Source organism: Echiichthys vipera (genome assembly GCF_963691815.1).
Source record: "Echiichthys vipera genome assembly, chromosome: 14".
NCBI lineage: Eukaryota > Metazoa > Chordata > Actinopteri > Perciformes > Trachinidae > Echiichthys > Echiichthys vipera.
The window spans coordinates 5776231-5837178 of NC_139839.1; the positions used below are offsets into that span (position 1 = coordinate 5776231).

The following is a 60948-nucleotide window of genomic DNA, read 5'->3' on the forward strand; positions in this document are numbered from 1 at the left end:
GATATACTGCTGAAGCATGTCCATCCTGCTGTTCTTCACACACTTCACCCCCAGAATGAAGCCAGCAAACCCATCTGCCCTGCTCTCCCAGACCTGCCTCCAGGTGTCCTTGGCCCTCTGTCCGAAACCAACCACGTTGTCCCCCTCTGAGGCCACGGGGGGAGCAGGCTTCCTGGTGGACAGATACTCCTTCAGGTCCTCTACTTCCTGGAAGCTTCTGGCATAGTCCAGAAATGACAGCAGGCTGTCTTTGCTGGCTCCCTGAGGATTGAAGGTCCCACGTTGCTCCTCGTCTTCTACCTTTTGCATAAGGTAGATGGTGTAGCCAACGTCGTTCTGCAAAAGCCACCTGAATGACTTCCCCTTGTATTTTCCGAACTGAAGTTGATACTCCCCCATCACCTCCTGTCGGTCCGACACATCCCCACCCCGCTGAAGAACCACAGTGAGGGCGTTGGTCCTCACTAGGTCCTGTCTCTGAGGTGGAGACTTGTCCTGCAGTGAGGGATGAGTCTTCATCCTCATGGCTTCATCAGAGGGGTCCTGACGCAGATGGCCTGATGGGCCCTTTCTGAAGGACACCGTCATCTTTCCTGGAAAGAAGCTGAAGATGTTCTTCTTCATTTTCTCCTGTGCATAGAAAACCACAGTGCATACTATATAGTAATGATTAAAAATGTATGCACACTATTGTAAACATGCACATTTATATATATATATATACACACACACACACACACACACACACACACACAGAATTGTATCATCAATCATATAATCATTATTTAGCATTTGTTTTGACTAGGTAACAATAAACAGACAGACAGACAGATGATAACTAATTATGTGTTTCACATACAGTATTATCATTTATGTGTTACAGAGCAGTTCGACCTCCATCTTACATGTAAGCTTTATAACAGACACATACTGTAGTAACGTTATTTACACTGCTCATTCAAAGTGTGCACCTGTACAGTACAGCAGACGGACAGACAGACGCTGCTCATTCAAAGTGTGCACCTGTACAGTACAGCAGACGGACAGACAGACGCTGCTCATTCAAGTGTACTGTTATTCCCCAGAATCAGAAATATTAACGACAGTAATGAACTCACACAAGGAAAGCACGAAAGCCATTAGTTCCCATACGTTTTAAATAGAAAAGACGATGAAAGAGTGGAGATAAAGTTAACAAACAAATGACAATTGATGAATTTAAATAAGGTCACGTAACGGTGACTGTAAATACAGTTACAACCTGTCGATGCTATCACAAAAAAACTGTTAAAAAAACATTTCCCGGTAATTATAACTGAAAAACATTAATTTACTACTATGAAACATGAGCCCCACTTACCTTTGTCGAGTCAAACCGTCACTAACACTTTAGTTTGTGATAAAAGTCCGTGTTTATGCCAAAACTACGTGCACTGATTGTTTTTCTGCTGCTGCTCCGTTTGAAAAAAATCACACTCCTGACTGTTCCCAAAGGGGGAAACAGCGCCCCCACAATCCCGCTTGTGGCCAAAAATATATGGCAGTCGTAGTGATAAGAACTACCATAGAGAATGAATGGGAAAAGATAAGAGAAATAAGGACTACTATACGCGGTGCCCGCGCGAAAGACCGGGGTTCGATTCCCCGACGGGGAGAATTTATTATTGTTTCGCTTCACACACACAAGTTTTTCTGCTTTAGTCATGTTTGGTCGGACGCTGTCTCTCTCATATCACTTCTACCTCTTCATTAACTTTTCAAAATGTAACGTTAAAAATACAACTGTAAAAAAATATTCACAGTGACTGCAATTAATGTACACAGAGATAGCGGTCTTAACTTTTTACAATAAAAACACAATGAAAGAAGCATTTTGGATCAGTGTAACGTAACAGGTGAACAACAGAGTTAAACATGTAAATTATAACAACAGTTTGCCCATAAATTCATGAAACATTCACAAATTACTGTAAACATAATTCAGAATCAGAATCAGACATTAGGGAAATTATTTGAATGATATCTCATTTCAAGTCAGTTAAGTATCAGGTATCAGTCTTCACCATGGTCTACCTGCATATCAGTCTACCTGTCTGTTTGTCTTTATCTATGATATCTGTAAGTTTGTGAACGCAACAGTGGTAATGTTAAATAGTTTTATTCCGTCCTTGAACCGGGGGATATTGGGTTTCCTGTCCCTTCCCTTTAAAAGTAAAAACATTACTTGTGTAAAAAAGAGTTGCATGTGAAATACAAACAAAGTTAGATTATCACTTTTATATATGCCATAATAAATAATGAGTGATAAGGAGTTTAACTCATATGTAAGCCATTAACAAGTGCCAAACCTGCATTGTAATGATGTGAAGCAAAACATAAAAGTATGAACCCTTAATCTGATGTGTGTGCATGTTGCATTACAGTAAACCTTTTACAATTAAGTACAACAATGTATCCAACAGCTACTCTTTGATAAAACATTAAGGCTTACCCCCTCTCTTTTAAATATACACATTTATTTCTAAAGTGTTGGCTCTTTGCTTGTAATTTGCCTGTAATGCTGCAAAGACGACTAATAAACATATACAGGTACCCACAAAATTGCCATTTCAGCTGTTTGATAAAAGGAGAGGAGGCTCTCAACTGTAGGATCTCTGCTGGGTAAAGAAATATGGTGAACCGTGCCGTGCTTTAATATTTTGGACACATGCAAATGGTGTTGAAAGGTTGAAAGGTAAACTGCACTAAGGTAAAGATCCACAAAGTAAAACATTTTCAGGGGAGCTTTAAAAGTTTCTCCCAGTCACTCTTAGGTCCCCGTCGGGGAATCAAACCCCGGTCTGATGTACTGTCCAGTGAACTGACGAGGAAGTTACCAGATGTCATGTGACCACATCAGGCCAACCAGTGGTCGTATTTCCTTTCTATGTAGCGTCCTGATTAAGTATCGCATTAACACAGTAATTGGACTGAGAAAGGAAAATAGTCCCCCTCGCTCACTGATTGGTTACAATTACTCACGTGGTCTGAAGCTCCATCGCCTTCCTCGTTAGTATAGTGGACAGTATCTCCGCCTGTCACGCGGAAGACCGGGGTTCGATTCCCCGACGGGGAGTTCTTTTTCCTTATTGATTCTGATTCAGTCACTGTTTCCACCCTCAATAAACTTCTACTCTACTGTCGATATAGAGAAGGGCCGTAACATTGTTTACCCATTCGAAATGTAACGTTACAATAAGAAACACGACTGTAGAAAAATATTTTAAATGACAAAATTAACTGGGATCGGCTCCAGCCCCTCCGCGACCCGACAGGGACAAGCGGTTAAAGGTGTATGGATGGATTTATAGCACACATTATTAATCACTCTTAATATAATTGTTCGAATAAAGCAAAACAAAGGAGACAAAGAAAGCAGGATTTTGGGATACGTCTACCGTTATAGATGACGTTATCTTAACTTAGCTGACGTTAACAGCATAGTTTGAACCTGTCAATGCTAACTATTACAACAACAGTTTGCCCATATAAACAACTGTACAACCCAACTTTTATGGTGCTATAAAGATGAGCCACACTTACGTTTGAGCAGTGAGACTTTCTTGTTAGTCGACAGAGTCGCGGTTAAACGTCGTATACGGGAGAAAAATCCGGTCTCTGTGTGCTGTTGCTACCGATGCTGGACCGTCAGCACGGTCTTCTTACTTTGATCCACGGGGGGAAACAGCGCCCCCAAAATCCCGCTAGTGGCCAGAAATATATGACAGCCGTATGATAAGAGCTACCATAGAGAATGAATAGGAAAAGTTAAGAGACATAAGCAGAGTAAAGATTACTTTCTGTGGTAGTACCTCCAGTTCTAACAGTTTATTTAAGATTTTATGTTTTAATTGATTTATCATATTGTTTCACATTCAGGAATTACTGTAAACAAATGTCAGAATCAGACATATTTATTTACATTTATTTACTTATTATTCATGTTTCCTTTCAAGATCTCAAAATAGATAGATAGATAGATAGATAGATAGATAGATATAAAGATAGATAGATAGATAGATAGATAGATAGATAGATAGATAGATAGATAGATATAAAGATAGATAGATAGATATAAAGATAGATAGATAGATAGATAGATATAAAGATAGATAGATAGATAGATAGATAGATATAAAGATAGATAGATAGATAGATAGATAGATAGATAGATAGATAGATAGATAGATAGATAGATAGATAGATAGATAGATAGATAGATAGATAGATCGATAGATAGATAGATAGATAGATAGATAGATAGATATAAAGATAGATAGATAGATAGATAGATAGATAGATATAAAGATAGATAGATAGATAGATAGATAGATAGATAGATAGATAGATAGATAGATAGATAGATAGATAGATAGATAGATAGATAGATATAAAGATAGATAGATAGATAGATAGATAGATAGATAGATATAAAGATAGATAGATAGATAGATAGATAGATAGATAGATAGATAGATAGATAGATAGATAGATAGATAGATAGATAGATACATAGATAGATAGATAGATAGATAGATATAACGATAGATAGATAGATAGATAGATAGATAGATAGATAGATAGATAGATAGATAGATAGATAGATAGATAGATAGATAGATAGATAGATAGATATAACGATAGATAGATAGATAGATAGATAGATAGATAGATAGATAGATAGATAGATAGATAGATAGATAGATAGATAGATAGATAGATAGATAGATAGATAGATAGATAGATAGATAGATATAAAGATAGGTAAATAGATAGATAGATAGATAGATAGATAGATAGATAGATAGATAGATAGATAGATAGATAGATAGATAGATAGACAGATAGATAGATAGATAGATAGATATAAAGATAGGTAAATAGATAGATAGATAGATAGATAGATAGATAGATAGATAGATAGATAGATAGATAGATAGATAGATAGATAGATAGATAGATAGATAGATATAAAGATAGATAGATAGATAGATAGATAGATAGATAGATAAATAGATAGACAGGCTGCTGTCAGCATAAGCAGGACCAGAGGAGCAGATCTGCGCTTCAGAGCCATAACCACAGTCTGCTGCACGAAAGCATGGTGGATGGGAAATTATTATGTTTATATATCCATAGTTTTTGGGGAATTAGCCCACCAGCAGCCACTGACACAGCTCTCTGTGAGTAGTATCTGGGAACGATTGCTCTTCCTCAGTTCCCTGGATGTCAACACTGAATTTTACACACTGAATTTTGCAGCTGAATTTGGCATGAGGCATTTTTGAACTTTGATTTTTTAAAAGTTGAATTTTTTTGCCTTGAATTTTTTTTAAACGCTAATTTTTAAAAACTTTTTTTACCTTGAATTTATGGACATTGAAAAATAAAGAGTTAAATTCAGAGTCAAAACATTCAAATACATAATTTCAATGCATAAATACTCAGTGCTTGAAATTCAGTGTTTTTTTAATTTCAAAATCCGAGGACACAGATTTACTTCCGCCTTTGAGTGTCTCTCGCGTCGTGACGCACCTTACGTACGCACGTCACGTGATTGCGTCAACAGAAACAAACATGGCGCCGCGAAAGTGAGGAGAACCCATGTAAGTGTTTCTACGCGGGATATTGTTCGGTTCGTTGTTGTTTTGTGTAGCTGTTGAACAAGTAAACACACACGCAGCTAGTGTGTTTTCCTGTGAAACCATTAATTAAGCAGAAAATGTAATTTACTAATGTTATTTAGCAGTTTTAGGGTCTCGTGCGGTCAGTTTGTTTCCTTGTCGTCGCGCTGTGTGAGATAACTTTCGCTAACTGGAGATATTTACCGTGATTTAAGCTTATATTTAAGAGGTTTTATGGTCAATTTATGAATAAATAAGCTTTCTTTCATTTCATGCTTCTCACTCAGCACTTTTGTTTCAACCTTAAACACAAAGGTCAGTTAGTTTGGAGTCACGACACACAGATGAGAGGAAGAAGAGGACACCCTTCATCAACAGGTAACTATGGTTACCAGTGAGAGTGGTAGAGGAGGGTGCTGTTATTAGCTCTGCTCGGGTTCTTACAGGTGCTGGAAATGCAATTCAATTTTATTTATAGTGCCAAATCATAACAGAAGTTATCTCAGGACACTTTACAGAGTAGGTAAAGACCACACTCTATGACTTATTTATGATTTACATAACATAACAATACCCAACAATTCCCCCGTAGAGTACGGTGATGTTGAAAACCTTCCCTATAACAGACAGGAACGTCAGACAGGCCCAGCTCTGTGGAGGACAGACATCTGTCTGCACCGGAGGGAGGAAGAAAAGGAAAGAAAGAGAGAAAAGACGGACAGATGGACAGAGAGAGAGACAAAGACAGAGTCACGTCCAGTAACTATAATAACATCTATAGTTATGTGATTATGACTCTTATGTTATGGCGGTTACTACAGCAGAATAGTAGAAACAAGCCCGACTAAGGTTATAGATTATAATAGCAGCAGGAAGCGTCATGCAGGACCAAGGCAGCAGGCACCACCATGATCAGCAGAGACCTGCGAGATGACAAAGCACAATTTAATTTTATTGTGGTGTTTTCAAGGTTTGAAAAGTGCTTGGGTTTTTGAAGAAAGTGCATGAAACTGCTTGAAATTTAGGTTATACGGGATGGTATATAATGATTTAACCAAGAGAAAAGAAGATCTCCATATTTGAAAGACTGAAAACATCCTCTTCTGACCTTTTTTGCATGAAAATAGACTTATATTAAATAACTACTACTTTCTTATATTTTACAACTAACAGATTATCATTGGTTTCCTTTAATTTGTCACCCCTCTGTAGAAATCAAACATCATTTTGGTTGTTTATAGCACAATAGCCTCTAATTTAATATGATGACCAAGTGCAATAATTGTGCAATTACACCACAAATCCAGCATCTGCCAAGGGTAAAGAAAAGTAGACAGAGAGCTTCATGTGAATTACTTAGTCCCCTTAACGCCAGCAAGATGGAAAACCAGCAGGCATTTGAGTGTTGAGAAGCTGTATTGGAAACTGCTGGATTATTCGGGGCTTTTGAGATGAACTCTGGGAGCTCTTTGTTTGTCACAGTTTCTCAGGAGCAGACCAGGATGGCTCTGAGGAAGCAAATACTCAAGAATGCCAGCAGCAGTCCCTCTGGAAGCCAACTGGTTGACGAAGACACAGAGGAGGACAAAGCTCTCGACGACAGAAACGTCAGTGTAAGTAAATGTGAACATTTTGAGCATTTTTTTGACGTATTATCCACGACTAGATGATAAATTATAAGTGATAATTGTGTAATAATTCAAGCGTAGTTTGTTGAAAAGTTCAGCTAATAAAGATTTAGACAAAGGGACAGAAAGTCACTTGTCAGAAAGCACAGATCTGTGAAACAGAATGCTCTTATAAACTATTAAAATGGCCATTTTTACTTTTTTTTTCTTCTTCCAGGACGAGTTTTCATCATCAAGAGGAAAACGTACGAGAGAGAGAGAAAGCAAATCGAAACCAAAAGGTATGTAACAAATGTGGGAGACTGATGGAAAACTGAAAACTTATACTTAATGATGATTCTGATGATGGATAAAGAAAAGCTCAAAGAGCCGCTGTTGTCCTTACTTGAATAAAGAGTTCAATACGTTTTTTTGCAACGCTTTGACTTAATCCGCGTCTCTGTTGTTCTCAGAGATGACAGAGGAGGAGATGATGGACTTGGCCCTGCGTCTGAGTGAACAGGAAGCGAGCGTCACTGAGCTGAGACTGCAGCAAGAGGAAGAAGCCATGATGATAGCCATCCAAGAGAGTGTGAGTACAGTGGAGTTGTTTTTTAAAAAACCTCATAATGTTCAATTTTTGTAAGAACTTCTTTTGGGAGGTGTTCAACTTTATGGTCATTTTGGAAGCTAGGGAATTGTTTTGTGTTACACTGTCTCTATTATTTTGTCCACCCATTTACATTGATAAGGGTAGACTAAATAACAGCATTTTACCTTTTATATTTTTTACATTTTGGCAAATTTAAACCGTGGAAAATCATGTTGAACCAACACCTGTTCCTGTTTGTAACTGTGGACAAACAGAAAACTATAACTGTATTTTATTTTGAAACTGAAGGAAACTTCTGACTTGTGACTCTGAGAAAAGAGGGTGTGATCTTTGACAGTAATTGCACCAATCTGGTTGAAAGAGTAAAGGAGCTAACCAGTATCTAATTAGTTAAAGCACTTTGTGGTTTTTATCTTGTAGATGGTCAGCCAGACACAACCCTGTCCATCGTCCCAAAGTCAGAGCCTGCTCACCGATGCTGAAGCTCCTGTCAGTCTCCGCTCTCGACGAAAACTATTGTATTCAGACAGGAAGTTGGCGTCTGCCATCGATCAAGGTGAGTTAGCTGTGTTGTTACATATATATGTTGCTGAATTATATCCAGCTCTGTGTCATGGTAGTGTGGGCAGATGAATGTTGAGTGTTTGGCTTCATACTGCCATAACACAGAGCTGGTTTAAAATCAGCAAAGTATCCCTTTAAACATTTGACACTGCTTTGTTTCCTTCTGCACAAACACTTACAAATAAAATGACACTCTGCCTGCCTCAGCAGGGAAGGGAAAATGTATAAAAAATACAAATTTAGCCTTCAGTCAGACCAAGTGAAAACATCAAATCAAACGGCTGAAAGTCCGGTGAACTTAAGAGTGTGCTGTGTTGTATTCCCAGGACTAAAAGTAGCTGGAGATGAAAGTAATGACAGGAGTAAGAAGCGGAAAAGGAAAAAAGGAAGTCCTCTGCAGGAGATGCCGGAGTCTCAGGCTTCACCATGCAGCTCAGAGTGTCTCTCAGTGTCTCTAGACTCACAGCAGGTTCGTCCAAAACATTTCTGAGTTGTATTTTCCTTTTGACCGATCTGTTTAGTTTTCATTTTTTGGATTATTCAGTTAATGATGTCGTCTTTAAAATGTCAGAAAATGCTGCTGGTCAAAGTTTACAAGGTCCCAAGCTGATGTCTTCAAATTCCAAGATATTCAGTTTAGCAACTTATGATTATTTTTGTTATCAATTTATTTGTCGATGTGGAAATTGGGGAAAATTAGTCACAATATCCCAGATCTCAATGTGCCAACCAACTATCCAAAATCACAAGATGTTCATGATTTGAAGCAAGAAAATCACAACACCTCATATTGGCGATGCGAGAACCAGCAAGTGATTGTCAATTTTCTAAAATGTGCTTAATTTATTGTCAAAACAGTTGCAGATTATTTTTTTCTCTTTTGACCAAAAGACTTATCAGCCCTAATTCAGTTTGAATATATATAAAGAAGAGTTTCAAGCAGTAAATCCTAATATTTTAAGAGGTGCAAAGAGGCAATTGTTGGCTTTTCTGCCTGATAAATTACTCATCAACTTTTTGTTTCTGTTGAATGATCATTAGAGCAGTCACATTTTATTTACCATGATAAAAGTTCAACAGCAGTATGTTGAAATTAAGAGGAAATCTGAGAAAAGGATAATTTAATTAAATACACATCTGCAATTGTCATTCGTAAAGCTGCTATAATCAATATTTATTATAATAAAAATGTATGAAATGACAATATGAGAGTTGTCTCTGGTATGACGAACCTAAAGAGAATTATCACCTTCATTATTTAGCTGTTTGGCCAACCCTCCGATTACTGTAAAAACTCTGCTCAGCAGCGGACGCACACAGTTACAGAGCGTTTAGCAGCTAAAGAACCAAATATTTATGAGAGTAGTTGGCAGGGACCAAAAACAAAGCTAAAAGAGAGTGGATATTCGACTTGCATTTGTCAGCTGGACACAAACACGACTCCAAATGAAGGATAATGTATGCATTTCTCTTCTTTCAACAACAAATCAGAGCTCTGACTCGACCCAGATTGAAGACTGTCAGCTCCGCAAATCCCCCGTCTTCCCCTCCACTGGCTGTAGAGCTGAGGTTCATGTCTCCCGGCTGAGCCAGGACCTGCTTGAAACCTGCAGAACTTCAGGGATTGTGTTGTGCTCTCAGGAGAGTTCGCTCTTGACTCGAATGTCTCCGCCTGCTCAATCCAAGAGCCCAACGTTTCCCCAAAGCCCTAAAAGGTCCAATAACATCACTTTGTCCAAGAGTCCTGACTTCTCAGAGACTGATCAAGGAGAAGATGGCGAGACAGAGCAGATTCCTGACTGTTTTAAAAGTCCGGTATTTGGCAGGACCACTCAGCATGAGACGTCTCCAAGTGCCTGCAAACCACAAGTCAGTGTCTGTAACTCAGGGTTCCTGTTCTCTTCTCAGGAGAGTTTAACCTCCTCTGTGAGGTCCACGTCCTGTGGGCCTAAGAGTCCAGTTTTCCCAAGAAGCCCTGGCCTTCGCAAGAACCTGCCTCCCTCTGAAAGATCAGCAACCTGCACAAGTCCTGTGTACTCAGAGACGGGCAAAGGACAGACTGAGCAGAGTCGTGAATGCCCGGTGTTCTGCAGGACTGGACAACAACAAAACACTCATCTCGAAGAGCAGAAACGCTCCGTGGGTTCTTCAGAGTCACAGCAGCTCAGAGCTTCAAACAGTGAAGGGAATCCAACCACTACCAGTGATCCATCTCAGAGTCACATGCAGGTGAATTCAGGTGTCAAACAAAGAACTTTTGAAAGCAACGTAACAAATGTTAATCCCTTAAAATTGTTTTTCACAAGCTTTTGACAATGTGAGGGAAATTTTTATAGCGTTAACATAAATGTGTCGTAATGAGTTCATTTATTTTTGAGATGTTTCAGATATTATGTCATACTTTATTTGTTGGTGTCTCTAATGTTGTCTCTCTGATCCTTTTATTAAGAAAGCTTTTTTCAGACTTATGGTTTTTTTTTGTATTTTTAAAGCAGACTGGGCTATTGTAGGGAAAGAGACAGGTGCTGTCTGAGCGTCTCGGAGAGTGGTTTTTGAACATTACAACATGGAAACTGTTCCTTTTTCTCTGTTTCTCCTGCTTTTGAATATAGTGCAGCAAGACTGCTCACAATGAAGATGTCAGGTACAACAAGTCATCTCAATCAGGTACAGCGAAACATCACACACACACTACTCTCTGGAGGTGTCTTTTCCCAATTCATCTTATTAACAATTTGATTGTCAGAGTTCTGGGTCCTGTTGGTCAGTGGGCCTCTGTTTGTTCTCTGGTTTTAGACGCTGCAGAGGAGGAGCTGAATGAAATATCCAAAGACTCAGCTGAGATGGAGCTGACCAGTGATATGAGGCTACTCTTGTCTGAGGAGGATGGGGATGAGGACGTCACGGTACAGGTATATGTTCAAGACGAGAATTTGAATCATGCAATTAGACTGCAAAACAATTAGTTTTATTTATTTTAAGGAATAATCCTGATGATATTCTATATTCTCCTCCTCAAACCCCATGAAAATATACATGCCATAGAGCTCCATTGTTACGTTGACTCAATCTCACGTACACTAACCTGCTGCTCACATAACTCACTACTGCTCCAAATATATGATTAATCCGCAGCTGAAAATAGCCCCCAGCAAATGCACTATTTCCTACAACCTACTGAAAACAGCATTGACAAGCTGTTTTAATAAATTATTGAGCCTTTTTCAAAAGTGAAACTATATTTGTGTGAGATGTTTTTGAATGTCTTCAGAGGGCACCAATGCGCTTGAAGTTGAGAGCAACAGACAGGAAGTCAGAAAATAATGAGAGACATGGTTGGTTTGAGTCTTTTCACAGGATTTCAGAACATTAAAAAATGACTCCAGCCTCATCTTGAATGACGGATTGTGGACTCTTTGTAAAGGCTAAAAGACAGAGCACGGAACTGCAGTTTTCATTTTATGATATCCTAATTATCCAGTCATATCAGTTTCCATCGTTCTTCCCCTGCATCTGTTGCAGTCGTTGGGCGCGACCAGCCCGGTCTTCCCAGAGGAGAGACCAGTGCATCAGGCAGACGGTGAGGCTGCCTCCCAGAGCTGTGAGACTTCTCCAGGGATGAACTGCAGGTAGGGGAAACTCCAACAACAGCAGAATTTCTGTATCACATGATTACTGTTATCTTCTAAGTGATAAAACCCGACTAGAGTTATTTTCCTCCTCCTAAGAAAAAATAATTATACCACACTGAAAATACTCTGTTACAAGTTAAAGCCCTGCATTTTATTTTATACTTATACAAGTATTATCAGGGAAGCGTGATAACTATTAAAAGTCCCGTGTTCTATATATTGTATCATCATTTTTACTTATGTAATAATGTAAAAGAACAATTTTACTCTTGTAAGCGATTGATTGATCGTCCGGTTTGTAAAAAATAGTGACAATGTCGTCACAATTACCCAGATCCCAAAGTAACACCTTTATAATTTCCCAGTCCAACAGTCCAAACCTCAAAACTAGATATCACATGGGAAAGTAAGTAAGTAAAGTAAGTAATTATGTAGGAAAGTAACAAATATATTCTCTCTTTTTTATCATAAAAGCATTACTTGAACTATTATCATTATCATTACATCATCAAAATAGTTGCCAATCAATTTTCTTTCTTGCTTAGTTTAATTTTTAACAAAATATCTTATTTTATAGATTCCTCATGTTTTTATGCAGACGTCTTAATTTGTAAAGTAAAGCTTGTGGATAAACGCAGTGGCGTGGAAATATAAAGTGATGAAAAGATATGAAAAGAAAGACTCAGGTAAAATATCTCAGATTTGTGTAGTGTAGTACTTGAGTAAATGTACTGATTGCACTGGAGTATACTTAAAGAGTTTAGAGTCGTCTCTCTGCTCACTGTATGTTTGTGTTAACTGTATGTTTCCACACTCAGACCTTCTACCTCTTCCACATCCACCGGCCGACACCAGCTTTTCACCACAGAGCGAGAACAACGGCCTATCAGCAGTCAGGGAGCAGTCAGCAGGGCATCTGCCCCGCCCAGGGACACTACAGGCGGACCAACCGTGCACTACTACTGGGGGGTTCCCTTCTGTCCTCGCGGGCTGGACCCAGACAAGTACACAGAGGTGAAGATTTGTTCCCTCCTGACCAAATCTAAATGTTTTAGATACAAAAAATATTTTCATTGTACTGTATGTGGCAACTTGAGGAGATATAGGTTACGTAGACTTGTAAAAATGCGTATGATTGATTTCTGTGTTCATTTAAAGCGGTGCGAAACAAAACATGATGCCTGATGTTGGCCACCGTGTGGACTGTGACCTGATGTCTAATCTAAAGAGTGGATAGATTAAATGAAAATTAAATTAATCGTCTCCAGGGCTACTGTAGACAGCAGTCACTGTATTAGGCTTAAAGGAGTCTCCTACTTCTCTCTAAGCTTAAAAATCCTGAGTGGAAATGCGGAAAAAGACCATTAAAATACAGCAGAAAGTGTGCTACTACACATTGCTGTGATGTCGAAGTTGGCGTGTCGATAAAACAAAATGCGAAAAATGGAAACTGACGTAGCGAATGAATCACAAAGACTGTGACCGTCTTCACATGAATACATGAAACACATTTCTCATGTCATGTTTTCCACATGGTTTTCCATTGTTTGAGTTTTTTTCAATGACGTCAACCTCGTTGTGTCCTTTTCTTCTGCAATGGTTGAATGAAACCAACGGGAGAATGGCTCCACTGGCTGTGTATCACCAAGAACAGAGCCCTGATATATTAACAGTAGTGAATGGAAACACACTTGCTTATCTCTCTTTTTTCATCACGCATATTGGTTACGCAATAATACAAACAATACAAATGCAAAAGTTAAATCCGTTTGCTATCTAGTGTCCCACTTTTCCACATGGTTTTCCATTGTTTGAGTTTTTTTCAATGACGTCAAACTTGTTGTGTCTTTTCTTCTGCAATGGTTAAGTGGAACCTAGGGGAGAATGGCTCCACTGGCTGTGTATCACCAGGAACAGAGCCCTGATATATTACACACACTTGCTTATCTCTCTTTTTTCATCACGCATATTGGTTACTCATTAATACAAACAATACAAATGCAAAAGTTAAATCCATTTGCTCTCTAATTTCTCACTTTTCCTCTGTGCATCCATGATTTCAGGTGATCCAGGCTCAGATGGAGCTGTATGAGAAGAGTCTGAAACAGGCCCAGAGGTGTCTGCTGAGGAAGGCTGAGTGGGGGGAGGCCATCCTGCCGGAGCCGGAGGTACCGTGAGGATTTTAACACGAGTGTCTAACTGCTCTATTCATGGACTTTATTGTTTATTTACTGGATATGATATTAATCCAAACATAGTTCTGACTTTGCTTAGAGTGCTTTGATCTCATACCTTTAAATTTTCTAAAGACATTTGTACAGGAAGTGTAATAATCTTTATCTGTCAGTGTAACACAGTACACCTTTGAGGCATGTAGTGGTTGAAGACGTATTCAGATTCTAATAGGGTAGCAGTGTGAAATTATAAGTAAATGTCTTTCACTTAAAATCCAACTTAAGTAATACAAAAAAAATGTACTTCATGAAAGGATTGTTCATTGTTGAAATCCCATTTTTCTCATCCAAGAAGGTGAAATACATGTTTGTTGTTCTGTTCTGCCGTGAGCTAAAGACACCCATGAGCATAGAAATGAATGAAAACATTACACATTGTGAATCATTGAACAAGCATTATCTGTTTCTTCATAGAAATCTCCTTCATACGAGTCGCCTGCTGAATCACCTCAACAGTATGTTCCTCGAAGGTAAACATGCAAGAACTTCCCCGTGCTCTTCTTCTACAATGGAGAAATGTCTTGTTAGCTTCCTGTTACACAGACACATAAAGACAGTGAGGTAGTTTTTCTGTGTCAAACCAGAGAATTAACTGACAACTCTGAAATTCTCATATACTTGAGATAACAAACTGTATAGTCATTTACTCTAAACCAACTAAACTAATGGTACAGTGTGTTCTGGTATCTTGGTAGTGGGTGTACAAAAATTCAATGTATTTATGTTTTATTGAAACAAACTGATGCAGAGGCTGTATTGTTGGCGACAACATAACAGAAACTTTAGAAATAGCAAGCAAAAAAATGTTTTTCCAGTATTTATTCTTACTCTTACATATTTTATTTTCCTGTTTCACAAATCAGGAGGAAAAGTAATACAAAGATAACTCGTACACTGCAAAAAAATAAATAAAAAAGAAGCGTGAGGAGTGGGCTCTACACATTAAATCAAATTAACAGCTGTGAGAAGCAGTTGGGTAAATATATATTATATTATATTGACCATAAAAACCACACTGACAAATTGAGTGGCTGGTATTTAAAGTGCTCTTGAACGCATAATATTCCAGTTTAAATGCACCTTACTTAGAATCAGTGAACTATACACAAACTTTCTGTACAGCACAGTCATGTCTTTTTGCCACTAGATGTCACTAGTTAATCATTTTTATAAAATCAGTAAATGGGACATAACTGCAAGTTTGACGACAGTGGTATGAGTTAGATTGGAATCATGTATAACACATATATAACAAAAAAAGCTTTAAATTCCCTTAGTTGACTCAGATATTTGACATTTGCTTAAAAAATAATACATTCAAGTACATTGTCATGGTCAGTAGAACTGAAACAAATGGTCGAGTTACTCAAGTTACCGTATTTTCCGCACTATAAGGCGACCTAAAAACCTTCACCGGTGCTCCTTATATATGAGGAGCCACAACAGGTCTCGCAACTACGGTGAGAAGCCGGCGACTCTATTTTCCCCCGTAGAAGAAGTAACGCGCGGTGCATGTTGAGATATACGACTGCGCGAAGCGTGCCGTTTCATTTCCATATGGGTGTTTGTGTAAAGAGCCCAAAATGGCTCCTGTTAAGAGACACGCTTACGACGCAGAGTTTAACCTCAAGGCCATTAGTCACGCAGTAGAACACGGAAATAGAGCAGCAGCCAGAGAGTTCAACATGAACCAATCAATGGTGCTGAAGTGGAGGAAGCAACAAGATGACCTCCCCTGACTGTTTTGTTGACATTCCCTTTAGCGCAGCTTCATCTAATGGATGCATAACGTAACCCCAGCCTCGACTGTAGAGGAAAATACGGTACTCGATTACAAAAATGCATCGAGGCATAATCTGTCATACCAAATAGGAATAACACAACTTATAATGCATTTTACGCAAAATTACAAAACAATTTTGTGTCTGATTACTCGATTATTGGTGGAGTAATAATTATAATACTCGATTACGATAGCTGCAGCCCTAGTGGTCGGAGTACTCATTAAAGGAGATTTCTCAGTTTGCAATTTATGTTGCGTTTATTCTTTTTTGATCCGAGCTGCATGTGAACCGACAACTACTGTTTATTTAATGAAATCCCTTTTTTCAGGCGCGGCCTCAGACTGAGGGACAAAAAACTGTGTGAGGAAGCTGATTCCCCTCTCGCTGAGGCAGAGGAGGATGACGAGTACCTGACGAATAAAGAAGAGGAAAGAGGGAGCAAAGAAAAAGAGAAGAAGAAGGAGGAGGAGGAGGGAGAAGATGGACCGGTGGATACTGATGACTGTCAGGTTTGTCCAGGTACTGAAGCTGCTGAGGTTTTCTTTGGACTGTGGATTTTGGTGGTTTACCTCCAGGAGAGAGTTGTCGATGTGGTGAAATACATTCGGCCCGACATCAACGACCTGAGTTTTCTAAATCTGGTTGTTTTGCTTAAAATATTAAAAGCAAATAAGAGTTTTGTTTTTTCTAAGCAACCAGCAACAGATCAGCAGTTGATGTCAGGCAACACAACTGGTTTCTTCTATGATATTTATATTTATGCCTTTTTTATGGAAAACACACTAAACATGGTTTGTATCAACAGAAACCCAACTGAGTGACAACGATGACGACAAGACGCAAGATCTGATGATGGCGACTGACGCTGGAGCAGAGGTGAGTTAATACTCAGTTTTCAATCTGCAGTCAGAGCTCCAGTAGATCAAGATTCGGAGGTATACAAGGCATACAAATGTCTGTTAACTCCTTATCTATCATTGAGTGAGCTAACACAATGGTGACCAAGCGTGTGGCCCACGGATGAAAGCCCTTTGCATTTTGCAGTATTAGGAACTGGGTGTCTGTAGCGTCATTCTGGGCGTAAATCAGAGGCGGCGCACAGTAAGTGACGCTGTGGTTGGTCCACCAGAGAGTGGTTAGGCAGACAAACAATCTCACTCCTTAGCTCGCTTGTGTGTGAAGTGGTGTGCTGTTTTCTTTTTTCTTTCGTTTTACGGTTTCCGCTAGAGCTGTGAGTAAATGGCCCACTGCCAACTGACTGATGTCACTCAACAACATAGTTTGGATCTCTGAGTAGTGAGATTCAAAAATACACCTTCAATAACCGGTTATCGTCGTTGACATTCTCTGTCATGATAACAATTTCTTTTAAAAACGGAGTGAGAGAATTTAGTTTTCTTCCTCCCACGGCCGTCAGGAGACTCAAATGATGCTACTTCCTCTCGATCGTGTTACTTGTGAAATGTCCCGAAGCTTTAGAGGTGGGAGTGTTTAACAGGAATGAATGAAAACCTGGGGTCCCGACTAAAATGTGTATTTCAACTAACGTGAATTTTGGATGAGAAAAAATGTTTATTTTATTTATTGGAAATGAAAAGTCACACAATAATACAAAAAAACAATCTGAAGGATTGTATTCATTATATATCATGGGGGGAGTTTAGTGGTAGACAGTGTGGACGCGTTCAAATCCTATATTTTCAGTGTATCTTAAATTGCAGTTAGTGCAGGACCAAGTGCAGGACTCTTTGCTTGATGATATAATGTATGATACAGATAGCACCTGTAGCACCTCAGCACCTGTTGCTTACGGCGGACAGATAAAAGTTAACTGGCGGATCTTGCACTTGTGCATCAATCTATATTATATTATATCACTAGTAGTAGTAGTCGTTAGTAGTCGTTTAGTTTTTGTTTTTTATTTCAAACATGTGAAAGGAATAACAACATAAATAGAAATAATGTAAAGAAAGGGAAAAATAAATAGGATTATTAACAACATCAGAATAATATTTTGGTTTTTTTTGCCACCAATAAAACACAAAATAATCTATAAAATATTTAAACAGTTTAACATGTCCGAGTAGTAAGAAGAATAAACTTCAATTCAGAATAAACTGTTGATACATATCGAACTGTTGAGCTATCGGAAATCACCGCAGAGGAAATTCCTTCACTGCAAAAACATTAAAACATAAATGAGACGTTGAAATTTGGTTCATTCAGAAGCCTAACGATGTATTTGTTCAGAGTGGAATCAACAACCTGGCAGGTGTCTTTGTTATCACACACGGTTCAAGATTATATGAACATTATTTAATCCAGCATAGAGAATCATATAGAATAAATCTGCCATAAATATCAATTATTTTATTTTGCATCTGCCAACAAAGAGTCGAGAGCTGCCGCGAGTCGAGGTGATTCTCCGTGACGATTCTCCAGCGAGGGAGGAGCTGCAGGAGGAGATGGATGTGGACGTTGAAGTGGATGTGGTCACGGACATGGACGGTAGGCTGCAAGCTTAACGAATAGAACTTTGTGGTGGCGGAAGATGGAGAAATGATCATAAGGAAATAATGTCAAAATAAGTAAGTGTATGTCACTGTTTTCAGCCCCAGTGGAGAGAAGGACGAACGGAAACGTCCTTGTTTGCAGCAGCGATGTCGGAGGACAACGTGTGAGAAAAGAGGAGGTTGAGGTGGATGGTGAGGATCCAGATGTGGAGGAGATAAAAGATGGAGGGCTTCAGAGGTCGACGTCTCCCGAACTGGAACCAACCGCCGTCCCTCAGAGCCTTGAAACCAACGTGGACTGTCCCATCTGTCAGGGGTCCTTCCCGGTGACGGAGATCGAGATACACGCTGCCTACTGCGATGGGGAGGTGGCCGTCGTGGACAAGAAGAGACCCAAGAGAGACTCCCTCAGTAACAGAAACTTTTATTTTCTTAACACCTGTGATACATCAGACACTTGGGCCTCTCGTTTTATGTCTGTAAACTGATTCGATTTTTACATTGGAGTCTTTCTTCAACCACCAATACGTAGATTGGTGTGTCCCTCTTTTTCTGTGTCTTAGGGCGCACTCACACTGTTCATCCGTACCGTGCCCAAACAGATTCCACGGGTAAAGTCTAGTTCGTTTCACCAGTGTGAGTGCAACCGTACCGCGGCTATTTGCGGCACGCTTTCCGTCCACGGCCCGTTTGGGAGAGGTGGGCTTTTGTAAAGCACGTTTGCACATGTACGAGCACGAGCAGGCCTACGGCGGTTCTGACGTAATTTTATGTGCGCCTGTTGGGACATAGAAAAAAGAAGGAGGGGCCAGGCGCGAACATTTAAAACAATGGCGGTGAAAGGTTCACGTTGGTGTGATGCGGAGGTGGAGTGTTTACTGCAGATTTGGTCGATGAAAATATTCAAAAACAGTCGACAAGACGCACAAAAACTCAGAGGTCTACGGAAAGATTTGTAAACAAAGCATCGCGATGACGCCATCAATGCGTGTGAAATGTTACGGCGTGATGACGTGTAGGCAGCAAAAAGCATTCGCGCGAGGCCCAGGTAGTGTGAGTACAAATGGGCCTGGCCCGTGGGGAGAGAAGGAGGGATGGACAAGTACCCTAAAGCACGGGGCACGGTACGGACGGACAGGTTGAGTCCGCCCTTACTTACACGTGCGAACAGAATTCCCAAATAACCGACTGTCTTGATGTTTTGGGCTTTTCCAGTCAGTTGGGATAACTGTCTCTGTGATGTTGGGAGACATTTATATCGTCAATGTAACAGCAGTTTTAGGTGAAAAGGAAAATGTTTAATTCCAGAAACTGTTGTTGTTTTGTGCTGGTTGAGAATGACTCCTTCCTCTCCACCTTATAGCGTCATTGAAGCCTCGTAGGAAGAGAGCAAGGAGAGCAGAGGCTGAAGAGACTAAAGAGCCCTCCGACACTGGCAAGTAAGTAGGTACGACCGGTCGAAATGAACAGGAACAGCCCGTTGTTTTCAGACAGGTTGTTTTTTAAGATACTGTTTTATTTTCCACAGCAATCAAGAGCTATGTTTCATCTGTCGGAAAGCCTTTCCCCTGAGAGACTACAACCGACACACAGAGCTCTGCATCCAACGGCAGCAATCAAAGACCGCAGCAGTAAGCCACAACATGCACTCAATAATGCACCATCATCATTGTACCAGTGAGGTTTAAATGTAACAGTAAAAGTCTACTGACACAACGTTGAAAACAAATAAATTGATATTACTCTTGGTAATCCAAAATTACGCTATTAAACCCTCAACCCTGTTGTGGATGTGATCTGTTTTGTTGTTGATATATAAATGACTTTTTAAAAAGATATTTCTGACCTTCCAGAAGGGAGGTCTGCTGTCAGCTCTGGAGCAAACGGAGAGCAGAGATTCAGGTGAGTCTAAAAGTGCAGCTCTGTGAAGCTGTACTCAGTGGTGCAAGTTTACACAAAGATGATAAGCAGATATAATGTTTACCGTGTTTACCATATTAGTTTGACTTGTTAGCATACTAAAAAAGTCTTGTCTTGGTGCCCTTACTTCAAATGCTCGATCACCTTTTTGGTATGAACCTGGACCTCGCAACAACCAGTAATGATGCATTCGGGGACCTCAGGGTGCAGGGAGAGACATAAAGCAATTAATTCTAAAACCACCAGGTAGCGGCCGTTCTCCTAGACTCCAAGTCTCTGCGGTGTAACTATAGTGCAGTAAACTGTTAAAATCTTGATAGTATGCCATCCATTGTACGATATTCAGGTCTTCAGCCATACCCTAAGGACTACCTTGATCCATTGGTTTCACCCCCCCCCCTCCTTCCGCTCTCCTCACCCATTCAGCCCCTCCCCCTGACCCCCCCCCCCACACTGCTCTTCAATCCATCCCCCCACCTCTATTGTTGTACCTGTTTCTGCCTGTTTGTCTGTATCACCATTACCCCATGCCCCCTTCGCCTTGTTTCCCTGTCATCCTTGTCTTCTGTTGTTTGCCACCTGTTGCATGTGTGTCTATGTATTACCTGTCCTGCTCTGTAAGCGACTTTGGGTTTCTGAAAAGCGCTATACAAAATAAATGAATTACTATTATTTATTATTATTATCCATGAAATAACCCTGATTTTGGTTGATACCGAATAAAGACTATGCTGGTAATACAAATTTCATTATTGAAATAATTACTGGTGGGCAGTGAAGTAGTCCTCAATGCATGGGGAGGGGGTCTGCCCTTATCTGCAGATAATCATAGTCCTGTATTTAATTAGCGCTTCTTACTTTTCCACACAAATCTTGAAATCATACTTTTCCATTCATTGAATTCTTTGGTGGAACCGCAACAGGAAGTGACAGGAATAGGTACAGAAACTGGGGAATCACATCCATTCTAAGCGTTTCACTTTGACAGTGTCTAGTGGCAGTAGTCTCCTTTAATGGTCTTAATAAGAGGACCGTCACGTTGATTCATATTTTTACTGACCTGTCGTTCTGTGTTCACAGAGGCCGGGCCGTCAGGATACAAACTCTCAAATCCAGGGTAAAGACGTCTCAAAAACACTATGACATTATGATTTGAGTTACAATGCTTTGCCTTTATCTTGGTGGAGATTTTGGTCCAGAATCTCTCAAAGTGACAGTGGGAACGAAACCTCCACCTGAGGACATACAGTGCATTTACAGCCTTATTACAAATTTTATTAAATTAATCTCTGTCCTCAAAATTCTACACATAATGCCCCATTATGACCACGTGAAAAAAAGTTTTCTTGAGAGTTTTGAAAATGTATTAAAATTAAAGAAACAAAGAAATCACATTTACGTAAGTATTCACAGCCTTTACCATGAAGCTCAAAATTGAGCTCAGGTGCATCCTGTTTCCACTGATCATCCTTGAGATGTTCCTACAGCTTAAATGGAGTCCACCTGTGGTTAATCCAGTTGATTGGACATGATTTGGAAAGGCACACACCTGTCTATATAAGATCCACAGTTGACTGCATGAACAGTTTTGGTCCAGAATCTCTCAAAGTGACAGTGGGAATGAAACCTCCACCTGAGGACATATATGTGTTGGAAGTGTCTGTACTGTGGTGGGAAATCAGGTTACAAAGACTTTTCAGTATCTGGAAATGTAGTTTAAAAACAAACAAACAATGGAAACACATTTTTGCTACATGCATGTTAACTGTCTTCTTCAGGGTTTACAGTAGAGATGTAGGACTTCCTGTCAAAAAAAAACCGTTTCACTCTAGCTGCAGAAAAACTAAATGGAGAACATTTTTGTAACTTTGCAAACTGATGTCATCATCCAAACTTCTGGTTTTTACAGTAAAGGCTTTAAAATAAAGATAATTATTAGATAAAACACAAGACGAAGGATTTTGTTTAACAGTAAAAGCATCAAATTCCAGCTTTGACTCATGTTTTCTAATTTAACAAACCTGGATTTGTTTTCTTGTTTGTTCTCTTTTAGAGTTGTCATCGATCTGCGAGATGATGATGATGATGATGACGACGAAGAGGAGGTTGGTGGCGTGTCATCACTTAGGATCAGTAACTCTCCCATCAGATCCTTCACTCCCATCTCAGAGGCCACCGACTGCCTTATCGACTTCAAGAAACAACACAGACCTAAGAATCTGCGCCAAAGACGACGATGAGGACGGCCTCCTGCAGACTGGTGGTGCTGACTAGAAAGAACTGGAAACCAGAGCCTTAACTAACGACCCCATCAGGTTGGATGTGACATTACGATTAGAAAAGACTTTAAACTGGACACCTTCCTGATGTCACATATTTATGCAGGTAAACAAATACAAACTGAGCACTTAAATGTTCAAAACAATCCTGAATCTGACTCTTTTTGTGCCACTAAATGTAAATATTTGTTCATGTTGAAGGTGTTTCAGACTACCTCTGAATGTATTGAAGCATTTCCTCGTTACTTTATTTAACGTCCGTCTAACAGTCTGATATATGATTACATGGCTGTGTCTGAACCCTCTGAGTGCAACTCAAATTCAAACAAACATTTAACTTGAACTATGAGAAGTGATTTCTTTGTTTGTATCCACGCTAACTGAAGCTACCAAACTGTCCGTCGTTCCTCCAGTGTCGTCTCAACAACTATTGGTTGAACTGCCGTGAAACTTTGTAAAGACGTTCACGTTCCCAGCGAGATGAATCTGACTTACCTCTGATGTTTCCTCTAGCGCCACCTGCAGCTCAAAACACTCCAGTTTATGACAGGAAACAGCTAAATGCTAATGCTTGAATTCAGCCTCATAGGTGCTTTAAATGCTAAGTATTAGCATGCTGACTGAAGTGTTAGCACGTCTGGATGCTAACACAAAGCATGCCAACCTAATTTGTCAGCATGCTAATGTTTGATGCTTGATTTACAAACATAATATTGGACATTTACCATGCTAACTGTGCATGTTACCATTTTAGCTAACGTTTAGCTGGTGTAAATATTACAAGCTGAGTGTTGTGTGAGTGACCATCTTCTTGTGCTAGAGCCTGAAAATGGAGACAAAGATGGAAACTTGTGGATGTAGAGGCCCGTAAGTAACAACGTATCTTCTCAATGAATCAATTAATGGGTTTGACTTTAAAATGTCGGAAAATAGTAAAAGTTGTAATTTCCTAGAGCTCTAAGTGACGTCTTCAAATACCTTTTTTTTTTAATCAAAAAGTCCAAAACCCAAAAGCAAGGCAAGTTTATTTGTATCGCACAATTCAACAACAAGGCATTTGAAAGTGCTTTACATAAAACATGAAAAGCATTGGGAAAACACATAAAACATATAAAAGATTTAAAACACAAGAGATTATTGCAGTGACAGAAGTTTCAGTGCAGGAAATAGAAAAGTCTTAAGTCTGGATTTAAAAGAAGAGTTTCACAGACCTGCCGTTTTCTGGAAGATAATTTAACAAATAAACTGCAAAAAGGTGCGGAAAGTTCTGACATTTGAGAAGCTGGAAAAGTGTCTTTTTTATTGATTATAAAAATAGTTATACAGCCAAAACTATGCCAACTAATTTTCTGTCAGTTGAGCGATTCATTAGTCGACTAATCGTGAAGGTCATCTTAACATGTTAGCGATGTTAGCATGTAAACATAAAAGCATTAGCATTCGGCTCAAAGCACAGCTGAGTCTAAGACGTCCTAGAAGAGCCACTGTCACAGAGGACGAACCCTTTTTATTTAAGTTACATCGACCTTTCATCTGGAACCAACCGTTGGAGCAGGCATTTAATTTTTAAAGACAGTGGAAAGGTCGAGAAGTCTTGGGGGCATTCCTTTGAGAAGAAATTAAATCAGCCTGTCTCCAGATTTGATGCAATCAAAGCCTTCATGTTCATCTGTTTGTGTTGTTTAATGCTTACATATTTGTATACATTAATGGGAATCAAACCCACTTCCTGTGAGATCCCACGTCACTGGTAATCACTGCGACCCCAGCATGCGGTACGTGGAAGGAAGCGCAATGTAGCTGAACCCCTGAAAACTACTCTAAACTCCCAAACTACCTCGTGAGGCTCAGAGTTTTGTCCCACTGAAAGTGAACGTAACTTAAATATGTGTTTTTTGGGAGATCAGTTGGAATCTGTGCCGATCAGATTTGCACCTAAGCAGCTCAAAAAATGTTGTCACCGTCCTTTAATGCTTCCTCTTCACTGTGTACCATTTTTATCACCCAGAATATTCCCCGCAGAGTTGACGGCGGTATCATTTACTTGTTGTTCTTTCTCATCTTTGACTGTATGCTCGGTATCACCCTCAGCACTTTAGCGCTCTAGTCGTGCGACAAAAAATAACTAAACTCACTGTTACGCACTGAACACGCTGCTGCTTCACTGATAAGAGAGATATGATGTTACATGATGCAGAAATGTGCTTTATTTGTCCTTTAGATGAGGTATTTGTCTGAGCCTTCTGTGTCAGTGTGTGGCAGGCTCCTGTTTTTACATTTTACTTGTGTTTCCCGTGAGACTTTGAAGCAATGCAGCAGACTGTTTTGTAAGACTGTGTCACAATGTTCAGTTGCACCAACCGTCCCTAAGTTTAGGAGGACAAACTGTTACCGAAGTCAAGTTCAAATGAAAAGGGGAAAAAGCTGTTTATCCAGTTTGAAGTCAAAACTGTCTATATACACTATTTGGCAAATAGTATATGGACACTCGATCCACCTGCATGTAAGAGATTAAACGTGTGATTCAGAAACATGGACATTAATGTGCTGGAAGTTATTAAGATGACTAACCAAAGTTAAAATCATCTGTTGATGTCACTTAAAGGGGACATATACTCATTTTGTTTGGGTTTCAGGTTTATCATGACAGAAAGAACAAGGTCGCGGGTACAAGCGTGTGAAATGTGTTTCCTCAGGAGGGGGGCTGGAGTCTCCCTTAGAGAGAGGGGGAGAAGTTCAGCATCCGTGAGGAACTCGGAGTAAAGCCGCTGCTCCTTTGCGTTGAAAGGAGCCAGTTGAGCTGGTTCAGGATCATCTGGTAAGGATGAACCCTGGGCGCCTCCCTAGGGAGGTGTTCCAGGCACGTCCAGCTGGGAGGAGGCCTCGGGGAAGACCCAGGACCAGGTGGAGAGATTAGATCTCCACACTGGCCTGGGAACGCCTCAGGATCCCCCAGTTAGAGCTGGTTAATGTGGCCCGCGAAAGGGAAGTTTGGGGTCCCCTGCTAAAGCTGCTGCCCCCACGACCCGACCCCTGATAAGAGACTGAAGATGAGATGAGATCGAACAGGTTTAATTGCTTTAATGTAAATATATATATATATATATTCTCATGAAAAATCAGTCTGCTCTGATTCGTCAGCGATTCTGGGTCTTCCGCATTTGCTCTCTCTGCGTCACTGCACCATGGATGTATTACCAGAACTGGCACACCTCAGAATGCAAACAAATTATGACTCTTTCTTTTATAAATGTCTAATCCATGGACTTTTTAAATGTTCATTTATGTACTGTATAAGTCCAGAAATGCTAATGTCTCTGAGCCGGGCGGATCTCGTGGTCGGGGCTACTACTGCATATTAAGTGGGCCACATGTCACGGAAGTAAAGCCCAGAAACTTTTTAGTTGTATGCCCCAGAGGAGGAAATCTTATTGGATTGAATGGACGCCATTTTCGATCCGGCATCCGGTTATAATACATCCATGCTCTGCACCGTCATTGCAGCCGGTGGACCTTTCAACCTATATTATTTGTGAAAAAAAACAAACACAACGAAACACTTTTCTTTCTTACCTTCTGTTCGCTATGAAAGATACGTTTACGGTAAAGACTCCGCAGTAAGAGCCGGACAGGAAAAACTGCCACAACCTGTTTGTTCCAGGCTGATTTTAACTGTGAACACAAGACAGTACTACGTTAATAGTATACATATAAACTGTTAGCGTATGTTTATCATTAAGAGTTTAATGTGTTCGAAACAACAAATGAGTTTGTACCACATTTATAATCACAAACGTGTCTGAAGCTCTAGTTTATAGTGAAGGTAGTAGCACTGAGAGTCAAGTCAAGTCAAGTCAAGTCAGTTTTATTGTCAAAAATTGCAATATGCATGACATACAAAATGCAAAAAATGAAATTACAGTCCTCACATGCAGTGCAATCGGCATATACATACAACATAATAAAAATAATAAAAATATGAGATCTTTTAAAGTAGCATCACTGCAGAGTAGAAATGTTCTGTGACATGTAAAAGCCTTTCATTTCAAATTTAAAGTACTAAAATATATACAGATATAAACACACATATATAAAATACCAAAGGTAAGGGGCTCATTTTTAGAAATCCATATTATTGCATTATGATTATTGTTGCAGCTGGTTAATGTGGAGTTATTTATATATTGTATGACTTCAGGCTGGGCTCACAGCAAGAAGGTTACAGGTTCGCATCCCGCCTGGGCCTTTCTGTGTGGATGTTCTCCCCGTGTCTGCGTGGGTTTTCTCCGGGTTCTCCAGTTTCCTCCCACAGTCCAAAGACGTGCAGGTGTTGGGTTCATTGATGACTCTAAATCACCCGTAGGTGTGAATGGTTGTCTGTCTCTGTTCGTCTCTATGTGTCCTGTGATAGACCGGCGTCCTGTCCAGGGTGGACCCCGCCTCACGCCCGATGTCAGCTGGGATCGGCTCCAGCACCCCCGCGACCCCGACCCCGGGATAAGCGGTTGAAGATGAATGAATGACTTCAGGCTGCTGCTGGGGATCAATAAAGTCTGATCATCTATAATAATACATCATAATGTATTTGTTGATTGAATTAATAATCTGCATATGGGAAGTAACCACAGTGATCAAATGTGGAGTCGAAGTATAAACTAACATGAGAAGAAAATACTTTTTTTACTGAAGTACTTGAGTAAATACTTTTATATGTCCACGACAGACCTATTCATGATTTAGTCGAGGACTCTCAGCTCTAAATTTATTTTAAAGCAGCGATAAAGACACGTCATTAAACGTGGAAGTATGCTGGGGAGAACTGATCCCAGAACAGGAGCCTGACTGCGCTCCTCATGCGCCTTTACGCGCGGAGAGAAAACCCGCCGCTGCAGACTAAACCCGCACTCCTTCAGCTTTTCCCTTTGACTTGATCATGTTCCACAGCACGGTGTCCTCCCAGCGGAGCTCAGCCGCGGTTATTCATGTCGGTTTGTTCCGTGAAATCCACTGTTTGAATCCCCGCAGCCGCGCGTAAAAGCGGACAGCCTCAGCCGCATCCCCCCGAAAACAAACCCACCGCGCGTCTCTTCACGTTGCGACATTACCGCTGCAGATGAAGTGGGTGTAAACACAAAGTGAGCTCTCACACTCTTGTTTCTCATTCATAAAGGAAGTTGACTTCTGCGTGTCTGAGCGGAGCGCGCAAAACCCAAAGGTGAGTTACTTTTGCATTATGCTTTAACGTGTTAGATGAGCTGTTTAGACATAAGGAATTGTTATTAAGGTTTGTTGTCAACAGTTTCAAACTATGCCTGCTTGATGGTTGTTCTTCCCTGTCGGAGAAGACTCGGTTTTAAAGAAAACTTGTTGCTTTTCTTCCTTCTTCTTTAACTGTGGAACAGACGCTTTTACCAGTTCCTTCATTTCCCCCCCTGCTTCCCTTTTTAGAGGACCCCCAGAGGGCCCGTGAGCCCCAGATTTGAAACTTTGCTCCGTTTCTATGAGTGTGACTTAAGCAGTAATGTATCGAACAGCTCGTGAGCTCACAGGTCTGATGTGTGTTTTCTGCCCTTTGCTGTTTTGAACCTTTTTTTAAAGTGGGTCACATTTTCGCTGTTGCTGCTGCAGGTGTGCACAGAGTCAAGCTACACTTTGTCTCAGGTTACAGGTTGGATTTTGGATCAACTTTACATGTGATAAGGAGGTTTAGTGAGCCAATGCTGACCAAAAATGTTTCACCTTGTGTTCCTGCTCAGGTGAGACTGACGTAGGTGACTGAAAGACAACCTCCATACGAATAAACTGCATCCATTTGGAAGAAAAAGTGAGTGTGACAGGTTTTCATCCATGCACATTTGTGACAGATACCCCAGTGTGATGAGTGTTGTTATAAATATAAACTATATTCACTAACAAATCACCTTATTGGCTGAATTAAACTTAATAGGCATAGTTAAAGAGCCCCTGTGTTTCCTGTAACTTGATCTTAAAGGGACACTCCACCCAAACATCACAACAAAAACACAACATCAACATCAGCTGGAGCTGCGCCCGAGGTCACAACCTTTGTGTTTCTTCTTTCAGTGTTTTAGTGACCTGAGCGTTGCTGGAACAAGTGTGCAGATTATAGAGGAAGTAGGAATAGTTAAAAGTATTAATCAACCCTTTACTTAAATAAAAATATAAGCTGTTAGCAACACAATGTACCTAAAGTATTAAAATGTATCGTGCGCATTATGAAGAAGTCATTTAACATGCATGTGCGCACGGCTCCTTTAAGTACGGTACTTTAAACACTCCGGATGTCCTGATCTGAGTCCTTTAATATTTAGTACCTGCTTATTCTGAGTCTAGTCCTTTTATTTATTTTTATATATATACTTATAGTTGTACTGAACTGGTGTCAAACTGATATCTGACACCCTGAAATAACAGCTGTTACTAGGCCTACTCAATCTTATTTGTCACAAGCAAATTGATCGAACTACTGAAGACGAAAACTATAAAGTGAAGCATTTTAAACTATTGATATGAATGAAGGATTCATTGAGAGAATGCAACTCATGTCAGCTGGTCTCTAACTGTGTGTGTATGTGTGTGTGTGTGTGTGTGTGTGTGTGTGTGTGTGTGTGTGTGTGTGTGTGTGTGTGTGTGTGTGTGTGTGTGTGTGTGTGTGTGTGTGTGTGTGTGTGTGTGTGTGTGTGTGTTCAGAGGGTTTTGACAGCGTGTGTTTACCTGCTGCTGGAAAATTAGAAACGAAGTTGACAGCAGCAGCGCTTAAACCGAAACAACGAGCTGAAAGACGCAAATACCACCGACAATGCTGAGCTGCAGGGTTGGTGCCGATTTACACATTTGAGTCATTACCATAAAAATATGATTGAGTGCAGCTTCAAGGTTATCGGCCAAGGTTAGAGGATGTTTTTTCTACTGGCCAGAATTTAGATCTGTTGTCTCACATGGACCTCTTATGGTTGCGTGGGCAGAAATGATCGTCCTGAATTGCCTTATTTTAAAGACCAAGCAGTGTCCTCCACTTCAACTTGCAATCATTGAATGGACGGTTCAGTACAAGATGAAACAAAAAAGAGTGACCAGGTTAGATAATCAATATTCTAATAGCAGTTGCTGGTACAAGCGTGTGAAATGTGTTTCCTCAGGAGGGGGGCTGGAGTCTCCCTTAGAGAGAGGGGGAGAAGTTCAGCATCCGTGAGGAACTCGGAGTAGAGCTGCTGCTCCTTTGTGTTGAAAGGAGCCAGTTGAGGTGGTTCAGGATCATCTGGTAAGGATGAACCCTGGGCGCCTCCCTAGGGAGGTGTTCCAGGCACGTCCAGCTGGGAGGAGGCCTCGGGGAAGACCCAGGACCAGGTGGAGAGATTATATCTCCACACTGGCCTGGGAACGCCTCAGGATCCCCCAGTTAGAGCTGGTTAATGTGGCCCGGGAAAGGGAAGTTTGGGGTCCCCTGCTAAAGCTGCTGCCCCCGCAACCCGACCCCAGCTAAGAGGCTGAAGATGAGATGAGATGAGAATTAATACAAATATTTACTCATCCAATTTCAGATAATTCCCATTAGGATTAAGGGGAAAGACCAGGTCTTCAAGTCCTCTGAATTATTATTATTATTATTATTATTATTATAAGTCTTTACTTACTTAGTTGTACTCTTCTGTGTTGATGAGGTCAAGTTCAGGAGTTCAGTGAAAGGAGAAGCAGCCGTCCTCAGTCATCATGCGTCTCTTCAAAATGTCCCTCCTGACCTCAGCATTCAGGGACTTTTATCTGATATTGAGGTTAAATGACGGTACAGTTCCCAGGATAGAAACTTCCTTTAAAAGGTAAAATCACATGATGTCGGCACACTGGTCAGATGTAGTAACGCGTAAAGTTCACTGTGGTTTGATATGGGACACTGTGTTTAGACCAGTCTGATTAAAGGCTGCAAGTGAAAGCAAAATAAGGACTTGTTCCCCTTTTTTGTGTCTCTCTACCTTCCTGTTTGTGGTTATTTTAAGGCCATTTTGCTTCAGGACAAGGATTTATTGCAGTGCTTTAAATTCTGAAATCTGATCCCTTGATTGTTACCTGCATAATAACGGCGCAACTTCTGAAATGATTAGGAAATGTGATTGCACATGAATGCGCCATCTCAGCCGACTTGTGAAACAATCTACGTTTTGAACCGCATTTCCACACACAATGAAATATATTCAGACGTGTCATGGGCGTATCTTTTACAGCTGCGGTTTGATTCACTGCTGAAAAGATCACTAAACAATGTCCTCTAGGATTGAAAGTAAGAAACAAACAGAAAAAACATATGTTTAAAGGTTCACTGTTGACATTGTAGATGGTAGTTTGAATGTTGTGTCAATCGTTTTTTATGATTATCAAAAGGTTGGTAATAGGTAATAATTATAGGTGATTATTGGTGATTATTCCAGGCGTTATGGGCGCCCTGGGATGAAGGGAATCCCATTAGTTTTACAGGTATTGGAAACTTTTAAATTTTGAACCGAATACTTTACCAAAATTAATATAATTAACCCTGAAGGGGCTGTAAATGTCTGCGTCAGATGTTGTGGCAATCCATTTAATAGTTGTAAAATTATCCCAGTTTGCACAACAACAAAAAGATGAAACCAGCGGTGGCGCTAGAGGAAAAGTCAGAAGATCACAAAAGTGAGCAGGATCCATCATCTCGATACCATGAACGTTTGTACCAAATTTTGTCCCAATCCATTCACTAGATGCTGAGATATTTCACAGAAGAGTTGGCATTTCGACCCGTTGGTGGCGCTAGAGGCGAGGTCAAAGATCACCAAAGGCGTTAGAATTAATCCCTTAGGGAAAATAAATATATATAACAAATTTAATGGCAATCCATCCAATATTTCTTCAGATATTAAAGGTTAAAGGTTATAAAGCAGTTGACGTAATGCATTTTAGTTAGTCTGTTAAAGGACAACGACAAAATCCAGCCCTGCAGGTTCAAGCCTCATTTTCAACACCTGAAAAACGGAACAAATGTGCTTGGCTTGAGGCTCCAAAGCGAATATTGATTAAAGGTGAGTCCACACACATCTGGTACGGCACAACAAATATTTGAGCATTGTTTTAGGCCGCATTTACTGAGTGAAAGTGTCTATAAAACAGCCAACACACTGTATTTCCTCAGGACTTGACCTCTTATTACTACTTAATATTACGTCATTATACTGTTTTATAAGTTTATTTTAAAGAGGAAGCAGATTCAACACAACAGACGCTCTCTTAGGAGGATGTTGTTAGGTAACAATTAGCTTATTATTGACTTTTGAGAGGTTATTTCTTTTATTTGTGGATTGTGTGTTGTTCTACGTAAGCTATGTAATTTTATAATCGTGTGCTTTTAAGATAGAAAAAAATAAAACCTGAGACTTTAGAGGTTCCAGTTTTGGTAGATGCAACAAAAACCTTGCAAACCATCATAACTAGCAACTTTGGGGGCTGGAGAACTCTTCACACTGAGGTCTGTGGAATAACATGTAAGTGTTTTAGCAGCTGAAAAACATGTTTATCTTATAACCCCGGCAAATAACAGATAGCAATCCCATAAGTGAAACTACTACACTAAGAAATGACTGTCTTGAAAGTTAAATCAAGGGTACCGGCTGCACGTACGTAGCTTTGACTTAAAATTCAAATTGGCGTTGCTAGCTTAAAACTATCTAAGCTAGCTTAAAACTATCTAAGCTAGTTAGCTACTAGTTAACCTTCTGAATGTTTCTGTTATGAATTAATCAGCATGTATGTCTTATTTAACCACGGTTAGTTCTCTCTCCTTCTCTCTCTCTCTCTCTCTCTGTCTCTCTCTCACTCTCTCTCTCTCTCTCTTTCGTCAGCTAGCTAACATTTAGCAGAAAAGTTCACCTCATAAAATCTGTTGAGTCTTGGCTATCTGTTGAATGCTTACAAAATATATTACAACCTTGGCCAGCAGTTACGCACAAAGTGGATACAAGTTAAACCAAAACAAAAATATAATGTTCCAGCTTCCAGCTTTATAAAATTACACTTTTCACTAGAGTAAAACTTTAAAGTTAATAGCTCTATGTGTTATAAGTTTAACAATAGTTGCTCACCAGACAAGCTAAGCCAAGCAATGTAGCCTACTCGTAGTTAGCCATATTTTTTTCCCTAAAACTGTGATTGTTTGAGCACACAGTTGGACAGAAGTTTGAGACTTTTCATAGAAGGTTTTAGTATATATTTTTTCTCTGTACAAATGTATCAGACAGAGTAACAGGGACAGGGTCTTTACAGATGTTGCTTGTGAGTTTTTTTTTAGCTAGGCTATCAGTATGGCTCTCATCGGTCCACCACTTCGACAACCACCTAGAGCGGCACCATCAGGTCAAAATCTGTTTGACCAATACTTTGAATTATGACCAAATACGAGCAAAGCCTCGAATGTACATTGTGTTTAGAGCTAATTATTAAACATTAGCATGCTAAAACAAAATGTAAAATGTTATAACCATCTTCAGCATGTAAGCACAGTCATTTTGAGCGTGTTAACATGCTGACATTAGCATTTAGCTGATTTAGTACACCTTCATATAGCTGATAGCATGGCTGTAGACTCTTACACTCATTCAAATGTTATATACTTAAAGTGTAAGACCTTTTTCGGCACTTCATCGAGACAGTTTTTTTGCGTATGAACTGTTAACAGAGAAATCTGGTAGAGTCGCTAACAGCCGGATGTGGCTAACACTGATTAGCTCGGGGCAGCACGGTGAAGGCATTAAAACTACTTTTTTAACCACTAATACTGCTGAAAATAACACCAAACCTCTACAGTAGCATAAGAAGAGTCCCTAAACAGAAAACAAAGCTCAGATGGGCTCTTTCCTTTTGGCATTTGCTAATCCACTTGAATTGGCCTTACTACGAGAGAGGCTGGTACCGGGGCCAGTAGGTAAGTCTTCAAAAAACACTCTTTTAATAAACTCCTGGTTCACTCGCTACATTGTTGGTGATTTGTTTTATGTGTAGGGACTCTTCTCATGCTGCTGCAGAGGTTTGGTGTCATTTGTAGCAGAATTAATGGTTAAAAAAGACGTTTAAATGCCTTCACCGTGCTGCCCCGAGCTAATCAGTGTTAGCCACGTCTGGTTGTTAGCGACTGTAAGCAAACTTGGGCTTATTTGATGTGTGCAAGTGTCGAAAAAGACCACTCCTTCAATTCAGGGTGCTGGCAGAAGTCTCTACAGTGGATATCTGAGAATATCTGCATGTCTTTATCGCCACAAGGGACGATATATTTTATAATTTGGGTGAATTGACCCTTTAATCTCTTCTGTCCAGATGAGCGGCACAGAGGCAAACGGCAAGAACAGCACACACATTTCCAAGAAGGCCAAAATGAGCGGAGATACACCGACTCTGCACCTGGAGGGCATCCCTCTGGGCACACTCAATAAGGTACGTGTCACCTCAGGGGTTGGTGTTGTTGTTTGTTTAAATAGACGAGCCACAGACAGAAGCCTATAAGAACCATGAAAGGTCCTAAAATTCTCAACATTACTGTTTGTTTGTTTGTTTATTCATTTCAGGCACACATTAAACATTGGGCACAAGTCACCTCTTGTCTATCATAGTTTCCAACATAAAATAAATAAAATATTGCTAACATTCATAAGAGGAAAAAAAATAAATAAACCAAAATAGTTGGCCGAAATGTGTTTTCTCAGGAGGGGGGCTGGAGTCTCCCTTAGAGAGAGGGTTAGAAGTTCAGCATCCGTGAGGAACTCGGAGTAGAGCCGCTGCTCCTTAGCGTTGAAAGGAGCCAGTTGAGGTGGTTCAGGATCATCTGGTAAGGATGAACCCTGGGCGCCTCCCTAGGGAGGTGTTCCAGGCACGTCCAGCTAGGAGGAGGCCTCGGGGAAGACCCAGGACCAGGTGGAGAGATTAGATCTCCACACTGGCCTGGGAACACCTCAGGAACCCCCAGTTAGAGCTGGTTAATGTGGCCCGGGAAAGGGAAGTTTGGGGTCCCTGCTAAAGCTGCTGCCCCCGCGACCCGACCCCGGATAAGAGGCTGAAGATGAGATGAGTTGCTTGAAAGGGAGTAGGAAGAAGAAAACTTGTTTAATCCTACCCCCATAATACATATGAAACAAAAAATCAGCTTCACTGTGACACAGAGCTATCAACAACTTTCGACTCATTTCATACAAAGTTGTGCACGATATTAAACATAGAAAGTAACAGTTTGAGTATTCACATATTGGAGTTACCATAGTAACAACAATTACCAACAATGGTAATGAATAAACAGTACCAGCAATGGTAAGGAAATGACAAATACATAACATAAACACTAGAAGTACAGAACAACTGTAACAAAAAACAATATAAACATATTTATGCTGTAATTTAAAAATATATATGTAAACTTTGTGAGTAAAATTCACTTAAAAAACAGCAGAGTCATGTTAAAACCAAAGGCAGTGATGAAAACAAACTAAATATTGTATTTATGTATAATTTTGCGGTACTTTACTTGAGTACTTCCATTTTATGCTACTTTATACTTTTACTCTAGTACATTTAGAAACAAATATTGTACTCTTTACTGCACTAGATGTATTTTACAGAAAGAAATATGTGCTCATCATATTAATACAACAATATAAAGTCACACTGATAAGATAAGTTATTCCTTTATTAGTCCCACAAAGGGAAACTTTCCTTATCACGGCAGCAAAGTGGATAACGAACATAGAAGAAGCACCAATAACAGACAATAAATTGTAGAAAATATATAAAAATATAAGCAATATAAACACAGGGAAATGTAAAATATAAGAAAAACAGGAACAATATATGCAATATTTTTAAACAATGTGTGGCCAATACTTTTGTCCTTTTTGTAGTGGAGTACTTTACCTTTATTTTGTGCTACTTTTACTTAAAAGTAAAAATCTGAATACTTCTTCCTCCACCAAAGGTCACAAACAAAATGTACGGCCGTTTGCATACAGTTTTTACACACAACCTCATACGGAGACGTGATTTCACGCAAACTGAATGAAAGTCAAAAGTGATGTCATCAGTGTGGTTGTGTAAAACCTTCATCATCTGCTGCATTTTTAACATTTTGTCTCCGTGTGTCAGTCTCGTTACTCACAGTGATTTAGAAACGATCTGCTTTGGGGCGTCGGTGCTGTTGTTGGGAGGATTCCCAGATTAGGAAATGACAGAGTTTTAGTCTGATTCATGCGGGAGGATCAGTCACAGGGTCATTTAGTGACACATGAACACTAACAACCTTAATTGTCCTATAGAATATGTTTTATTCAGCGTGATGATCACAGATTAATCCGGTTTAAAAGACTAAGACACACCCAAAACTCTAAAAACTATTCCTGGAAAGCGTCATGCACATAGTCAAACGTGTTTATCCATTTTCTTGTGTAGTGTTTCTATTTTAAAATACTACATGCTCCACTGTATTTCACAGGGAAATATCGTTCATTACTTCACTACATTTATCTGAAAGCTTTAATTAGGGTTTTATACACTATATATAATAGATTAAAATAACCTTTACCAGCAGCATCATGAAAGTGATGAATACATAAATGCAGAGTGCCATCCAGCTCCATTATAGTCAAGAGAAGACAGCACTGGGCAACTCACACCAAAACTATCTAGTCTGATAAATAGCACTACAGGTAAGAGGAGACAAATGTATCATTGGTTTTGGGGTGAACTGACCCTTTAAAAGGATAATGCTGGTCATACCAAATTGTATTTTTCTTATTGTCATCAATGAAAAGACCGGACAACAACCAGTCTCTTACTGTCTGAGTACTTTCTGACTTCCATCTTTAAAAAAAGATCTCACAAAATACGTGTGTGTGTGTGTGTGTGTGTGTGTGTGTGTGTGTGTGTGTGTGTGTGTGTGTGTGTGTGTGTGTGTGTGTGTGTGTGTGTGTGTGTGTGTGTGTGTGTGTGTGTGTGTGTGTGTGTGTGTGTGTGTGTGTGTGTGTGTGTGTGTGTGTGTGTGTGTGTGTGTGTGTGTGTGTGTGTCTTTTTATATGATTTGATGACAAGAAGCAAAATACAAAATACCACCAGACCTCCACTACATATAGTAAATTGTTACAAATATAAGAATCAGTTACTTTACAGTGTTACGTTAAGAAGTCAGGGGGAAATGGAAGTAGTTGGGGAACGGTCGACCAGTGTTGGGGAACAGTCGATCCGTGTTGGGGAACGGTCGATCAGTGTTGGTGAACAGTCGATCAGTGTTGGGGAACGGTCGATCAGTGTTGGGGAACGGTCGATCAGTGTTGGGGAACTGTCGATCCGTGTTGGGGAACAGTCGATCAGTGTCGGGAACAGTCGATCAGTGTTGGGGAACGGTCGATCAGTGTTGGGGAACAGACGATCAGTGTTGGGGAGCAGACGATCAGTGTTGGGGAAATGTCCATCAGTGTTGGGGAACGGTCGATCAGTGTTGGTGAACAGTCGATCAGTGTTGGGGAACAGTCGATCAGTGTTGGGGAACGGTCGATCCGTGTTGGGGAACGGTCGATCCGTGTTGGGGAACAGACGATCAGTGTTGAGGAACGGTCGATCAGTGTTGGGGAACAGTCGATCAGTGTGGGGGAACAGTCGATCAGTGTTGGCGAACGGTCGATCAGTGTTGGGGAACAGTCGATCCGTGTTGGGGAACGGTCGATCAGTGTTGGTGAACAGTCGATCAGTGTTGGGGAACAGTCGACCAGTGTTGGGGAACAGTCGATCTGTGTTGGGGAACGGTCGATCAGTGTTGGGGAACGGTCGATCAGTGTTGGGGAACAGTCGATCAGTGTTGGGGAGCAGACGATCAGTGTTGGGGAAATGTCCATCAGTGTTGGGGAACGGTCGATCAGTGTTGGTGAACAGTCGATCAGTGTTGGGGAACAGTCGATCAGTGTTGGGGAACGGTCGATCCGTGTTGGGGAACGGTTGATCAGTGTTGGGGAACGGTCGATCCGTGTTGGGGAACAGATGATCAGTGTTGAGGAACGGTCGATCAGTGTTGGGGAACAGTCGATCAGTGTGGGGGAACAGTCGATCAGTGTTGGCGAACGGTCGATCAGTGTTGGGGAACAGTCGATCCGTGTTGGGGAACGGTCGATCAGTGTTGGTGAACAGTCGATCAGTGTTGGGGAACAGTCGACCAGTGTTGGGGAACAGTCGATCTGTGTTGGGGACCGGTCGATCAGTGTTGGGGAACGGTCGATCAGTGTTGGGGAACAGTCGATCAGTGTTGGGGAACAGTCGATCCGTGTTGGGGAACAATCGATCAGTGTTGGGGAACAGTCGATCCGTGTTGGGGAACAGACGATCAGTGTTGGGGAACAGTCGATCAGTGTTGGGGAACGGTCGATCAGTGTTGGGGAACAGACGATCCGTGTCGGGGAACAGTCGATCCGTGTCGGGGAACAGTCGATCAGTGTTGGGGAACAGACGATCCGTGTTGGGGAACAGTCGATCCGTGTCGGGGAACAGTCGATCAGTGTTGGGGAACAGTTGATCAGTGTTGGGGAACGGTCGATCAGTGTTGGGGAACGGTCGATCAGTGTTGGGGAACAGTCGATCAGTGTTGGGGAACAGTCGATCCGTGTTGGGGAACAATCGATCAGTGTTGGGGAACAGTCGATCCGTGTTGGGGAACAGACGATCAGTGTTGGGGAACAGTCGATCAGTGTTGGGGAACGGTCGATCAGTGTTGGGGAACAGACGATCCGTGTCGGGGAACAGTCGATCCGTGTCGGGGAACAGTCGATCAGTGTTGGGGAACAGACGATCCGTGTTGGGGAACAGTCGATCCGTGTCGGGGAACAGTCGATCAGTGTTGGGGAACAGTTGATCAGTGTTGGGGAACGGTCGATCAGTGTTGGGGAACAGTCGATCAGTGTTGGGGAACGGTCGATCCGTGTTGGGGAACAGACGATCAGTGTGATATCATGAGCATAATCCAATAATATATTATAGATTATTCTAATGTTCTAAAAAGTATGGTTTTAAGTATGTCTTGATGTTTATACTTTACAAAGTGAAAGTCAGCTTTATTGTCAATTCCTCACATGAACAAGACAAACAAGGAATCCAAATTTCGTTTCTCCCTCTCCCACGCATAGACGAGACAAAGACAAAGACAAGACACAGTTAGTAAAGTGGCAGGACACAATGGTAAGTGACACAACATAAATTATCTAACTGCTAAAAGAAGAAGAAGAAGAAGAAGAATTACTTTATTAATCCTGCAACAGGAAATTCGATTTTTTTCACTCTATTATTATTCATGTTACACACACACAGGCCCGAAATACACACACACATGCACAAACAGGACCTATATACATGCAATTAATGGAGAGATGTTAGAGTGAGGGGCCTTGCTCAATAGCACCTCGGCAGTGCCCAGGAGATGAACTGGCACCTCTCCAGCCACCAGCCCAATACAATACAATAGTAATAATAATAATAATAAAAATAATTATAAAAGTGCAGATGGTGTTATAGTAGTGCAAATAGTGTAAATGCAAAACGTAAACTTGTAACAGTATCTCTGCGCTGCGGTGTGAAGGGTGTCACTCCCCACCGCTTTGTTTTGATTGTGCATGTTTGCACCGTGATCAGACTGCAAGCCCAAGCCCAAATAATGTATTTTTTTTTAATCGTCCAAACCATCAGAGTCATGGTGGAGGAATGAAGTCAGTCCTGCCTTCGCTCAGGTGAAGACAGGGACAAGCATGTAGAGACATGAGACAAACAGTAAAAGGGAATCGTATGGTGCAGAAAAAAGGGGGAAAAAAGGCCTGAACAAATGAAACATGGAAAATTACTGAGACTCACGAGAGAGAAGATGATTGCGTCAGTATATTTAACTTGTTAGTGTCTGCGGAGACAAACTCCTGCTGTAGCGGCAACTACCACAGAGGCGGTTTAGAGTTCATGGCCAGGTGTTAATATCTCTGCCTGTCTTTTCGCGGATAGATCTTGGCAATGTGATAACATCGCATCCATGCAAGATACGGTCTCAAGACATCACAGGTGTGTAGTTAAGATCGAAATGAAGGCCGAGTTTGATAATGCGTGTGTTCCCAGAAGAAGAAGTTGTGGGAGAGCAAATTCAGACAATAGGCTGCAACGAAGGCAGTGCATAGACACAGCACAGGAACCAGCACATCATCTCTGAGTCATGTGTCCTATATGTGTGCGCCCTCCCAGTTTTTAATCCCTAAATGGGAGCTTGCAACATAACAGTTGTGAAAGAAAATGCTCAGTAGGTGCGATCACACCTGTACAGCCACCCTGCAGGGCGTTATGTGTTCATGTAAAACTATAAATGCAGATTACAGCTGCCCAGTGTATCTTTTCAAACCGGTGCAGCGTTTCTCCAGCTTATAAAAAGGAAGCGGAGAAACAGGAAGAGAAATGTGAATTGTTGTAGGCATCTCCAGAGGATCGTAACACGTCGTGCCAGCCAAGTCTCTTCCTGCAGGACATGCCTCTGCAACACATCATGCAACAGAAACACAGAGTGTAAATACCAAGCCAGAGACACTTACATGCCTTTTGTTTGTTTATTTTATTGGGCATGGACCACAGTGAAATGTAATGTCACTGCAGGTCATACATGTTATAAATTGACCATCATGTGAACTTAATTACAGGGATTTAAAATATCAAAATATAAAATTAAGAGCACATAATTTTGCAGAATTTAGTAAGGATGAACCCTGGGCGCCTCCCTAGGGAGGTGTTCCAGGCACGTCCAGCTGGGAGGAGGCCTCGGGGAAGACCCAGGACCAGGTGGAGAGATTATATCTCCACACTGGCCTGGGAACGCCTCAGGATCCCCCAGTTAGAGCTGGTTAATGTGGCCCGGGAAAGGGAAGTTTGGGGTCCCCTGCTAAAGCTGCTGCCCCCACGACCCGACCCCGGATAAGAGGCTGAAGATGAGATATGAGATATAAACTCCTTATATTTTGTTTAATATTGCAGAGCGGTGTGAAGTCTGTCTACCAGGCATTATGAGACATGTTCTTGTTGTTTTTTAAGGACCTTTAAGTGTCATTTGTGACTCCTGGTTGAGAGATAACATCTGCTTTGTTACGCAAGTGGCCGCAGATTCCTTGAATACCGTGTTCTGCGTTAAAAACTAGAAGGACGACATTGTTCAGGGTTATTTGAAATGACTTTGTGCACAGGTGCGACTCAAAGTGCAGAGTTACAACTCATTTATAATTTAGATTTGCACACATTAATATAACTCATTTTGATATTTAATAATGAGTTAATAGCATTTAATATTAATGATAATGATGACATCTTAAGCATGAACCCAAACTTAGTTAATGGAAGATAACATTTCTTTTTTGAAGGGGAAACAAACTCCAGCATATATATATACATATATATATATGTATATATATATATATACATATATATATACACACACATTTTGACATAAATTTCATTTCAAACTGTGTTTTAAGTTTGTGTGACTGTAGTTTGATGCTGCAGATTTTTAGGAAACGCTGCCATCCAGTGGATAAAATGAAACTCTGTTTCATCTCACTTTTTATTTTTAATATTTATTTACTTTAATTACTTTATATGATGGTACACATAGTTCCCATTCACGTTTTGCGTATGAGCATGCACATTAGTCATAATAACCCACATATTAATGCCTGTGGTACTACCACCCTATAAGGCTAAAACTGGGAAATTACTAGAGAGGGTTCCTGGTTTGAATCCCGGCTGGGGCCCTTCTGTGTGGAGTTTGCACACAAGCGGTTGCAGATGAATGAATGAATATGTCTTGCGTCTGTCTCTCTGCAGGTGCAGGAGTACCTGGAGGGTTTCACTCTCTCTCTGGAGAAGCTGCAGGAGATTTCTGCCCGGCTGAGGAAGGATCTGCTTCGAGGTTTGGGGAAACACACTCACAACAAGGCGACCGTCAAGATGCTGCCCACCTTCGTCAGGGCCACACCGGACGGGACGGGTCAGTTTATATCAGTGTTCGTATTAAGTTTTCACACATGGCACATAACTTCTGACTGTGAACATTTACACATTTTTCAGTCAAAACTTGACAAACACCCTCTTTTTAAACACAGTGGACCTCTTTTCTTTTTAAAAACAAATGTTTGATACATTTTTTAACGTAAACTACTGATTTATATTTATATTTGTTGACTTTTGCAGTACTTTTTTCCCCTTGTACTCTGTTTATTGTGAGCGTTATTATGTTTAAACTAAATTCTGAATTTGAAGTTAAAGTTTTATTAATTTCAAGTTAACTTTTAATTTTTAAGCTTTCATTTTCGGACCAATTAAACACAAATTCTTCTAACTTTAAGACTTCCCAGAATGCATTGTGTGGAGGGAAACACTGCAGAGACCCCTCTTTTTTGTTTGTTTGAAGAAAACAGACATTATCCAAACTTGCTGTTGAACTGGGCAGGAATGAGGACTCAGATGCGGAGGTACACAGGTTAAGCTGATGTTTATTCTCAAATCCAAAACGGGAAACACTGAGCTAATAAAACACAAAAAACAAAGCCTCTCCCAGGGAAACAGGTTGGACAAAAGGGCATTCAAAAAAATCAAAATCACTCTTAAGAGGCGGAAAACAAAAAAACATGAGCGTGAATACGTAGATCTCAAGACAAGAACAAGGCTGTGGAACGGGCTGGAACTTTTCGGCACAAGGGACGAAATATTCTGGCAACGAGAAGGGGGAAGACACGGACTATATACACGTGAGACAGGGGAAGACACGGACTATATACACATGAGACAGGGGAAGACACGGACTATATACACGTGAGACAGGGGAAGACACGGACTATATACACATGAGACAGGGGAAGACACGGACTATATACACATGAGACAGGGGAAGACACGGACTATATACACATGAGACAGGGGAAGACACGGACTATATACACATGAGACAGGGGAAGACACAGACTATATACACATGAGACAGGGGAAGACAGGGACTATATACACGTGAGACAGGGGAAGACACAGACTATATACACATGAGACAGGGGAAGACACAGACTATATACACATGAGACAGGGGAAGACAGGGACTATATACACATGAGACAGGAGAAGACACGGACTATATACACATGAGACAGGGGAAGACACGGACTATATACACATGAGACAGGGGAAGACACGGACTATATACACATGAGACAGGGGAAGACACGAACTATATACACATGAGACAGGGGAAGACACGGACTATATACACATGAGACAGGGGAAGACACGGACTATATACACATGAGACAGGGGAAGACACGGACTATATACACATGAGACATGGGAAGACACGGACTATATACACGTGAGACAGGGGAAGACACGGACTATATACACGTGAGACAGGGGAAGACACGGACTATATACACATGAGACAGGGGAAGACACGGACTATATACACATGAGACAGGGGAAGACACGGACTATATACACGTGAGACAAGGGAAGACACGGACTATATACACATGAGACAGGGGAAGACAGGGACTATATACACATGAGACAAGGGAAGACACGGACTATATACACATGAGACAGGGGAAGACACGGACTATATACACATGAGACAGGGGAAGACACGGACTATATACACATGAGACAGGGGAAGACACGGACTATATACACATGAGACAGGGGAAGACAGGGACTATATACACATGAGACAGGAGAAGACACGGACTATATACACATGAGACAGGGGAAGACACGGACTATTTACACATGAGACAGGGGAAGACACGGACTATATACACATGAGACAGGGGAAGACACGGACTATATACACATGAGACAGGGGAAGACACGGACTATATACACATGAGACAGGGGAAGACACAGACTATATACACATGAGACAGGGGAAGACAGGGACTATATACACGTGAGACAGGGGAAGACACAGACTATATACACATGAGACAGGGGAAGACACAGACTATATACACATGAGACAGGGGAAGACAGGGACTATATACACATGAGACAGGAGAAGACACGGACTATATACACATGAGACAGGGGAAGACACGGACTATATACACATGAGACAGGGGAAGACACGGACTATATACACATGAGACAGGGGAAGACACGAACTATATACACATGAGACAGGGGAAGACACGGACTATATACACATGAGACAGGGGAAGACACGGACTATATACACATGAGACAGGGGAAGACACGGACTATATACACGTGAGACAGGGGAAGACACGGACTATATACACGTGAGACAGGGGAAGACACGGACTATATACACATGAGACAGGGGAAGACACGGACTATATACACATGAGACAGGGGAAGACACGGACTATATACACATGAGACAAGGGAAGACACGGACTATATACACATGAGACAGGGGAAGACACGGACTATATACACATGAGACAGGGGAAGACACGGACTATATACACATGAGACAGGGGAAGACACGGACTATATACACATGAGACAGGGGAAGACAGGGACTATATACACATGAGACAGGAGAAGACACGGACTATATACACATGAGACAGGGGAAGACACGGACTATATACACATGAAGGGAGGGGAAGACACGGACTATATACACATGAGACAGGGGAAGACACGGACTATATACACATGAGACAGGGGAGGACACGGACTATATACACATGAGACAGGGGAAGACACGGACTATATACACGTGAGACAGGGGAAGACACGGACTATATACACACGAGACAGGGGAGGACATGGACTATATACACATGAGACAGGGGAAAACACGGACTATATACACGTGAGACAGGGGAAGACACGGACTATATACACGTGAGACAGGGGAAGACACGGATTACACATGAGACAGGGGAAAACACGGACTATATACACGTGAGACAGGGGAAGACACGGACTATATACACGTGAGACAGGGGAAGACACGGACTATATACACATGAGACAGGGGAAGACACGGACTATATACACATGAGACAGGAGAAGACACGGACTATATACACATGAAGGGAGGGGTAGACACGGACTATATACACGTGAGACAGGGGAAGACATGGACTATATACACATGAGACAGGGGAAGACACGGACTATATACACATGAGGGAGTGGAAGACACAGACTATATACACATGAGACAGGGGAAGACACGGTCTATATACACATGAAGGGAGGGGAAGGGGGAGGGGAACACAGGTGGAAACAAGATTTGTTTCAACACATACAAATGCATTAATTTATTCATCTTCAACTGCTTGTCCCTATCGGGGTCGTAGGGGGCTGGAGCTGATCCCAGCTGACATCTGGCGTGAGGCGGGGTACACCCTGGACAGGACGCCAGTCTTTCACAGGGCACATAGAGACGAACAGAGACAGACAACCATTCACACCTATGGGCAATTTTAGAGTCACCAATGAACCGAACACGTGCACGTCTTTGGACTGTGGGAGGAAACCGGAGAACCCGGAGAAAACGCACGCAGACACGGGGAGAACATGCAAACTCCACACAGAAGGGCCCCAGCAGGGATTAGTACCAGGAACCCTCTCGCTGTGAGGCGACAGTGCTAACCACATGCAGAAAAAAAAACACACATTTGCCTCTTGGTCAACCAATCCATTTCTCCCTCCAACAGAGAAAGGCGACTTCCTGGCGCTGGATCTCGGTGGAACAAACTTCCGAGTGCTTCACGTCCGTGTGGTGGAGGAGGAGCAGAAGGTGCTGAAGATGGACAGTCAGATCTGTGCCATCCCGAAGGAGATGATGCTGGGAACTGGAGAACAGGTGAGCCCGATGCAGCATTTAAACAGAAAAAAAAACAATCAAAGCATTAAACTTAAACTGTGTTTCTGTCTGCCCAGCTGTTCGACCACATTGCCACCTGCCTCGGTGATTTCCTCGACTCTCAGAATCTGAAGGGACAGACGCTTCCTCTGGGCTTCACCTTCTCTTTCCCCTGCGAACAGAAAGAAATCGACAAGGTCACACACACACACACACACACACACACACACACACACACACACACACACACAAAAAGAAGTGAGATTGAGTTTAAGATTATAAATCTTGCATGAGGCCCAATCTACTGTTGGTGCTTTTAAAAGTTGGTAGTGCAGGTCGGCCAGTGTCGGAAGGGTCAGTGGTTCGATCCCCGCCCTGCACTCCTCATGTCATAGTCGTTGTGTTCTTGGACAAGACACTTCACCCACCTTGCCTCATGTGAATGTGTATAACTGTGGTGGCCGTAGGCGCTGATTAGCAGCCACTCTTCCTTCCTGAGTATTGAGAAAGGCGCTATATGAATGCAATCCATTATTTTTATTATTAAAATCAGCTTATTCTTTTAAACATTTTTGTCTTTTTCGTGTTAAATTTTCACATTAACTGCTCTCTCTACACAGAGCATCCTGATCCGCTGGACCAAAGGCTTCAACTGCTCCGGCGTGGAGGGCAAAGACGTGGTGAAGTTACTGAAAGAAGCCATTCACAGGAGAGGGGTCAGTGCAAAATACTGAGGCTCAAACGCTGATTTTTATGTTTTAAAGTCAAGTCAAGTAAAGTTTATTTATGCAGCAAGTTTAAAAACAACCAGAGTTGACGAAGTAAAATCAGAAACTACAGATTAGAAGAGACAACCTGCAGTCTTTTCCTGTTTCTGTTTCACGTGTGGTTCGTCACAGCACCTCCTCTTTAGGAGACCAGCGGCAGCGTGAACACAGATTATGACCTTTAACTTAGCCCCTATAATCCCTGAAGAACAGCTCTTTACCTTCAGACACAGATCATCTGCCTCCAAGCGCTGCTGAAAGCTCCTGTCCTCCATCTTTCTTTTGGTCGTTTTTTGGGGAGGGGTGGACTAAGTGTGTGTGCAGAGACTGGTAGCATGGATGCTCATGTTTGTTAACAGAGAAGAAGACGTGTATGTGCTTTATACTCGCGGGCCAGCTCTCAGAGAACCTTGATATGATCTTGCGGGCCAAATAAAATTACACCGCAGGCCAGATTTGACCCACAGGCCTGAGTTTGACACCCCTGCTTTAAGGCTTCCTTAGAAATCTATAAGAGGTATTTATCACTATATTCTTACATTTTGGAAACAGAATGCTTCATTAATTAATAAAGAAAATAATCTTTAGTTGCACGATGCAGCAATAGTCGTGTTCTTTATACGTCCAGTTGAAAACACAAACAACAAAAAGGATGATGCATTAAACTCAAACAGCAAAACAGCCCCGCATGCGTTTGTTTCCCACAATGCACCTCTAAACCATTAATTTGAACAAGAGGCAGATTCGATGCAGTTTGTGGTCTTGTTTCTTTGCTCAGACTCTGATTTAAAAAGCAACGTGACCGTTTCTCTATTCACAATGTGTGTGTGTAGGCAGGTTATTTTGTGTACGGATTATAAATAGGAAGCACATAAACACAATCAACACACCTGTCTTTTTTCTCTCTCTCTCTCTCTCTATCTCTCTCTCTCTCTCTCTGTCTGCAGGACTATGATATAGGCTCAGTTGCCATGGTGAACGACACGGTGGGCACGATGATGAGCTGCGGCTACAAAGACCAGGGCTGCGAGATCGGCATGATCATCGGTAACAATTTTAATAAGTAAACAACGTCCTCGTGTCCTCAGATAAACCTCACATGAATCTTGGGAAAAATATCCGGGATTTGGTGCAGAAAAAGTCTTTAAGTCACCCGGGCCGTGTCATTAACAAAACCGACCCATGAACGACTCTTTTGACTCACCTACAACCTTTCTAACCCGCATTACCCCGGAGTCAGTTCTTCACTCCGGGTCCTCTCAGGTGTTTCCGAGCCACAGAACATCATTTCATACCAAATGGACATAATGTCACAGCATGATCACATTACGTATAATGAAGGTCGTGTTGAAGCGGTTAAATGTCTCCGTTCTCAACTCTAATTAGTTTGCACGCTGGAATATGAAGCGAACGGCCTCCCTCGGGAAATGATTACCCTCTTGTGTGTTTGTTGGAGAGGCTGAAATAAAGGGTGAGCATTATTTATTTCTAACGTGAATGTACAGAGCAGCTGCCATAACTCTAAATCCCTTAAATCACTGCAGCAGAGCCTGATGTCACACCACGTGTTTCCTCATTTAAATAACCAGCGAGACCACAATATGCAGAATTTCCACTCTAACTAACAGTGTCATCTGTGTGTCTTGTGTTTATCTTGTCCCCGATGTTGTGTATTGTGTGCACGGCCGACGGATGTCCCCTGGCTGCAAACCAAATTTCCCCCTCGGACACAATAAAGATCGATTGATTAAAGGGTTGATTTTAGAGTTGGCCCTCGCGCCGAGAGCGGAGCTGAGCTTTCAACAATATGTTCAACGCCAATTTTGAGATATTTCAAAGTCAAAAGGCTTCATTCAACACATTCTTACTCCCAACTTGTCGAGTACAGCAGTATGGTCAGCACTGGTGCCACTTTTAACGTTCTGGGTACCCCTTTAGCATCACTTTTCTATGTGCAGGGTAAGGTAGGGTAAAGGCAACAAAACTACTCGGTTAGGTTAAAGAAAAGATTGTGTAATTCAGGCGCAAAATCATCCCATGGCCTTTTTCAGCACTCACATACATCAAATAAGCCATCAAGGCAGTTTTTTACTGTATGACCTATTTACGGAGAAATCCGGTAGAGTCGCTAACAGCCAGATGTCGCCTGGCTGCAAACCAAATTTCCCCCTCGGACACAATAAAGATCGATTGATTAAAGGGTTGATTTTAGAGTTGGCCCTCGCGCGGAGAGCGGAGCTGAGCTTTCAACAATACGTTCAACACCAATTTTGAGATATTTCAAAGTCAAAAGGCTTCATTCAACACATTCTTACTCCCAACTTGTCGAGTACAGCAGTATGGTCAGCACTGGTGCCACTTTTAACGTTCTGGGTACCCCTTTAGCATCGTTTTTCTGTGTGCAGGGTAAGGTAGGGTGAAGGCAACAAAACTACTCAGTTAGGTTAAAGAAAAGATTGTGTAATTCAGGCGCAAAATCATCCCATGGCCTTTTTCAGCACTCACATACATCAAATAAGCCATCAAGGCAGTTTTTTACTGTATGACCTATTTACGGAGAAATCCGGTAGAGTCGCTAACAGCCGGATGTCGCCTGGCTGCAAACCAAATTTCCCCCTCGGACACAATAAAGATTGATTGATTAAAGGGTTGATTTTAGAGTTTGACCTCGGGCCGAGAGCGGAGCTGAGCTTTCAACAATACGTTCAACGCCAATTTTGAGATATTTCAAAGTCAAAAGGCTTCATTCAACGCATTCTTACTCCCAACATGTCGAGTACAGCAGCATGGTCAGCACTGGGTACCCCTTTAGCATCACTTTTCTATGTGCAGGGTGAGGTAGGGTGAAGGCAACAACACTACTCAGTTAGGTTAAAGAAGAGATCATGTTTTGGGTTAAGAACGAGTTCAAGTGTAATACTGGCTCAAAATCATCCCATGGTCTTTTTCTGCACTTACATATATCAAATAAGCCATCAAGGCAGTTTTTTACTGTATGAACTATTTACGGAGAAATTAGGTAGAGTCGCCCTCTCTTCTCCTCGGAGGTAAACGTCAGCCAGATGGACGTATCTCCCTCCCCCCAACGTCACATACATGCTCTTTGGCAACTCGAGCAGGCGAGTACGATTGGATCAAGTTCAGAGAACAGACCTTCACGGAGACGCTACGTCCATTTTTTATATAGTCTATGGTTACGACACATCCAACATCATAAAAAATGCTAAATTTTTGCCACTCAGCCATTTTTTGATGATCAAACTGATAAATTCCCAGAAAATATTGACATCAAAGGAAATAACTAATAGACCTACAGTGTCGTTATTTCACAATTCAAACGAAATCACCGGCAGAAGAATCAGGAGTTGCCACCTTGGCGAATATTTCTGTATATGTCTTGTTTTTTATGCTGGTTACACGGTTATTCTGGCAGCTGAAGCCTCGTGGTACCAAAAAACAAATCCCCATCATGCTTCTCGTCTTTTTAAGGCACGGGAACCAACGCCTGCTACATGGAGGAGATCAAGAATGTGAAGCGCGTGGAGGGCGAGGACGGACGGATGTGCATCAACACAGAGTGGGGCGGCTTCGGAGACGACGGCTCCCTGAGAGACATCCAGACGGAGTTTGACGAGGTGGTGGATAAGACGTCCATCAACCCCGGCATCCACACGTGCGTACGACGGAGTGCTTAGAACATGTTTTCAGTGCTATATTAAACTAAATTAGGTCATCCACAGAACATTTACAGAACAGTTTTAAATATTATCTGCTTCTTCTCACATGTCACGATTTGCTGTTTTTCACTCAATTGAAAATCTTTGGGCACTGGAGCGTTGGGCGGACAGAATTGTCGATCAATGACAAGATCCAACTGAGCTTATTTCTCTGTCTTTTATAACGCCCGTGAACTCCCCCAGAGTTACAAGATGTGTCGATTTCACGTTGTCATGCACATCGTTCCAGGTAGAGGTAGAAGCCTTTTTGCCTAGTTCGGTTCTGACTCTCGGGACGTGCATCTGTGTGATGTCCTGATAACGCAGCCCACGTCGCTGAGGTTTCTACACATGTACAAACACACATATGTAGGCAGAAGTCTAAGAAAAGATGTATATGAAAAGTCAGCCAGTGAGAGAGTACAAAGATGGATAATAGGCGACGGCATATAAGGAACAGTGATGTACACGATGGCTGCAAGCAGTAAAAAACACAAAGCACAGTGGTGTACAGTTTCCATTTCCTTTAAAACGGATCAGGAGCGTTCATAAAAAGCAGGTCTCCATAGTTCAACATGTATAAAAATGCTGTGGTGATCAACTCAATTAAAAACATGATTCATTTCTAAAAAAGGGAAAAGATTTAGAAACGATTTTCTCGATTGTGCAAAAAAAGAAAATCACAAAACATCTAAAGACTAAATAATGAATTAACAAAATAATGAAGACAATAATTGTTGGTCGTAGCTGGTCGGTTTAACTACAAACACCAGAATACAAACATCATTGGTTGTCCTGCACAGCGTATTGATACGTTAGTCCAGTTGGTGCATATTTTTTGATAATGATACGAAGCGTTGAAAAGAAATAAGCGGAGCACCAAAGCTCCCACAGTTTATCTTGAGGGGAACGTGAATGTCTGAGCCACGTTTCGTGACAATCCGTCCAACAACTGTGGAGACGTTTCACTGACAACCACAGATGTGAACCTCATGGTGGCGCTGCAGGAAAGGTCAGTAGGGTTCATCCTCTGGGGAACATGAATGTCTGTACGAACCTAAAGTGGTGGACCCAATGACTGACATTACGGTCACTGTAGACATGCAGACTGATTTATTCAATATGTCTTATGATGAGGATGGCAGTGGCTGAGTAGGTCGTCCTCCATTGGAGAGATTGGAGGTTCGATCCCCACCTTCCCCGGAGGCCCATGTCGAAGTGTCCTTGGGCAAGACACTAAACCCCAAATTGCTCCCTGTGCTGCGCATGGGTGTGTAAATGTGGTGTGAATGGTTAGGTTAGATGGTCTGTAGATGTCCACTGCCATCAGTGTGAATCTCCGTGTTAACGGGTGAATGTGACAAACACTGTGAAAGCGCCTTGAGTGGTCAGAAGACTAGAAAGGTGCTGTACAAGTCCATAAAGTGTTTCCAGTTATAGAAAACACCTCTTTCTGTTCTCGTGTTCTCTCCCGTAGCTTCGAGAAGATGATCAGCGGCATGTATTTGGGAGAAATCGCTCGGCTTCTGCTGGTGAGGCTGACGAAGGACAAGCTGCTGTTTAACGGACACACGTCGAAGGCGCTGCTGACCCCGGGCGCGTTTGAGACAAAGTTCATCTCCGAGATTGAGGAGTGAGTGTCCGATAAATCTGTTTTTATTGATTTTTGCAGACAAGTACACAAAAAAAGGGACAACAGTTGTACAGTGTTCCTGCTTTAAGGAGGAAAAAAAAGACACAAACAAAACCCAACATGAATCTGAATGACATGTAACATAAGTAGATATAGGTAAAAAAAAATGTATTGACATTGTAAAATCTCACGGATCCCACTGTTATGCGTCGGTGGAGAAACATGTTTCCATTAAAGGAGAATGTTACGTCTGGCGAGCAGGGGGGTGGTAAAGGCCACGACACGTTGTGTAGTGATGGGCAGATTTTAAGACAGAGGGAGCCCAAAAAGAGCAGTCAGGGGATTTTGGTCCAAATTTGTGTTAAGTCAAGTCAAGAGATCTTTATTGTCCCTGGAGGGCAAGTTGCAGAACAGTAAAAACAGCAAAAAGCAAAAACAACAGCAACAACAACGGTAAAATGCACAATAATAATGACACATACGATGACAAAGAGCTGATAATTAAAAGAGATGGAATACACAACGACATGAGTGACATGGGACAACACTTAACAATCATCAATCAACAAAGTGCAACGGTGCCTCACTGGATTAAAAACTGGATAAAAACACAGTTAAAGTGACCACAGTGCTATCAATTGTTAGGAACGCCAACAGCCACTGGAGCCCAGGATGATCTAAATCTGTCCGTCCTGCATCTGGGCGCATTCAATCTGCGTCCTGATGGAAGCAGTTTGAATTCAGGTGCCAAGGGACGGCTCGGGTCAGACAGGACAAGTCTAAGTTTGAGGGTTTGTTAAGAACGCCAACAGCCACTGGAACCGAGGATGATCTAAATCTGTCCGTCCTGCATCTGGGCGCATTCAATCTGCGTCCTGATGGAAGCAGTTTAGATTCAGGTGCCAAGGGACGGCTCGGGTCAGACAGGACAAGTCTAAGTTTGAGGGTTTGAAATATATCGCACCAAAATTCAGCACGCTTCGGGCACGTCCAGATGTGGTCGGGTGGGGACTGCGGATAAATCTTTTTAAATCCATGCGGTCTTTTGCGTCTGTGCCAAGTTCCTGTCTGTCATAGTGAAGGTTTTCAACGCCACCGTACTCTACGGGGGAATTGTTGGGTCTGTGTAAATCATAAATAAGTCAGAGAGTTTGGTCTTTACCTACTCTGTAAAGTGTCCTGAGATAAAGTTTGTTATTATTTGGCACTATAAATAAAACTGAATTGAATTGAATTGCGTCAATGCTGCTGTCAGGTGTCATATAATAATTTGAAGCACTGATTCTTAAGATTTCTCTACCTAACCTGAAGGCAGGACCAGTTTATTTGAGCCGTTACAGACGTTTTTACACCACTTTCAGAACAGCGAACCACACCAACTGTGTGTCTTTCCTCCCTGTCTCCGTCTCCGGTTCAGGCAGGACGACGGTCTGGAAAACACCCAGAATATTCTGACCAAACTGGGACTCAAGTGGAATTCAGTCGACTCCCGCGTAGTGCGTCTGGTCTGCGACGTCATCTCCTCGCGCTCTGCCCGTCTCTGCGCCGCTGCCCTGGCAACACTTGCCAACCGTATCCGTGTCAACCGGGGGCTGGACCATCTGAAGACGACAGTGGGGGTGGACGGCACGGTCTACAGAAAACACCCCAAGTAAGAAGCACTATGAGGAAAATACAGACCAAATATTTGTGAAGAGAAATGTAAAAATTAAAGTTTAAGTTAAAGTTTTACCACAAATGATGTTTCTGGTTGCAGTTTATGACTTAAACGCTTCATAGTGAGGTCCTTATAATAAGGATCATAGATAATAAAGGCCTTATGAGTCCTGAAGTTATAAGATGCTTATTAACATTATTATGTGTTTATAATTATTTCTATATAAGAGGTTGAGGGGCGGCAGTAGCTCAGTCCATAGGTGACTTGGCTGGGAACTGTAGGGTCGCTGGTTCAAGTCCCTGTGTGGACCATGTATCGAGTGTGGACTGGGCAATGCCGAGGTGCTGTTGAGCAAGGCACCGAACCCCCAACTGCTCGGGGCGCCGGTCACTGGCAGCCCCCTCGCTCAAACATCTCTCCATTAATTGCATGTATAGGTCCTGTCTGTGCATGTGTGTATTTCGGGTCCTGTGTGTGTAACATGATTAATAATAATAGTGAAAAAATCCAATTTCCCTATATTACTTATAAAGTAATTCTTCTTCTTCTAATAATAGCATCATGAACATGTGTATTGTTAGATTATAAGAATCAGAATCAGAAAACCTTTAATGTACCGCAGACGGGGAAATTCTTTTGTCACAGCAGCAACAGAATATTACAAAATAAGATAAAAAAATAGCAAAAATAAGCAATAAAGTTCAATTTAAAAAGGGAAGAAATAGAAATAGACATATGTACATATTCACATGATATAGTGCAGTTGTTCTTGTTTAGTTTGTTTTGAATAATATAATATGGAGTGAATAAATATGAGTAAATATGACCAAATAGTGCAAAACCAGAAGTGACCTCAGTACAGGCATGTTGCACAGTGCAGGGTACAGGATGAGGTCAATAGACTTGTATAAGCAGAAGAAACCAGAACCAGCAGATTTGTGTCAACCAGTTGAAAATCAGTAAAAGTTTTCCTCTTTGGCTTGTAGCTTCAAAAGAAAGCTACAAGCTTATTATTAATACACACACACACACACACACACACACACACACACACACACACACACACACACACACACACACACACACACACACACACACACACACACACACACACACACACACACACACACTCAATATCACCAAGCTTCAAAAAGAAAATGCATTTATTAGTTTAAAATTAAGAGTCACCAGTTTAAGATGGGACGGATAAACCTTTAGAAGAAGAAGAACTTTATTGATCCGGCAACAGGGAAGTTCAATTTTTTCACTCTTATTATTATTCATGTTACACACACACAGGCCCGAAATACACACATGCACAGACAGGACCTATATACATGCAACCAATGGAGAGATGTCAGAGTGAGGGGGCTGCCAGTGACCGGCGCCCCGAGCAGTTGGGGGTTCGGTGCCTTGCTCAACAGCACCTCGGCAGTGCCCAGGAGTGAACTGGAACCTCTCCAGCCACCAGTCCACACTCCATACATGGTCCACACAGGGACTTGGACCAGCGACCCTACAGTTCCCAGCCAAGTCACCTATGGACTCTGCTACTGCCGCTCAGTTAATTAATCATTAGTTAATTCAATGATATTTAACCTCTGATTTGTAATTTATTCAGATTTAAATGTGAAAAGAAGTGGAGAAGATATTTCTTGTATGGATGTTCTTGTATTCAAGGACTTCCCGTCTCCTTTTTTTAACAAAATAAACAATAAAAAAAAGGAATATTCACTTTAAAGAAGAGAAAATCATCCGAAATTCCCTGAAAAGTGACGTTGCTGACAAACTCCCCTGTAACGGAAAATACAGAGACGTGTAAACACACTTCACACTTTTATCAATGAACGTTAAAACACATTATTTTATATTTTGTGTGTTTCTGCAAAGTGGAACAGTCAGTGAGCCGTGATGAGAGGAAGACGTCGTGGTCGTCGCCTCTTTTCTTTCTTTTCCATTCTCAATTTTGTGATTATAAGAAATCCTCCTATTTATATACAACATGTGTGTGTGAGGACACAGGAGGCGGCGCTCGGTGTTGACACATTAACACACTTCCTGTCTTTGTGAGAAGAACCCACGTTTGAAAAAAACACATAAAAACACAAACGACACCTCCTGGGTGTTTAAAAAGTCTGGTCGCTTCTCGTTCTTGTGTGTAACGACACCTTTCTGCAGAAGATGTTGCATAAATAAAAGATTTGCTCATTACAATGAAATATATTCTACTCTTTCCCTCCTCTCTGAATATTTCCTCTTCCCGTTCACTCCTCATCCTCCCCCCCTCCTCTCCTCCTCCACCTTCCTGTAGTTTCAGCGAGGAGCTCCAGGCAACGGTGCGCCTCCTCGCCCCCGAGTGTGACATCACCTTCCTCGTCTCGGAGGACGGCAGCGGGAAGGGCGCTGCCATGGTTACAGCCGTGGCGCAGCGGCTGGCTCAGGAGTCCCGGTTGTTAGAGGACAGTGACAGTGACGGGGAGGGCGATGAAGACGAAGAGGAGGAAGATAAATAAAGAGAAGAGAGGATGCAGATGACAGCAGATGATAAGACAACACCATTTTTTTTCTGCTGCAGTTTTCTCATCCAGCTCAATTTGTTAATAGAATTTATAAGTACAGTAAGTTTTGCTCCTGCACAACAGCCAGTCACACTTTGAATATATCACGGAAAACTCACTTTTCATTGCTTTTGCACATAGATTTGTTATATATAGAGTTTCTACCAGCACATAAACTGTAAAATAAGTAAACCCAGTCAGGTTTCTTGGCTGCCTAGGTTAAAAAAAAAACACATGGGACTCAACAAGCCATTCAGATCTGTCTCTATTCCCTTGTCACATGCAGGATCCTTAAGGTTTAGGCATATTTTAAACATACGGCGTCAGCAAACTTGTACCGGACATTCATGGACACGCAGACGCAGAAAGTATAAACCCCGCTTTAGAATATGTCGCCCCTCATCTGAATATCTCCACCCACGGCTTTACTTAAGTACCTCTGCAAAGGTTCTTCTCGCAAGCCAATCAGAGCAGACGTGGCTTAAAGAGACAGGAAATAGACGGTTATTGAATACAGGTAAATTCATAATGCACGTTAAAGCATGTGATTGTGTTCTAGTAGAGACCCAGAATACAAGGATGAGTCTGAAAACGAGCACTGGACCTTTAAAACGGCGAGATAAACATGGATGCTAACAATGCAGGATTAAAAATACCTTTCAAATGTTTTTACGAGGAGGGAAGTGCGTTCAACACGTTGCGTTTCAGTGAGTAACACTGACTGCAACTATGAGTTTTGTTTGTTTATGAGGAAAGTCGACAGCGTGTCTTGAAGCCAAAAGAAAAACACAACGCAGTTTCACCTCATCAGCAAATGATGGAGACAAAGTTTGACATGATTTGTAGATCACAAGTCAGAGCCAGAAAGGATTTCATTGAATATGGAAGTGATAGACTGTTACATAATTAGATACATTAAAATATGGGTAATTCAGTTTTAATTACATTTGTATCATCGTATCTGTGTAATTCATCAGTTATTCATTAATAACCTGTTAGACTTTGGCGTTTGAAAATGTGTTTGAGTTGAAGAAAGATTAATTTTTACGCAAAGATGATTTTGCGGCAGCATTACACTTTAACCACGCGTTCCTCGTGCTTAAAATAGCAAACGTAATGGAGCATCAAAGAGCCACCAAGGGCATGACGAGTGACACCAAGAGGGTCCTGACAAAGCGTCCGTATGTGACGAGTCTGGCTGAGAACACGTCGACCACTACTGGTTCTCCGTCCGCCTCCTGCTCTGTGTGTTTGTGCAGATGGATTCACGTCATCGTCAGAGATGTTGATGCAACGCTGCAGCTTTGATCACGGTTCGTTGCTACGAGTTTTCCGAGATATTCACGTGTTTGAGTTGAAGAAAGATTCAAAATGCTGGAAAAAGAGTTCACTGAAGCACAATAAAACAAGTTCACACTTTACACATGTTAAAACTTTAAGTTCTTTCGTCGACTGTTCTGTCACGACGAACCAAAAATCACATTCTCACGACCGGTTTAACTTTTTTAAGCATCTGAGATCTCAGAGAAGGTAGAGGGTATTAAAAACAGAACACGTGTATATGAGCAAATATTATAATTACAGAATCATAATCACAATGTTGTCGTTGTTCGTGGGTTTGCGCTGTTTGAATACGCGCATTTTTTGTACAAAAGAAAGAAAGTTGCCTTCAAAACGGGCCCTTTAACGCGTGCATGTGTTCAGTAAAAGCAGCACTCGATGAATCGTCTTCTATTTTGAGGGGAAGAGGAAGCGGCTTTTTCTGTCGCAGTCATCTTAAAAGACGCCTTTGTCTCCGTTCAGTGGGTTTGTTTTTTCCAGGCTGTAATGAACAAAACTTGTCACTTCCCATCGCTACACCCTTACTTTCTTCCTTACGTTCTCATGCAGGGTGTCAAATACAGACGCTTTGCCGAGGCCGTCTTCGTTTGCACACTGCAGCTTTTACCGTCCGTACAGTGTGCGACGCAACAGACCTTCAACAGTAAACCCTACTGCAGCAATACAAACACAGCACTTTCTCTTTCCTAACCCTGTTGCTTAAACAGAGCTGCGTAGATTTGTTTGAATTCACAACCTTGAAATCATCCCATGGTCTTTTTCGGCACTTACATACATCCAATAAGCCATTGAGACAGTTTTTTTATCGTGTATGAACTGTTAATGGAGAAATTTTGTAGTCGCTAACAGCCGGACGTGGCTAACAGTGATTAGCTCGGTGCAGCACAGTGAAGGCATTCAAACGTCTTCTTGAACCACTAATGCTGCTCAAAATAACACCAAGCCTCTGCAGTAACATGAGAAGAGTCCCTACACAGAAAACAAAGCACCAACAGCGTAGTTAGTGAACACGGTGTTTATAAAAGAGTGTTTTAAAGACTTACCTACTGGCCCCTGTACCAGCTCCTGTCATAGTAAAGTCCATTCAAGTGGATTAGCAAAGTCAATCCCAAAGGAAGGAGCCCATCTGAGCTTTGTTTTCTGTGTAGGGACTCTTCTCATGCTGCTGCAGAGGTTTGCTGTTACGTATTAGTATTAGTGGTTAAAAAAGACACTTTAATGCCTTCACAGTACTGCCCTGAGCTAATCAGCTCATACACAATGGCTTATTTGATGTGTGCAAGTGCCGAAAAAGGTCTTACACTTTAAGTAAATAACATTTGAATGAGTGTAAGAGTCTACAGCCATGCTATCAGCTATATGAAGGTGTACTAAATCAGCTAAATGCTAATGACAGCATGTTAACATGCTCAAAATTACCGTGCTATCATGCTGAAGTTTGAGCAGTATTAGTGGTTAAAAAAGACATTTTAATGCATTCATCGTACTGCCCAGAGCTAATCAGTGTTAGCCAAGTCCGGCTGTTAGCAACTCTCCAAGTTTCCTCGTTAAAGATGATTTTGCGGCAGAATTACACTTTAACCACGTGTTCCTCGTGCTTAAAACAGCAAACGTCATGGAGCATCACAGTTTGAGGCTCAGAGCCACCAAGGGCGTGACGAGTGACAACAAGAGGGTCCTGACAAAGCGTCCGTATGTGACGAGTCGGGCTGAGAACATGTCGACCACTGCTGGTTCTCCGTCAGCCTCCTGCTGCTCTGTGTGTTTGTGCAGATGGATTCACGTCATCGTCAGAGATGTTGATGCAACACTGCAGCTTTGATCACGGTTCGTTCCTACAAGTTTTCCTAGAAATCCACTTTTTTGTTGCTATGTACAAATAAGAAACTACTTGAACCTGCTGAACACACTTATGTTTTAGTCTGAGAAATGTCACTGCTGTTTCTGTTTCAAAATAAAGTGATATTTTTCTCATAAGAGCTGGTACGAGTCATACTGATGCTCGTGCATCAGCGTTTTAAAGTTATATTATAAGAGATTACACAATGAAGAATCAACCACAACATAATCACATCTCACATATTTGACAGAAATTGTTTTATTTGTTCACACTCAGTGTGGTGGTTAGCACTGTTGCCTCACAGCGAGAGGGTTCCTGGTTTGAATCCCGGCTGGGGCCCTTCTGTATGGAGTTACATCTCAAAACCATTTCTTCCAACACAGAGTTATTGCCAAAAAAACAAACAATTTTCTTTTCTTCAGTTGTACTTTTGGAACTTTTCTCTTGCTGGCATTAGACAAAGGTTGCTCTTTTGCCTCTCCTTATTTATACATCAGGGAGCGACATGGTGGGGTGGTGGTAAGCACTGTTGCCTCACAGCAAGAGGGTTCCTGGTTTGAACCCTCTTGGGTTATATATATATATGTTATGTACACACACAACGTACAAATATATATATTAGTCAAGTCTGAATTGGAATAAACGTGAGTGTGATCCACAGATTAGATAGAAAGATAGATTAAAAGATGCTTTATTCATCATCAGTGCATCCAAACCACACGAGGAATAGTGCAAAATCAAATGTATTGCCCTTTAAAGTATGTTCATACAAGAATACAAAATGCAACAGATCACTTCTTTTGTATTCTCACAATAACTAAATTATGGAAATAATATGTGATGGAATATACTGCTGTAGTCAATATATGAGTCCACGTTGTTGTGTTTTGTCCCGCGAGCAGCTAAATGATTAAACACCGGGAGCATGAATAATTAAATCACCAGAATTTGAATCCATTTTCATCATTTTACCGATAAAATATGCAAAGTTGCAAGAAGCAAGCCCATTAATATGCCCTTCTCCTTTTCTCTTTTAATCAAACTTTGACATTTAAAGAGGTGTTTCACGGTGCTTCCCGTCGTCCTACTTTTATTTGATTCCTGGCTACAGACATCATCAGTACGCCTCACTGCAGAACGACTCCTCTCATCAGCAGCGAAGCTCCCACTGCTGTCTGTGCGGCTGCAGATCTCGCTGACACGCAGAGGACAAAGTGGAGCTGCAGCCTCTTCCTGCCACGCGGGGGGTGATTCGGGGGATGAAAGTCAGAAGCCACCCCAGCAGCTTGTGTCCGCCACACTGCAGCACTACAGTCAGTTCAGTATTTATGAATGCACACAAACCATGCAGTGCAGGGAAAGACGAAATGTCGATTCAACTCGTGTGCTGCAGAAATATTTAAGAAAAAATACTTCTTAGGCTGAACGACTCTGCTGCAAAATGCATCGTCACAAAGCAGAGAACAGGGCAGTTTGACTTCTTACAGATACCTGGTTCTTACAGGACAGTGAAGCTACAAACATGTGATCTTAAAGAATGTGATTCATCTCTGTAGATTCACTACCAGACAGTATATAAAGGAGTTCAAATGAGCACATTACAGCATTAAATACAACACACACATTAATGCAGCAGCAATATTAATCCAGAAACATCAGATATGACCAGAAAACACTGACAGGGAACATTTGACAGCACAGTGAATACGTTTACTCATGAGCAC

At 41.5% G+C, this 60948-nt stretch overlaps 3 protein-coding genes across 5 annotated transcripts in view; 2 read left to right on the top strand and 1 right to left on the bottom strand.

The window, feature by feature from the left end:
• Nucleotides 1–624, bottom strand: part of LOC310956848 (uncharacterized protein) — a gene marked incomplete at both ends in the record, with an annotated part of 6120 nt that extends 5496 nt beyond the window's left edge. Inside the window, one exon of the mRNA XM_083927223.1 lies at nucleotides 1–624. This exon is cut by the window's left edge and continues 82 nt beyond it. Coding sequence (XP_083783349.1) covers nucleotides 1–624 — 624 coding nt within the window.
• Nucleotides 625–5984: 5360 nt separating this feature from the next.
• Nucleotides 5985–22933, top strand: uimc1 (ubiquitin interaction motif containing 1). 2 transcript variants are annotated; one of them, XM_083926459.1, is made up of 22 exons: nucleotides 5985–6041; nucleotides 7146–7276; nucleotides 7509–7572; nucleotides 7744–7862; nucleotides 8304–8439; nucleotides 8774–8916; nucleotides 9939–10676; nucleotides 11060–11114; nucleotides 11244–11359; nucleotides 11970–12076; nucleotides 12898–13093; nucleotides 14143–14247; nucleotides 14728–14783; nucleotides 16426–16616; nucleotides 16903–16973; nucleotides 18491–18605; nucleotides 18710–19021; nucleotides 19974–20049; nucleotides 20139–20241; nucleotides 20464–20512; nucleotides 21611–21647; nucleotides 22584–22933. In XM_083926459.1, the coding sequence occupies exons 1-22, from the start codon at nucleotides 6008–6010 to the stop codon at nucleotides 22768–22770; spliced, it is 3141 nt and encodes a 1046-aa protein (XP_083782585.1). In that variant the 5' UTR covers nucleotides 5985–6007; the 3' UTR covers nucleotides 22771–22933. The 2 variants fall into 2 exon arrangements, with proteins under 2 accessions (XP_083782585.1, XP_083782586.1); XM_083926460.1 differs by having other exon boundaries at nucleotides 7146–7270.
• Nucleotides 22934–27909: 4976 nt separating this feature from the next.
• LOC310957137 (hexokinase-2-like) lies at nucleotides 27910–59353 on the top strand. 2 transcript variants are annotated; one of them, XR_014593499.1, is made up of 13 exons: nucleotides 27910–28024; nucleotides 28566–28633; nucleotides 34162–34278; nucleotides 41707–41869; nucleotides 45564–45712; nucleotides 45790–45909; nucleotides 46333–46428; nucleotides 47427–47526; nucleotides 49969–50152; nucleotides 51673–51828; nucleotides 53246–53479; nucleotides 55797–57207; nucleotides 59059–59348. XR_014593499.1 is itself a non-coding variant. In XM_083927578.1 (12 exons), exons 3-12 carry the CDS (start codon nucleotides 34162–34164, stop codon nucleotides 55996–55998), a joined length of 1521 nt encoding a protein of 506 aa, XP_083783704.1. In that variant the 5' UTR covers nucleotides 27910–28024; nucleotides 28566–28633; the 3' UTR covers nucleotides 55999–59353. The 2 variants fall into 2 exon arrangements, 1 of the variants encoding a protein (XP_083783704.1); XM_083927578.1 differs by having other exon boundaries at nucleotides 55797–59353.
• The last annotated feature ends 1595 nt before the right edge of the window (nucleotides 59354–60948 follow it).

Excerpts from the sequence above, each read along its gene's own strand:
- uimc1 (XM_083926459.1), top strand. The coding sequence starts at position 6,008 with ATGAGAGGAAGAAGAGGACACCCTTCATCAACAG. Across the intron at positions 8,917-9,938 it reads TGTCTCTAGACTCACAGCAG|AGCTCTGACTCGACCCAGAT; the intron begins GTTCGTCCAAAA and ends ACAACAAATCAG. Across the intron at positions 16,974-18,490 it reads CGACTGACGCTGGAGCAGAG|AGTCGAGAGCTGCCGCGAGT; the intron begins GTGAGTTAATAC and ends CTGCCAACAAAG.
- LOC310957137 (XM_083927578.1), top strand. The coding sequence starts at position 34,162 with ATGAGCGGCACAGAGGCAAACGGCAAGAACAGCACACACATTTCCAAG. Across the intron at positions 50,153-51,672 it reads ATCAACCCCGGCATCCACAC|CTTCGAGAAGATGATCAGCG; the intron begins GTGCGTACGACG and ends TCTCTCCCGTAG. Across the intron at positions 53,480-55,796 it reads GTCTACAGAAAACACCCCAA|TTTCAGCGAGGAGCTCCAGG; the intron begins GTAAGAAGCACT and ends ACCTTCCTGTAG.